This window comes from Oryctolagus cuniculus, chromosome 1 (assembly GCF_964237555.1).
Source record: "Oryctolagus cuniculus chromosome 1, mOryCun1.1, whole genome shotgun sequence".
Taxonomy (NCBI): domain Eukaryota; kingdom Metazoa; phylum Chordata; class Mammalia; order Lagomorpha; family Leporidae; genus Oryctolagus; species Oryctolagus cuniculus.
In genome coordinates, this window is record NC_091432.1 from 7,851,008 (window position 1) to 7,921,973 (window position 70,966).

General features: G+C 42.0%; 1 protein-coding gene across 2 annotated transcripts; it reads right to left on the reverse strand.

The window, feature by feature from the left end:
- Positions 1-682: 682 nt before the first annotated feature.
- Positions 683-32,714, reverse strand: LOC100344518 (organic anion transporter 7). Of its 2 annotated transcripts, XM_008274344.4 has the most exons (10): positions 32,152-32,714; positions 31,378-31,481; positions 21,144-21,298; positions 20,876-21,044; positions 20,002-20,125; positions 7,267-7,382; positions 6,228-6,442; positions 4,688-4,796; positions 3,693-3,896; positions 683-2,814 (listed from the first exon to the last, which is right to left on the reverse strand). In XM_008274344.4, exons 1-10 carry the CDS (start codon positions 32,551-32,553, stop codon positions 2,754-2,756), a joined length of 1,659 nt encoding a protein of 552 aa, XP_008272566.2. In that variant the 5' UTR covers positions 32,554-32,714; the 3' UTR covers positions 683-2,753. The 2 variants fall into 2 exon arrangements, with proteins under 2 accessions (XP_008272566.2, XP_008272567.2); XM_008274345.4 differs by lacking the exons at positions 20,876-21,044; positions 21,144-21,298.
- Positions 32,715-70,966: the final 38,252 nt, after the last annotated feature.

The window sequence follows — 70,966 nt, forward strand, 5'->3', positions numbered from 1 at the left end:
GATATTTTATAGCTACACCTGCTTTTTTTGGTTTCTGTTGGCATGGAATAACTTTTTCCAGCCTTTCACTTTCAGTCTGCATGCATCTTTGTTTGAAAGATGAATTTCATGCAAGCAACTAATAGATGGGTTTTGTTCCTTAATCCATTCAGCCAGTCTGTGTCTTTTAACTGGAGAGCTGAGGCCATTTACACTCAATGTGACTATTGATAAATAGTAACTTTGCCCTGCCATTTTCCCAAAGATATTTTCTAGTATATGCTTTGAGCGTCCTATGATCTTTTACTGGGAGGTTTTCTTCCTTTACTTTCTTTCATACTGATGGCCATGTTTCTGTGTTTCTGTGTGTAACACATCTTTAAGCATCTTTTGCAGGGCTAGATGAGTGGTGACAAAGTCTTTCAATTTCTGTTTGCTATGAAAGGTCTTTATTTCACCTTCATTCACAAATGAGAGCTTAGCAGGATATAATATTCTGGGATGGCAGTTTTCTTCTCTTAGTACTTGGGATATATCTTGCCATTCCCTCCTAGCCTGTAGGGTTTCTGATGAGAAATCTGCTGTAAGTCTAATTGGAGATCCTCTGAGAGCATTATGATGTTTCTATCTTGCACATTTTAGAATCTTTTCTTTATGCTTCATTGTGGTGAGTTTTATTACAATGTGTCATGGTGAGGATCTCTTTTGGTCATGTTTACTGGGGGTTCTGTGTGCTTCCTGTCCTCCAAACCTGGGAAGTTTTCTGCTAGTGTCTCACTAAAAGGCCTTCTAATCCTTTCTCTCTCCATGCCTTCAGGAACTCCTAGGACCCCAATGTTGGTTTTTTTAAATAGTATCCTGTAGATTCCCAACAATATTTTTTAATTTCTGATTTCCTCTTCTTTTCTTTGGTTTGACTCTATACTGACCTGTGGTTTGTCTTCTAAGTCTGATATTCTCTCTTCTATCTTACTGATTCTGTTTTTAAGGCTCTCAAATGCATTTTAAGGCTTCTCAAATGTCATTTGTTCCATTGAATTCTTCATTTCATTTTGATTTCCTTTCAATATCACAATTTCATGTTCTACTAAATTCCTCATTTCATTTTGATTCCTCCTTAAGATTTCATTTTCACGAGAGAGATTTTATATCCTGTCCAGTATGGATTTCTGTAGTTCATGAATTTGTTTCTGATAATTTCTAAATATTCTTATCATAATTTTTTGAAATCCATATCTGCATTTCTTCTATCTCATCATCTTCATAATCTTGTATTGGAGTGTCATGTTTATTTGGGAGCATTATAATGTCTTCTTTTTTCTTGTTTCCTTAATTCTGTGTTTTTTGTTTGGCATTGTGGAGATATTCTTTGGTTTCTTCTACTTTTTTTTCTCATTGTGATGGTTTTTCTCATTATACTATGACTCTAGATTAAGTGGACTGTCTGCTTTTGGTGAATCTCTAGAGGCTTGTGGTGAGTGTGGCCAGAGAGCTCTGTTTAGTTCTGTTCTTCAGGGTTAAGGGTGTCCCAAACTGACACACCCAGGTTTGGCCTGGTAAATTTCTCTCTCTTTCTCTCTCTCTCTCTCTCTCTCTCTCTCTCTCTCTTTATTCAGAAGGGAAGTAATTCCACTCAGCTGAGCTATTCTCCTTGAAGGCAATCATTGCCTGATCGCTAGCCCCAGTCAGTATAATATTCATCTGCTCTGTCCCAAGGACCACACAAAGGATCTTTGCAGTCTTCAGTGTAAACGCGGATTCCTCTGCAGTGTCTCCCACCAGGTTGCCAAGGCTACTAAGATTGTGGCGTCTCCCATCGAGAGTATGTCTCAGGCACACCATGAGTTCTCCCACACACGCTCAGTTTTTTTTTCCCACATTCCTAGTTCATAAGCTCCACACATTCACTAGGTCTTAACCTCCTGTTATTTCTCCCCACCAGAGTCAGGTTTTTCTGCTTGGCTGAGGGTGGGCCAAGTTTCGTTAACGTTAGGAGAAAAAATGGCTAAAGCAGCCAAATTGAGATGCAAGGTGAATGCCTAATAATTTCTCATTAAAGCCTCACCAAATTGTGTTATTTGTATGATAAGGACACACAAACAGCCTGTAGGTAAAATCCACAACAGGAGGAATCTTCAGAAAGTCCTAGGAAAGTGTATAATATGTATAAACCATGCACAGATTTCAAAATTTTATGCATCAAACAAAACTTATCTTTTAATTCCATTTCACCACAAGTTCTTTGAAGTTCCTCATACTGAACTACAGACTCCTGTGTTGAGACTGGTAGTTGATGATGACAAAATAACCACTTCTTACTCCAGCTTATGCCAGCCTGCCCTGTCCTTAGTCCATGAAATTCATTTTCCTAAATCTTGTTAATTATTTATTCCATGTAAATTTGGAACTATTATTTTCTTCAAGTTGTTTTGAAACTGTTGGCATCCACATTAGAATTACTGTATCAATTATTATGTTAATGAACTGGGAGAGAATCATTGCTTTAAATCTATCCTACTTTCCTATCCAAAAATATGCTAAGTATTTACACTTACACATTCTGTCATGATTCCTTTTAAAGTATGATTTTCTTCATACTTCATACTGTGTTTAATCATGCATTTTTATATACAGTAATTTAGTACCACATTTCTAAGTGGGATCCATTTTTTCTGTCATATCTATTTATTTACTTTCCAAGTTTATTAGTACGAAGGAATAACTCTATTTTCCTTTTTCTTGCATTTTGATCAGCAGTCAGCTCCCGGGATTCATTAAAACTGTGTCACTTTGATGAAGGTTTCGTCCTGCTTTGCTTTTCTTGAGGCTTTTCTCCTGGGACAGACACAATGAAAATCACAAATAAGCAAACACAAACATGAAAGGGCAGAGAGAAAACAAGTGTCTCCTCGTTCTTCAGAGCACGCTGATGGGGCATCAGCCTCGGGAGTAATCATGGACCTGCCTGTGGTCTCGAGTGCATCTTGCAAAGTAAAAGACCAGCCTCCCCGCAGGAGCTGAGAAGGCAGCATGGACAATTTCTACTCCCTACCCTATGGCGTCCTGCCCTTCTCCAAAGGGGTCTTTGGAAATAACAAAGATTTACAATTCTGCCCAACTGTTCATCATTTTAAAATCTGTTTGGTATACCTTTCTTGGTATTTTATGAACACTTTCCTCCCCAGTGAAAACCACATGGACTAAATCTCACAGGCAAACAATCTTCTTCCCTTAGATGCACTGCCATCTTGGAGAGTGACCCCAGTCTTGTAATTAGTCTCCACCTGGTGTTGTAGTGAGAAGGGTGGACCTCAGACCTACAGGTAACTGGAGTTCCAGATAGCTTCCCAGCACTCTTGCAACCCCAGGCTTCCAGGGACGGGGAAGGAGATGTGGCACTAGTTTTTCTGCAGTATTGTGGGATACCTTCAGGGATGTGCATGTCACACCAGGGAAGAGATGGCAGGTGGGATACAGTCTTGGTTTCCTTGCCACTAAACCTATAAGTGCATAGCTTCAGGGGAGATCTGAAGTCACTGAGAGGTGAGGTGACACTGTCCCTAAGCCAAAGGCATTGACCACATGGAAAGAGCCTGGGCCTACGGGCCTAGCTCTAGGCCAACCCAAGGGACAGCAGCCCTGCCTGGTGTTTTGCCTTTCTCATCACAGATCTGTGGCACAGAGGCTCTTGGGGCAGCTGGAGGGTCACTCACTCATCTTCCACATCCTGGATGGAGTCAGGCAGAGGCTGGTTCCTGGTCTCAGGGAGGAGGAGGACAACAAGGCCGGAGAGGATGGACATAGCTCCGTAGATGATCCAGGGTGAGGGTGCATAATAAATCCTCAGAATCATTACCAAGGGAGCCAGGGCAGCCCCAGTGCTACCAGCGATGGTAATGATTCCTAAAGCTGTTGCCCTTGGAACACAAACAACACAAAAATAATCATGTAAGTTGTGATTTATTATTTTGTGGACACCAGAACAGTGTTTAGACACTTGCAGCTTGACAACACACTCTTGCATTTGAAATATGCTCTCTTATTTGCTAGGAAATTATTTTCAAGTCCACAGGGCATTAAGGTATGTTCTCTCTATTTTTGAAACACTATGGCCCACAGTACCCACCCTTTAAGTGACTTATAAGAGTACATGAGGCTGGCGCCGTGGCTCAATAGGTTAATCCTCCACCTTGCAGCGCTGGCACACCGGGTTCTAGTCCCGGTCAGGGCACCGGATTCTGTCCCGGTTGCCCCTCTTCCAGGCCAGCTCTCTGCTGTGGCCCGGGAGTGCAGTGGAGGATGGCCCAAGTGCTTGGGTCCTGCACCCCATAGGAGACCAGGAGAAGTGCCTGGCTCCTGCCATCGGATCAGCGCGGTGCGCCGGCTGCAGCACGCCAGCCGTGGTGGCCATTGGAGGGTGAACCAACAGCAAAGGAAGACCTTTCTCTCTCTGTCTCTCTCTCTCACTGTCCACTCTGCCTGTCAAAAAAAAAAAAAAAAGAAAAAAGAAAAAAAGAGTACATGAAATGATATATTAAAGGCAAAAAGGCAACTTTTAACCAAGGTGTCATTATTATTAATATTAATTGATAGTTTATAAATAAGAGTTTTGGTTATTTACCAGTCTCTGTTTATATTCCCATATAAGTCCCGATTAGCTGAAAAGGTCTGTTTTTGGCCTTGAGAGATCCTCCATAAGATTTTCTACCTGATTGCTGTGGGGAGAAGTTCATTTCCATGGGTAACACAACTGCTCATAGCTGCACTAGAAAGTCCTCCTCCGAAAACTGACAAAGTCACACGCAGGGTCTCCATTTCTTAAGAAAAAGACGAGTGAAACTCAGAAAATCAAAGCCATAAGAATTTAACATCCCCCAAATTCCAAGAGACAAAGACCCTGCAGTTTGGAGTGTAAATACACATTGAGATGATTCAAGTGTAAAATATACTGAGGAAAAGCTGCACAGAGGCAGAGAATATGCCACGGTCATCAGCTAAGAAATGTGACTCCTCTACCTGAGTGATTGGTGTATTAAATAAAATGCCTTCAGCTATTGCATCACTTGTCCCTGCATACTGGAGATTTGCCAAATATAGAAGGGAGAATGTGAGTCCAACAGGACATGGCTTCCATTTACCCTTCCAGGGTTCTTGGGTTCTTCATGGAGAATAAAGAATCATCCTGTGGGCAAGTACTGAGGGATGTAAGACACATCCATTTCCTACAGGAGTTTAACATCTAGATGCAAACACAATATCGACATGAAACTGCTGTCACAGAGGAGAGCAATAAAGCCAAGAGGATTTGGAGGCTCATGGACAAATTCAAGAGTACTTGATCTAGAATAATATTAAAGAATATTAAACTTTTTTTTTCAACTTTGTAAATCTTAAACAGGAATTTCAGAGAGTCTATTGCCTACCCAGATAAAAGACAAATCTCACGAGAGATTACAACTTGGAACTCTGCTGTAAGGCAGCACATGGTATCATTGTGGACATTTGGGAGAAGTGGAGTTCCTGTAGAATCACTACTGTGGGATTTGGGTGAAGTATGTGTGACTATTATGCTATGTGCAGAATGTATTATTATATGATCACACTATGTGGATTACACTATTATGCCCTGTGATTTAGGCTAAGTATGATGACAACCTAGGTTCCCCTGTTCATTAAGTATGATCATCTCATTCAGCAAAATTGATTCTAAGAGAGTCTTAACTACTTCTTTTTTGTTAGTAGACACTTCTTGGAGTGACAATAAGGGATTTTTATTTCCTGAAGTCAAGATGACTCTTCTTTACCAAGCTTGCAGTGTATGACCCACAGGTGGATACCCAGAGACAAGGCAGTATATTGCCACTGAAGCTGGGGTCACATGAAAGAGCCCTCATGGGATACAGCCTCACGTAATGGACACCATCATGTCAGAGATGCTGAGGAGTTGGATTTGTGAAAAGTCAAGTGAAAAAGTCTTGTTCGAGAAAGTGCCAGATTAAATAGCACCAGTTTGCAGATCCTTCTCGGACGTGAGGAAGGCAAGACATGTTCACATTGACTCTTCCTGACTTCCAATTCTCCCAGTAACCCACTGGCAGAGCCAGTCACAAAGCCTCAGCTTGCTTTATGGAAACTTTACAACCCATCTGCTTTCTGTTTTTTGGTTCAGACAGGTATGAGCAATGCAACAACTGAGGAAAGGGGCAGGGGAAGACTTTTATTTTCTTCCACCTGTTCTCATTTCTTACCTTGAGGCACAAATGTGAGGGACAGAATGGAGATTCCCAGTACGAACGAGAACAATGCCTGACTTCCCCAACGGCCTATGTGATTCAGTGCCAACAGTGCCACAAAATTACCCAGGAGGTTGACTACTCCGAAGAGGCCTTGCAAAAGGTAAACACTGCTCCCAAAATGCTGTAGGTGGATGTTCAGGCCAATAACGACCATGATATTTGAAAGTCTGTGGTGAAAAAAAAGAGAAAGATCTATGTCATAAAATTTAAAGCCTTGGTCCTACAAATACCACTGTCTTGGCCCAGACAGCCAGTGCTTGTGCTGAAAGTAGGAAAGCACTAGTTATGTTGTGGAAGACATCCTTGCATGGTCATGATTTTTAAATTATAAGATATTGTAGGATGATGGACGTCACAATTCTTCTTAAGGGATTTTTTATGGAGGTAGAGGCGTAATTGTGGGCATTATATGGAAGGACTTTGGATATTTTGATCTGTGTATAGGTTTCATATTTACAAATATTCATGGGGCATTGCTTCTCATGCTTTTGGCTAAGATTGAGTGTAGGCAGTGCACTTTTTTGTTGTATGAATTTATAGTTTGTGACATGACATTTTGATAGACTGTAGTTAACAATAATATATCATCTTCAGAATTCTCACAGCACACAAAAAAGAATAGCTGGGTGAGATTATGAACATATCAATTCGAGAAGGATCAATTAATGTCCTTCACTATAATTTTATCCCAGTTAAGGTGGAAGCAAACCAATGAAAAATCCTAAAATTAAAATCTGTTCTATAATTAAAGTTATTGCGGTCAGTCTCCTATGACGATCCTGGTAGGGTGATGTGCAAAATCAAAGCTCCTCATCACATATTTAGTTCCATGTCAGTATTTATAACCCTTTGATCACTTCCAAACATGAATGATCTTCATAACTTTCCCATCTTTTCTCCCCAAATTTGTTCCCACAACACGTTGTACCCCTTGAAGTTACAGGCTCAGTTCTCTACCATTTTATGTCCTTATGCACTATGTGAAGCCTACCTCACAAGGGACAAGAGCAGGATCCGTTTCCGCAGGACGGGTGTGTGGAACGAGTCGCACAGGGAAGGCTTTCTCTGTGCGTCCAGCAGCTCCTCCTTCATGGTGGATCTCACAACCTTCAACAATGACAACAGCAAAAATAAATTGCTCAGTTGTTACAAAGTGCAGGTCAGTGTGGGAGTGCTGGGAACCCATGGGAGAATGAGATCCACCTTCTTGCTTTCTGGTAGGAAATATAGGCACTAAAGATGTATTGACAGGAGTAAACATGGTAGAAAGTTAAAGGAACCTCAGGGCAATTGTGCAGTGACAACCTAAGACTCAAGAGGGCTGCAGGGTTGGAGATTCAGATGGAAAATGGGAAACAAATGTGGAGTCACTTGGAGTAGGGTCCGAAGGTCCATTTATGACAGATGGGCACAGAGACCTAGCCCCTGAGCTTAGTTCTAAGTTGGCTGCCTGTTGTGGAAAAACTGTTTCCAAGAAAAGGAACTTAGCTTGAGAGCCCTTATTTTGATTCTTCCATCAGCCTCCTTCAGGGAAATTCTAGCATATTCTATTTCCATGAATGAGAAACCTACAATAAAGTCTAGGGAAGAAATCAGGGGGGATGCTGGAGTAGTGTCATCCATATCTAGACTTGGCTATGACCTAGGGTCACATTTTGGCTCTGAATTTGCTAGTAATGTATCTTAAGGAAGGTAAATACCTGTAAGCTTCAATTATCTGGGTTTTATTTTTAAAAAGATTTATTTATTTATTTATTTGAAAGGCCCGATTTGCAAAGAAAGAGGCAGAAACAGAGAGACAGAGAGGGAGAGAGAGAGAGAAGGGGGAAGAGAGAGATATAGATATAGATAGACAATCTTCCATCCACTCCCCAAATGGCCACAATTGCCAGGCCTGGGCCAGGCCAAAGCCAGGAGCCAGAAGCTTCTTCTAGGTCTTCCACGTGGGTGGCAGGGACCCATATACTTAGACCATCTTCTTCTGCCTTCCAAGACACATTAGGAGGGAGCTGGACCAGGAATGGAATAAGCAGGACTCAAACCAACACTCGAATAGGATGCCAATGTCATAGGCAGCTGCTTAACCTCCTGTACCACAGTGTTGGTCCTAATTATCTTTTTTTTTCCTTTTTTAAAGATTTATTTTATTTATTTGAAAGTCAGAGTTACACAGAGAGAGGAGAGGCAGAGAGAGAGAGAGATCTTCCATCTGCTGGTTCACTCCCCAAATGGCTGCAACGGCCAGAGCTGCGCCAATCTGAAGCCAGGAGCCAGGAGCTTCTTTGGGGCCTCCCACACAGGTGCAGGGCCCAAGGACTTGGGCCATCTTCTACTGTATTCCCAGGCCATAACAGAGAGTTGGATTGTAAGTGGAGCAGCTGGGTCTTGAACCGGTGCCCATATGGGATGCTGGCACCGCAGGCCAGGGTTTTAACCCACTGCGCCACAGCGCCGGCCCCATTATCTTGTTTTTAAAAAGAAGAATGAGAAGTAGAAGAATCAAGAGTTGGAAAAGAAGGCAGTGAAAAAATAACACCTTTCTTAGAAGGATTTCCTAGTCCACACAAAATGTCAGAAAGGTATTCATATCAAATTACACCTAGCACACCTTGGGTACTTATTAACTTATGAACTATTTAACTAATATAACTTCATTATCACTGGTGAAACAATACCATCACCATGACCAAAGAAACTTACACTTTTGAGAATGTCCTACTTTGCAATCCCAACCATAGCAGCAAAATATTAGGTTTACGCTTTTTAGAGAGCAATCATGGTGGTGACCCCCGCCCCCGCCCTGCCATCTAACACAAAAATCCAGACTTCAGGCCATTGTTATAGATACTGTTATAAGAATAGGCTCCAAGAAGGGCTTAAACCTGGGCCAGATGGGGATATATGGCTGCTGTCATATTAGTAGCTTGTAATCAATCATGGTGGAATAATTCACATCATGGAGATTAATAATCACAAGTGTGGGATTTTTGGCTTATTCGTCCTTCTAGAATGTGATGTGTTAAACATCTATCATACCATCCCTGTCTTGCCTCCTGCAGTCATTTGGACTTCTCTCAACTGCAGATTTAATCACACACCTGCCCTATTTACACCTGGCTTCTACCAGGTTCTACCTTAACTCCAAAAACCCATTTCAGAGGCATTCAGTGCCTCCATTCCCACACTAACCCAGGTTAGGTCTCTCCCATCAGCCTTCACACTGCACCTTGCTGAAGACACAGGTTTTGACTTCTTTTTGGGGGAGCTCTTCCTGTCACAGTGCCTGTCACAAAATAAATATGAAACAAGTCTGGAGAAAGTCTGAGAAAGCAGAAGGAAAGGGAAACTATAAAAGGAGAAATGGCTGGGAAGAGCTGATGGAGGGTGGAATGCACTTAGAAGCTCAAAGATCTAAGATTCCAGAACCAACACAGGAAAAACCACATTGATCCAGGGACCTTGGGGAACATCTTTGTGAGTGAGATCAGAGATAGGGGAAGTAGACATTTATATTTTAAAATTATAATGATATATCCTATTCAGAAAAATTTTTAATGTATCATAGTTGGGAAAACTCTGAAATTTGGTGGGTGTAATGGAAACCAGCAGAGGATTCAGTAGAGAATTTCTGCTGATATTGCAAGGTTACCTCATCACTCATAATCACACAAGCGTGCCTTCCTTGGTGTCCTACAGATTGAGCCTTCAGTAAAGTACTCTGGGACTAGGGTGAGTCCCAGGAACTGCATGGAGGATGTAATCTAGACTGGTCCCCTGTGGAGCAGGAGTCCTTTGACTACTAGGGTTGAACTACTTAGGAAGAATAGGGGGGAAGCTGAAGAAACAGGCTGGACAATCATAACAGAGGAGTGGAAGAAATTGGGCAGACCAGAGGGAGGGAAGGAGCAGGGAAGAGTTTGGAAGCTACAGAGCTTACAGGAGATGGGTGCTCCCTAAGACCATAACTGCATCAACAAGGAGACTGAATTGAACACAAAGACCTGGTAAACTGGAGGATTCAGAATGAGATTAAAGACATGCACTAAGGCTGGAACAGGTATCTTCCAGAGCCCATCCAGACAGAATTGACCTAGAAAGAGCATTTAAGAGAAGTTGCCCGAAAAATACTTGAGGTTGGCAGGGGGAGGACACTTTCCTCTGATGCTGTTATTTCCAGGAAGAAGGACTTGGAACGATTAACACTCAGATCCCTCTTTTTGGAAAATGTAGGCATTTGATTGCTGAGTGTGGGATAACGTGACGGGCATGCTGTAATGCACAGAAGGCCTTCCTCACAGTAAGCTAACATCACTCATGTCTGCTTTCTGGGCCACATCCTGTATTCAGCAGGGCAGGCTTTGCACCTGGGGGAAAACCTGTGATGGATGAGTAAGTTCAATTGTGGGGTGAAGTGTTGGCAAATCCACTGACACTAAGAATTGAATGTGGCGCCCACGGTGTTAGCTTTCACAGTAACACAAGTATAACAGCTTTGCTCTCCCTGTCTCTGAGCTCTTCAGTCATCCCTGTTATGAGGGATTTGGGTAGAGAAGATGGGTGATATTACCTGGTCTTCCTAGGATGGAGGAACGAATGTATTGCTACGATGCGAAGCAGATACTTTAAGTTAGAATAGGGCAGGACTAAAATACAAGTTTGAAATGATCTTTGCACAGTTTAAAAAAAATCAAATTTAGGCCGGCGCCGTGGCTCACTAGGCTAATCCTCCGCCTGCAGTGCTGGCACTCTGGGTTCTAGTCCCGGTTGGGGTGCCGGTTCTGTCCTAGTTGCTCCTCTTCCAGTCCAGCTCTCTGCTGTGGCCCAGGAAGGCAGTGGAGGATGGCCCAAGTGCTTGGGCCCTGCACCTGCATGGGAGACCAGGAGGAAGCGCCTGGCTCCTGGCTTCGGATCGGCGCAGTGCACTGGCCGTAGCAGCCATTTGGGGGGTGAACCAATGGAAGGAAGACCTTTCTCTCTCTCTCTCTCTCTCTCTCTCTCACTAACTCTGCCTGTCAAAAAAAAAAAATCAAATTTAGTGTCACTGGATATCATTTTTGAAAAGAATCCAGTCCCTAAAACAAATCATCATCAATGTTTTCTTTCTCCCCACCGGGCACTTAGGGGACTGTCAATTGCCATTCCTTTTGATAATGCATTGTTCTTTTAAATTTCAGTGTGTGGCACATAATTTTGTTAGATGCCATGCCCCTGCATTATTTTAGCTTTCAATCATTGGATCAAACTAGAAGGCAAGATACTAAGTTGCACTGGGAATTAAATTGAGCTCCTAAGAAGTTATTTGTTTCAAAAAATTCATGTAATTTGGGCAAAGATTGATGCACTCCAGGAGTTATGTAGAGCTCTGCTTCAATTTCCTTTTTTTTTTGACAGGCAGAGTGGACAGTGAGAGAGGGAAACAGAGAGAAAGGTCTTCCTTTTCCTTTGGTTCACCCCCCAATGGCCTCTGTGGCCGGTGTGCACCGCGCGGATCCAAAGCCAGGAGCCAAGTGCTTCTCCTGGTCTCCCATGCAGGTGCAGGGCCCAAGCACTTGGGCCATCCTCCTTCCCGGGCCACAGCAGAGAGCTGGACAGGAAGAGGAGCGACCGGGATAGAATCTGGCGCCCTTAACGAGACTAGAACCCGGTATGCTGGCGCCACGGGCAGAGGATTAGCCTATTGAGCCGTGATGCTGGCTGCTCTACTTCAATTTCTTTTTTTTTTTATGGTGAAAAAACATATATTTAGAATTAGCCAGCTGCACTCCGTTCAGATGATCCCAATTTTGTTGGCAACGTCCAGAGCATCACAGTCAGGAGCCAGCCGCACACACGCCTTCTTCTCTCCGTCGGGTCTGATCAGGGTGTTGACTTTGGCCATGTCAATGTCATAGAGTTTCTTCACAGCTTGTTTTATCTGGTGCTTGTTGGTCTTGACATCCACAATGAACACCAGTGTGTTGTTGTCTTCTATCTTCTTCATGGCCGACTCCGTGGTCAGGGGGAACTTGATGATGGCATACTGGTCAAGCTTGTTTCTCCTGGGGGTGCTCTTCCGAGGGTATTTGGGCTGCCATCGGAGGCGTAGTGTCTTGGGCCGCCGGAAGGTGGGGGACGTGCGGATCTTCTTCTTCTTGTGGTTGTGGATGCCTTTCAGCACTGCCTTCTTGGCCTTTAGGGCCTTTGCTTTGGCTTCAACTTTAGGAGGGGCAGGAGCTTCCTTCTTCACCTTTGGCGCCATCTTGGTGAAAAGCTCTACTTCAATTTCAAGAATGCTTTTCTCTCCAACCATCCCATTAGCACCACCAAATCAAAACAACAACAACAAAAAAACTAGCATTCCCTGTGCTGGTATTGTGGCACAATGGGTAAAGCATATGTGAGACATTAGCATCCCATTTGGGTGCTGGTTCAAGTCCTGGCTGCTCCTCTTCTGATCCAGCTTCTTACCAATGGTCTGGGAAAACCATCAGAAGATGGGGCAAATGTTTGGGCTCCTGCCACCCATGTGGGAGATCTGGATGAAGCTCCTGGAGGGGCCACTTGGAGAGTGAGTCAGTGGATGAAAGATCTCTGTCTCTCCCCCTCTCTCTAGAATTCTGATTTTCAAATAAATAAAAAAATTTTTTAATAAAGAAGCCCAGAGGAGTGCGGCAAGATGGCAGAATAGGAAGGGAGCACACTGATAGTCCGGGGAGAAACAGTTTAATAAAAGTGGAGATACTGCAGGTTCAGGGAAGAGTAGGGGAAGAAATAGCAGAGGAAACTCTTCCGGAACTAGTGATTCACAGCTTACAAGAAAAACATCTTTCCAACAAAGATGCATACAGACTGAAAGTGAAAGGCTGGAAAAAGATATACCATGCCAACAGAAATGAAAAAAGAGTGGGTGTAGCCATCTTAATATTGGGCAACATAAACTTTAACACAAAAAGTGTTAAGAGAGACAAAGAGGGGCACTATATAATGATTAAGGGATCCATTCAACAGGAAGATATAATGATTATCAATCTATATGCACCTAATTACACGGCACCGGTTTATTTAAAAGATTTGTTAAGGGACTTAAAGGCAGACTTAGATCCCAAAACAATAGTACTGGGGGACTTCAATACTCCAGTCTCAGAAATAGACAGATCAACAGGACAGAAGATCAACAAGGAAACAGCAGATTTAAACGACACTACAGCCCAAATGGATCTAATAGATATCTATAGAACTTTTCATCCTACATATAAAGCATTTACATTCTTCTCAGCAGTACATGGAACCTTCTCTAGGATTGACCACATACTAGGCCATAAAGCAAGTCTCAACAAACTCAAAAGAATTAGAATCATACCATGCAGGTTCTCAGACCATAAAGGAATGAAGTTGGAAATTAGCAACTCAAGAATCCCTAGAGCATACGCAAACACATGGAGATTGAACAACATGCTCCTGAATGAACACTGGGTCACAGAAGAAATCAAAAGAGAAATCAAAAACTTTCTGGAAGTAAATGAGGATAACAAAACAACATACCAAACATATGGGATACAGCAAAAGCAGTGTTAAGAGGAAAGTTTATATCAATAGGTGCCTACATCAAGAAATTGGAAAGGCACCAAATAAATGAGATCAATTCATCTCAAGCATCTAGAAAACCTGTAGCAAACCAGACCCAAATCTAGTAGGAGAAGAGAAATAATAAAAATCAGAGAAGAACTCAACAGGATTGAATAATAAAAAAAAATTATAAAAAATCAGCCAAACGAGGAGCTGGTTTTTTGAAAAATAAACAAAATTGACATCCTACTGGCCCAACTAACTAAAAAAAGAAGAGACCCAAATCAATAAAATCAGAGATGAAAAAGGAAACATAACAACAGACACCACAGAAATAAAAAGAATCATCAGAAATTATAACAAGGACCTGTATGCCAGCAAACAGGGAAACCTATCAGAAATGGACAGATTCCTGGACACATGCAACCACGTAAATTGAACCATGAGGACATAGAAAACATAAACAGACCCATAAGTGAGACAGAAATTGAAACAGTAGAACAACAACAAAGAAAAGCCTAGGACCACATGGATTCACTGCTGAATTCTACCAGACACTTAAAGAAGAACTAACTCCAATTCTTCTCAAACTATTCAGAACAATCGAAATAGACAGAATCCTCCCAAATTCTTTCTATGAAGTCAGCATCACCTTAATTCCTAAGCTGTAAAAAGATGCAGCATTGAAAGAGAATTACAGACCAATATCCCTGATGAACATAGATGCAAAAATCCTCAATAAAATTCTCGCCAATAGAATGCAACAACACATCAGAAAGATCATCCACCCAAACCAAGTGGGATTTACCCCTCATATGCAGGGATGGTTCAGTGTTCACAAATCAACCAATGTGATACACCACATTAACAGACTGCAGAAGAAATACCATATGATTATCTCAATAGATGCAGACAAAGCATTTGATAAAATACAACACCCTTTCATGATGAAAACTCTAAGAAAACTGGGTATGGAAGGAACATTCCTCAATACAATCAAAGCAATCTATGAAAAACCCACAGCCAACATCCTATTGAATGGGAAAAAGTTGGAAGCATTTCCACTGAGATCTGGTACCAGACAGAGATGCCCACTCTCACCACTGCTATTCAATATAGTTCTGGAAGTTTTAGCCAGAGCTATTAGGCAAGAAAAAGAAATTAAAGGGATACAAATTGGGAAGGAAGAACTCAAACTATCCCTCTTTGCAGATGATATGATTCTTTATTTAGGGGACCCAAAGAACTCTACTAAGAGACTATTGGAACTCATAGAAGAATTTGGCAAAGTAGCAGGATATAATATCAATGTATAAAAATCAACAGCCTTTGTATACACAGGCAATGCCATGGCTGAGGAAGAACTTCTAAGATCAGCCTCATTCACACTAGCTACAAAAACAATCAAGTACCTTGGAATAAACTTAACCAAGGACATTAAAGATCTCTACGATAAAAATTACAAAACCTTAAAGAAAGAAATAGAAGAAGATACCAAAAAATGGAAAAATCTTCCATGCTCATGGATTGGAAGAATCAATATCATCAAAATGTCCATTCTCCCAAAAGCAATTTATATATTCAATGCAATACCAATCAAAATACCAAAGACATTCTTCTCAGATCTGGAAAAAATGATGCTGAAATTCATATGGAGACACAGGAGACCTCAAATAGCTAAAGCAATTCTGTACAACAAAAACAAAGCCGGAGGCATCACAATACCAGATTTCAGGACATACTACATGGCAGTTGTAATCAAAACAGCATGGTACTGGTACAGAAACAGATGGATAGACCAATGGAACAGAATTGAAACACCAGAAATCAATCCAAACATCTATAGCCAACTTATATTTGATCAAGGATCCAAAACCAATTCCTGGAGCAAGGACACTGTATTCAATAAATGGTGCTGGGAAAACTGGATTTCCATGTGCAGAATCATGAAGCAAGACCCCTACCTTTCACCTTACACAAAAATCCACTCAACATGGATTAAAGATCTAAATCTATGACCCGACATGATCAAATTATTAGAGAACATTGGAGAAACCCTGCAAGATATAGGTATCGGCAATTACTTCTTGGAAAACACTGCAGAAGCAGAGGCAGTCAAAGCCAAAATTAACATTTGGGGTTACATTAAATTGAGAAGTTTCTGTACTAAAAAGGAAACAGTCAGGAAAGTGAAGAGGCAACTGACAGAATGGGAAAAAATATTTGCAAACTATGCAACAGATAAAGGGTTGATAACCAGAATCTACAAAGAGATCAAGAAACTCCACAACAACAAAACAAACAACCCACTTAAGTAATGGGCCAAGGACCTCAACAGACATTTTTCAAAAGAGGAAACCCAAATGGCAAACACACATGAAAAAATGTTCAGGATCACAAGCAATCAGGGAAATGCAAATCAAAACCACAATGAGGTTTCACCTCACCCCGGTTAGAATGGCTCACATTCAGAAATATACCAACAATAGATGCTGGCGAGGATGTGGGGAAAAAGGGACACTAACCCACTGTTGGTGGGAATGCAAACTGGAAAAGCCACTATGGAAGTCAGTGTGGAGATTCCTCAGAAACCTGACTATAACACTACCATACAACCCAGCCATCCCACTCCTTGGAATTTACCCAAAGGAAATGAAATTGGCAAACAAAAAAGCTGTCTGTACCTTAATGTTTGTTGCAGCTCAATTCACAATAGCTAAGACCTGGAACCAACCCAAATGCCCATCAATAGTAGACTGGATAAAGAAATTATAGGACATGTACTCTATAGAATACTATACAGCAGTCAAAAACAATGAAATCCGGTCATTTGCAACAAGATGGAGGAATCTGGGAAACCTCATGCTGAGTGAATTAAGCCAATCCCAAAGGGACAAATATCATATGTTCTCCCTGATCAGCGACAACTAATTGAGCACCAAAGGGGAAACTTGTTGAAGTGAAATGGACACTATGAGAAACAGTGACTTTATCAGCTCTTGTCCTGACTGTTGATGTACAATGTAATACTTTATTCCTTTTAGTATTTTTTTTGTTCTAGTACTATTGATTGAACTCTGTAATTAACACACAATTATTCTTAGGTGTTTAAATTTTAACAGAAAAGTGATCCCTGTTAAACATAAGAGTGGGAATAAGAGAGGGAGGCGATGTACAATTTGGGACATGTTCAATCGGGCTTGCCCCAAATGGTGGAGTTAGAAATTGCCATGGGATTCCAATACAATCCCATCAAGGTGGCATATACCAATGACATCTCACTAGTCCAAGTGATCAATTTCAGTTCACATTGATCATACTGATAGGTCTAAGAGTCAAAGGGATCACACAAACAAGACTAGTGTCTGCTAATACTAACTGATAGAATCAAAAAGGGAGAGAATGATCCCACATGGGAAGCAGGATACACAGCAGACTCATAGAATGGCAGATGTCCTAAATAGCACTCTGACCTCAGAATCAGCCCTTAAGGCATTTGTATATGGCTGAAGAGCCCATGAGAGTATTTCAGACATGAAAAGCCAAGACACTCTGGCAAAAAAAGAGACCTAAATGAAAGATATCTGCGAGTGAGATCCCAGTGGAAAGAACGGGGCCATCAAAGAAGGAGGTACCTTTCTCTGAAGGGAGGAGAGAACTTCCACTTTAACTACGACCCTGTCAGAATAAGATCGAAGTCGGTGAACTCAAAAGGCTTCCCTAGCCTCGGCAACTCATGACTAGAGCCTAGGGAGATTACTGACACCATATACAAGAGTGTCAGATTGTTAAGTCAACAACAGGAGTCACTGTGTACTTACTTCTCATGTGGGATCTGTCCTTAATGTGTTGTCCAATGTGAAGTAATGCTATAACTAGTACTCAAACAGTATTTTTACACTTTTCATTTCTGTGTGGGTGCAAACTGATGAAATCTTTACTTAATATATACCAAATCGATCTTCTGTATATAAAGATAATTGAAAATGAATCTTGATGTGAATGGAATGGGAGAGGGAGCGGGAGATGGGAGGGGTGCGAGTGGGAGGGAAATTATTGGGGGGGGGGAAGCCATTGTAATCCAAAAGCTGTACTTTGGAAATTTATATTTACTAAATAAAAGTTAAAAAAAAAAAAAAGAAACCCAACCTCATGATAACAGTTCCCAGCAACAAGGGCCCTCAGTGCTACTGTTGCTGGCTCCATCTCTGGGGAAACCTTTAGTTCTTCCGTTCTCATTGGGCTTAAACTCTTAGGAGCACTTTGTTTCTTCCTGTTTGAAATCTTCTGTTAAAGGGCCTGTTTTCTTCTGCGACTTTCAGACCTCACATTAGCTGGCCAAAGGACTTTTCCCTGATTTTTTTTATTCCTCCTTTATTACTATTTTCTATCCCTGTTATTGTTCCTCTCATTCCTTGATCCCATTACAAAAAATGAAATAATAATAATAATAATAATAAATACTACCATATGGTCCCATGGTCCCACTTCCCGTTATATTTCCAACATAACAAAGTAGGATTTCAAGGAGGCATTTGCACATCCTATTCACTGTAGCACTATTCACACTAATCAAGAGGTACAAAGAATATAATGCCCTTTGACACAAAAGAAAAAAGAAAATGTGGCATATGCATGCAATATATATTATTCAGTCATAAAAAGAAGCAAATCCTGCCATATATGACAATATGGATGGATCTTGAGGACTCCACGTTAAGTGACATAAACCAGTGACTGAAGGACACATCCTGCATAATTCTATGGACATCAGGCATCCAAAACAGGGAATAGGCTCTCAAGGAAAGGGACAACTTCAGTTCAGTAGGGATAGAGTTTCAGTGATGTAGCACAAAAACATTTTTCAGCAATCTATTATTCTAGGTGGTGTTTATGGTTAAAAACACAGGATGCTATATTTTAAAATTTACTAAGAGGGCAGATTTCATTTTAACTGATTTTGACCATAATAAAACATTTTAAACTCTACTATTTTTTTCTCTTATTAATATGAAACCTCCTTGAAACCTGGGATCCTGACATATTACTGCTATTCATTATTAAGTGGCATGCCTAGCATGTTATAATTTTTCAACATTTAATATATGATATAATAAATTATTTATGTCACTATCTAATGGTTTGCTTTTTTTCTAACTAATTTACTTTTTTTTTTTTTGACAGGCAGAGTGGACAGTGAGAGAGAGAGACAGAGAGAAAGGTCTTCCTTTGCTGTTGGTTCACCCTCCAATGGCCGCCACGGCCGGCGCGCTGTGGCTGGCGCACCGCGCTAATCCGAAGCTGGGAGCCAGGTGCTTCTCCTGGTCTCCCATGGGGTGCAGGGCCCAAGTACTTGGGCCATCCTCCACTGCACTCCCAGGCCACAGCAGAGAGCTGGACTGGAAGAGGGGCAACCGGGACAGAATCCGGCGCCGCGACCGGGACTAGAACCTGGTGTGCCGGCACCGCGAGGCGGAGGATTAGCCTAGTGAGCCACGGCACCGGCCCTCATTTACTTTATTATCCACAGTTGTATCTGCTTTATAAAGCTGGGGTATGAAAAAAGAGACAGACCTGTGGAGAATTTCTACCCAGTCATGACCTTGTGACTTGTAACGAGTAAAATGTAAATTCCACAAAACAGGGGTTTGGACTTTCCTGGTCACTGCTGTAGTATGTGTAGAGCAGAACTTGGCACAGGCAGGCACTCGGTAAACGTACCTTGAATGAAAGGTCATGTGGCAGAATGAGCAAATATGTAATCTTCCTTACGCCCCATTCTGCAGGGTCACAAACCTCTCGTTCTTTGCCCACCCTGAACAAAAGGACCAAAGAATATTCAACAGGAAGCAATGGATTTATTTTTGTTCCTGTTTGTAACAGAATGGGACCAGTATACAATCTTTATCATTATTAATATCACATGCCCTCTACCTCTGTGAGTAAAATACCCATGTCCAGTCACTTTGGCAACAGTATATTCTCTCTCTCTATCTATGCAAACATTGAAGCAGTGAGTGTCAACATCCACTGGGAATGAGGAAAATGAAGTGAAAGAGACCCGAAACCAGGCCTGTGTCCCCATCCTTCCCCATCCTTTATCACCTGGTGGACACCGACTGGGGCATATGGCAGGTTATGCTTTTCCTACATTTCACAACCACCTCCCTTCCTTGCTCACCTCTATAGTTAAGGTGTCTTCCACATTCTTCATCCCATTCCTGTGTGCAGCTTTCCTGAGCTCCTTCAGGCCCTTCTCTGCTTTGTTGGTGATGATCAGCCACCGGGCAGACTCTGCCAGCCACCTGACCAAAGAAGAGGAAAGCTGTGCAGCCGATTCCTGTTTGCTTATTTTTCACCTGATCTATGTCCTCAGACACTTTCCCTCTGCTACATAATGCCCATCACTTGTTAGGTTATATCAGGAAATACAATTTTACTATCTCTTGCTGTATTACTAGGAAAATATGAGGATGACTTCACCATGTATTATACCTTCACGGCAGATAACAGAACAGGATGTCATAAATAAGAGTAATTGCTTCTCTCTTATTCAAGGAGTTTTTCTGGTTTTAGCAAATAAAAATACACTTTTCCCAGGTAAATATTAACTCAAGTAAATAGTAAATAATTCTTTAGTAAGCTATGTATCATGCAATGTGCTTGACATATTTACACTAAACATTATTTATTTAAAATTTGCATTTAGGGAGACATCTTGTATTTTATCACTTAGCAAATGAAATCGCAGCCTCTCAGATACATAGAAAATTTCATACATGATAAATAACAATGAAACCATGGATCAGGTAATAAATGGCATATCATATGAAATAAATTTTTCATTTATCTGAAAAATTTATTTTGTGTCCTTGATATTATCTGGCAATCTTGTTTGTTATGCTTCTCAAATTTCACACAGGGCATAGATTAGTAGAGCATGTGCTCAAGTGTTGACCAAGGACCTAACAATTCACATGGCCATAAATTCCACATTTACTCCCTGTATCTTGCCTTTTCAGGTCCTCTAACATAAGAAGAAAATAAGCTTATACCTTGAGCACAGAAAGAAAACAAAAAATGGCACAGAAAACACCAGCTGGAGGACGTGCCAGTCTCGAATGGCAAAAGCCAGGCTTCCCAGTGCTATCTGTCCAATACAACCAGCACTGATTATCAGTGTAGTTCCCAGTGCTTGGAACTTGGGCAATGTCCATTCTAAAACTGAAAGAAAACACACACAAGGAGGTTTTACCTTAAAACAAAGGAGGACTTTCAAAGTTTGGAAAATATCCAAGCTCCAAATATCCAAGGTTGACTTACTGAGAATTATATTATTCGATAAGATGGCTGAGGTAGATAACCCAACAAAGAAGCGAAGTGAGCAGTAAATGAGGAAGCTGGGAGAAAAGGCTGTGCAGGTACTAGCGATCGCCAGCAGGAGGACACAGAACCTCAGCATAAACTTCCTCCCAAACCTGAGAAAGGAGAACAGTTAGAACTGCAAACCACGGCTACTTGTAAAAACTATCCAGAGGAAAGCAAACTTTGACATTTAGATGATGTTTTAACATGTCAAACCTTGCACTTAAAATCTTAGTGTCAACAGATCATCAATGGCAGGTCTCAGAAGAAACCTTCCCATTTGTCAATAGACAGCAAATATACAAACACTCTTATAGTTTGTGAAACTATAAGATGGGCTGCAATGTTGGAAAATTGAACTCATCATAGATGTCTTTGTATTAACAAAATCATTTGGCATAGTAGAGTTTGTACAGTGTCTAGAACCCCAGGATTCTGATATGGAATGAATTGTGTTCACCAACATGATTCATTGAACACTGACTCTCAATGAGATGATGTGTACAGATGGAGCCTTTAGGAAATAATTAGGTTCAGATGGGGACATGGGGGTGGGGCCTTCGCATGGGATTGGTGCCATTATAGGTAGAGATGTTGAAGAACTTGCTTGCTCTCCCTTTCTCTCTTCCATGTGATGATGTAGGAAGTTGGCTGGCTACAAGCCAAAAAGAGATGCTTCAATAGAAACCAAACTGGTCAGGACCTTGACATTGGACTTCCCAGCCTCCCTAACCATGAGAAGTTGTTTGAACTTGCTCAGTGAGGGTATTTTGTTGTGGAAGCCCTGGCTACCTATTGAGAGATCTAAATCTGTACTTGGGATTTTAGGACCAAACAGGTCATGGCTAAACCACTGTGAAAGGAATATGCCTGGAACAGTGCATCACAGCTGCTGCCGGTGGGATTTATAGGAGCCCCTGTCTGCTGAGTCTGGGGTAGCAGATCTTGCAGAAGGTGCTTCCTCTAGAACAGGATACCAGGGAGCCACAACTCAGATAGAGGAATTTATAGACAGTTTGAAGAGGAAAGAACTAGGTAAGAAAGGCATGAAGAAACAGAAAGGGAGGGGCCGACTCTGTGGCACAGTAGGTTAATCCTCTACCTGTGGCGCCGGCATCCCATATGGGCGCCAGTTCTAGTCCCGGCTGCTCCTCTTCCAATCCAGCTCTCTACTATGCTCTGGGAAAGCAGTGGAAGATGGCCTAAGTGCTTGGGCCCCTGACCCACATGGAAGACCCAGAAGAAGCACCTGGCTCTTGGCTTCAGATCGGCACAGCTCCGGCCATTGTGGCCATCTGGGGAGTGAACCAATGGAAGGAAGACCTTTCTCTCTGTCTTTCCCTCTCACTGTCTGTAACTCTACCTGCCAAATAAATTTAAAAAATCTTACAAAAAACAGAAAGGCAGAAGATTTTTAAAAAGGAAGTTGAATTCTCTTACTTCAAGTGTTCCTGGGAAAGGGAATGACACTTCCATAGACAACATGGACAAAATGACATGTACTGATTTGGCATGTCCAATTATATCTTCCAATAGACAGACGCTGAGGTTAGACAAATGGTCTGTAATCTTTGCTGCTGTCAGGGCACACCCACATTATGTTACTGTTAAGTCTTTTACATCTTGAGTGTCATACACATATCTCTAATTTCTATATTTACATTTTGGTTCAGACTAGAATAGCATCGATATAAAGAAGGACTATGATTAAGGTATAATATAGTCTCATAAAATGAGGAGAATGATAATTGGATTGTCCACATTTCATGTCCAGAAGAAGTTTGTGTTGTACAAAATGTAAAGACTATTGTTTCATTGATTATTACTGCACAATCCGGCCAGATGTTCATTACTGCTTTTCTTATAATCTGGATGTAAAGGAAGACTGTATTTCTGAGTTTTTTTTTGATTCAATTGGGTTTATTTAATGACATTTCAATATGGCCTGTGGAGAGAACCATCTTTATGCCACTTTAAGTCTGTCCATATAAGTTCTCTTTTGGTCCTATCTCTTCTCTCTGACATGACTGGAAATGAATTTGGAGATTTAAAAGTCAAAGAACGGAAGGAGTTTGTTCCCTGAGCTGCTGCCTGGAAAGGCCACTTGAAACACTCAACTCTGACATCAGTGAGAATCAACCTTTATTAAGGTAACCAATTATGATTCTGGAGTAGTTATTGACTAACATAGTAATGTTGTTACCATAACGATGTTTAATGAAGATAACTTGAGAAGATCATTGTCTATTTCTTTTATATCATGTTTCCCAAAATTATCTGAAAAGACTATTCCTTTGAAAAGAAAATGTGATATATGTCGATAAGCATCTATATCAAAAGACTCTACAAAATTACATGTGACCATACCCCAATTCTATTTAAACCATATATTGTTGAATATATAAATATATCTAAATTATTTTAAAGTTAGCTCTTACTTGGGTGGACTTATTTCATTTTTCTTTAAGGGAAAGAGTTTATTGGAGGAAACCTGACAGACTGGAGGGAAGGGGTGAAGAAGGAGAAGAGGGAGAAGGAGAGCATACAAGAGAGAGACAGAGACAGAGACAGAGGTTAGGAGACGGAGAGGAAGAGGGAGAGAGAGAGAGAGAGAGAGAGACATGGAGACATGTTCAGGAACCGGTCCTTTTAAAACTTTGCTGGGGGGCGGGTAGGGAAGTAGGAACAGCCAATCCCATTAGGATGGGGGTGGAGCTTGACGCTGGTGGTTGGGCCATGTGGCCACCAGGCTTCCAGCAATGGCAGGGGACTAGAGCCTGGGATGGTGTCAGGGTGTAGATTGCACCATAAATAAGACAGCCATTTTACTAACATTCCCCTCTTTTGTTTTTTATAAAGCAGGAGCTGTGTGGGATTACATTAGTCCCAAAAGTCCAGGAGGGGTAGAGGGACACTGTTCTGTCTTTAGAGCTACTTCCTGTTGACATGGTGCTACAAGGTACTCAGGTACTCTTTGTTGCCATGGGCCATGTCTCAAGCCACTATCTCCTAGGTGGGGAGCCGAGTATATCCCTGTAGCAGCATTTGGTTGACCACCTGGTTGCTGAAGGCTAAGAAAATTAACAATAATTCTGTATATAAACTATCGACTGTTTTCATATTGCCATTAGATCTGCTGAATGTCTTTGTAGCTGTTACTTTTCTTTTCTCCATCCATTACCACATTACATTTGTTATGCTTTAATCAGTATTTTGAAATCTGAAAAGGTGGATCCACTTATTTTTCTCATGACATTACAGTTTTTTTTGACAGGCAGAGTTAGACAGTGAGAGAGAGAGAGACAGACATAAAGGTCTTCCTTTTTCCGTTGGTTCACCCCCCAAGTGGCCACTATGGCCGGTGCATTGCGGCCAGCGCGCGTGCAGTTCCGAAGCCAGGAGCCAGGTGCTTCCTCCTGGTCTCCCAAGCAGGTGCAGGGCCCAAGCACTTGGGCCATCCTCCACTGCACTCGCGGGCCACAACAGAGAGCTGAACTGGAAGAGGAGCAACCGGGACAGAATCCAGTGCACCGACCGGGACTAGAACCTGGGGTGCTGGCACTGCAGGTGGAGGATTAGCCTGGTGAGCCATGGCGCCGGCCCAACATTACAGTTTTGAAGGCCAATAGTCTTACATGTGAGTTATGAATGATATAAAATGTATTTTTAAATTTTTATCTATATTCTGCTTCAATATGAGCACATATTTGTCAGAAAATAAAATAAAACAAAAAGAATATATTTACTTGTTGTTTTGCTGATGGGTTGGGAGTCCTTTTAATATGAGGTTATTAATATGGGTGGTTGTGACACTGAGGCTGAATCATCAGTAGAGTTTCTAGAGGGTGCCAGTGGACAGGACTCACTGTTTGATAGGTTTCCAAACTATTTGGCAGAAACTCTTCCTTGGCCTGTGTGATCACTGATGCCTCTTACTTGTTGTTGGCTAATGTTATGATAGAGATTTCCTTGAAAGACAGGAGCTCTGCTAGTCAATGCAGATTGACTGTTGTAGGGTATTCCTTGAAGCCTTTTTGTTTATTTATTTATTTTTTTTGACAGGTGGAGTGCTCAGTGAGAGAAAGAGAGACAGAGAGAAAGGTCTTCCTTTGCCGTTGGTTTACCCCCCAATGGCCGCTGCAGCTGGTGCACTGTGGCCAGCGCACAGTGCTGATCCAAAGCCAGGAGCCAGGTGCTTATCCTGGTTTCCCATGGGGGTGCAGGGCCCAAGCACTTGGGCCATCTTACACTGCACTCCCGGGCCACAGCAGAGAGCTGGACTGGAAGAGGGGCAACCGGGACAGAATCTGGTGCCCCAACCGGGACTAGAACCTGGTGTGCTGGCACCGTAGGCAGAGGATTAGCCTATTGAGCCGTGGCACTGGCCTGTTTATTTTTTAAATTACTGTTATTTATTTGAAGGAGTAGAGATGGAAAAAGACAGAGATACAGGAATCTCATCCATTGGTTCACTTCCCAAATGCCTGCAATAGCCAGTGCAGGGCCAGGGCCATAACCTGGAGCTGGAACGCAATCCAGGTGTCTGATATGAATCCAATGACTTGAGCCATCACTGCTGCCTCTCAGTGTCTGCAATAGCAGGAAGCTGGAGGCAGGAGCCAGAGCTGGGAATCCAACCCAGGCCTCCCAATGTGGGATGCAAGCATCTTAACCTCTACGTTAAACTCCCACTCTCAGTCCTTGAAGTCTTCAGGAGACTCACACAGAGATCAGCCTCTGTGCAAGCTTACGGTTTCCTGAGCATGCATCTCAAGCAGACAGACCCGGCTGTCTCTGTTTCCCCATGGATGTGATTACTTTGAATGCCTTAATTTCTCAAAGAGTTTTATGTAAATTTATTCTCTGGCCCTTAGATGGTCTATTGTATATCTCCGTTAATATTTACATGAGGTCAAAATTATTTCAAAATAAAAATACTCAAAATTTTTAAATATAAGGGAATCATTCAACCTTTATCCAGGGCACCCAACACAATCCTATGTATATTAGTAAGAGATTCAACATATTCTACCTAAGATCAGAAGTAAAGCAAAGGCATCAGGACCCATCATTTAAAATTACATTGTAGTAAAGGTCCTACCTACTTTTAGAAAAAGAGTAAAAGACAAAAAGTCAGGGCTGGCGCTGCGGCTCACTAGGCTAATCCTCCGCCTGCAGCGCCGGCACCCCGGGTTCTAGTCCCGGTCGGGGTGCTGGATTCTGTCCCGGTTGCTCCTCTTCCTGTCCAGCTCTCTGCTGTGGCCAGGGAGTGCAGTGGAGGATGGCCCAGGTCCTTGGGCCCTGCACCTGCATGGGAGACCAGGAGAAGCACCTGGCTCCTGGCTTCGGATCAGCGCGGTGCGCCGGCCGCAGCGTGCAGGCCGCAGTGGTCACTGGGGGGTGAACCAATGGAAAAGGAAGACCTTTCTCTCTGTCTCTCTCTCTCTCATTGTCCACTCTGCCTGTCCAAAAAAAAAAAAAAAAAAAAAAGACAAAAGTCAGAAAATAACAAGCAGAACTACATGAAGACAGTATGATTATGTAGGATGCTTTAAGGAATCCACAATAGCATGACTAGAGCTAATAAGTGAATTTACTGAGGTGGCAGAATGGAAGTTTAATATATTTAAATTAATTGTGTTTGTATGTAGTAGTAATGACTAGTCAGAAATTATTTTTTTATTTATTTTATTTTTTATTTTTTTATTTTTTGACAGGCAGAGTGGACAGTGAGAGAGAGAGAGAGAGACAGAGAGAAAGGTCTTCCTTTGCCGTTGGTTCACCCTCCAATGGCCGTCGTGGCCGGCGCACCGCGCTGATCTGATGGCAGGAGCCAGGTGCTTCTCCTGGTCTCCCATGGGGTGCAGGGCCCAAGCACTTGGGCCATCCTCCACTGTACTCCTGGGCCACAGCAGAGAGCTGTCCTGGAAGAGGGGCAACCGGGACAGAATCCGGCGCCCCAACCGGGACTAGAACCCGGTGTGCTGGCGCCGCAAGGCGGAGGATTAGCCTAGTGAGCCGCGGCGCCGGCTGACTAGTCAGAAATTAAAACAACATTAAACTTATAGCCTCACCAACTAGTTAAATAGGAATAAATTTCATGAAAACAATGCATGACTTTTCTTAGAAACTGGGAAATATTACACGAAAAACTAAAGATGTCCTAAATTTAGTGAGAACACCATCCTATTATTAGATCAGAGAATTCAATATTTTTAAAAATGGCAATCTTACCTGTTATGGATTAAATAGGATTTGGCTCCCCAAGTTCATACATAGCTTTAAGCCCTCAAAATCTTATGTTAACAGTTAATGAATTATGGTCGATGGGATATGGTGGAGTCTTGATCTAATTATGGCATCCAAGAGGTGGACCTGACCTTTAAGTCAGAGGGGGTTTGATCTTTCAAGGTAGTTCTCACGTGAAGGTTGGTTACTTAAGACATGTTTGGCCCAGTTTCTCTCTCTGCTTCCTGGGTCACCACAGGTTTGTTCCTCTGTGCCTGCTCCACTACTGCTGGCCTCTGTCAGACGCTCTGCAGGAAGCTCTTGTTCCTGGCTTTAGTCTGGCCCAGCCTTGGCCATTGTGGCCATCTAGGGAGCGGACCACCAGATGGAGGATTTTATTCCTTCTCTCTGTAACTCTACCTCTCAAATAAATAAGTAAAACCTTTTAAAAAATAGAACCACCGAGGCCAGCGTCGTGGCTCACTAGGCTAATCCTCCGCCTTGCAGCGCCAGCACAACGGGTTCTAGTCCCGGTTGGGGCACTGGATTCTGTCCCGGTTGCCCCTCTTCCAGGCCAGCTCTCTGCTGTGGCCCGGGAGTGCAGTGGAGGATGGCCCAAGTGCTTGGGCCCTGCACCCCATGGGAGACCAGGAGAAGCACCTGGCTCCTGCCTTCAGATCAGTGCGGTGTGCCAGCCACAGCGGCCATTGGAGGGTGAACCAACGGCAAAGGAAGACCTTTCTCTCTGTCTCTCTCTCTCTCACTGTCCACTCTGCCTGTAAAAAAAAAATAGGACCACAGAATCTTGGATTGTGAATCCCCAAAATATAAACAAAATAAACTTTTTTCCATCCTACATTGCTCCTCTCAGGTATTTTAAAATAACGAAGAGCTGAGTAATACATTATCTGAACTATTCAAAGCAATCTCAATGAATTTCTAAAAAAGGAACCACTTTCTGACTCCCAACACCACAGTCCTGTTGCCTGTTTCTGATTTTCAGGTAAGTGAAATGGTATGGTATGTAATCATTCTTGTTGTCTGCTGCACTTCACAAAATGGTTTGATGTTGGGGCTGGTGTTGTGGCACAGTGGGTTGAGCCAACTGTGACACTGGCATCCCATATCAGAGCACCAGTTCAAGTTGCTCTGGTTCTGATCTTGATCCCTGCTGATGTGCCTGAGAAAGAAATGGTGAAAGGTCCAAGTACTTGGGCCCCTGTCACACAAATGAGAGATCCAGATGGAATTCCTGGCTCTTGTCTTCAGTCTGGCCCAGCCCTGGCCATTGAGGCTATTTGGGGAGTGAACCAGAAGATGGAAGATCTCTTTCTGTCTCTGTCTCTCCCTCCCTCTATCACTAAGCCTTTCAAATAATACACTGGTTTGACACTCATTCACATTACTACCAAAAATAGTTTATTCGTTCCTTTTGCTGTATCAGAACCAACCAACAGAATATTCTGAGTATTATTTAGGCCTTTTAAAAAATATTTATTTATTCAAAAGGCAGAATACAGAGAGGCAGAGGCAGAGAGAGAGAGAGGTCTTCATCTGCTGGTTCACTCCCCAGATGGCTGCTATGGCTGGAGCTTTGCCAATCTGAAGCCAGGAGCCAGGAGCTTCTTCTGGATCTCCCATGTGCATAAAGAGGCCTAAGGATTTGGGCCATCCTCTACTGCTTTCCCAGGCCATAGCAGAGAGCTGGATCAGAAGGGGAGCAGCCAGGACTAGATCTGGTACCCATATGGGATGCCAGCACTGTGAGGTGGCAGCTTTACCTGCTACGCCACAGTGCTGACCCCTATTTAACTCAACATTTTATAATTAGTAGGATTCTAGATGATTTTTAGCTTTGGATATTATAAAAAGTCATATGCATTATTTCAAATATATCAATTTCATCATACCCCTCTCCTTACAATATAATTTAGTATCATTTAGGGTTTACCCTCAGCTTCATGATAAATTTCAAAATACTTAAATGATGTTGACCCTGCAGATTAATTTAGTTTTTCATGCCATCAAGTACCAGGCTCCTCTAATTCCCTGTTTTCATCACCTGTGATCCATCAAATGGATCTATCTGCATTTTCTTGTGACACTCTCATAGTGCTGAGTTACTGAACTCTTGGAATGAACACTCTGACTCTGAACTGGTTTTCTAAATACGTTGTGGTTATAGCTCTGGACAGCACAGCCTGCAGCTGAGGTAAGTGACATGATGCTGGGGAATAGAAAGGTGTATCTTTTTTTTTACAGGCAGAGTTAGACAGTGAGAGAGAGAGACAGAGACAGAGAGAAAGGTCTTCCTTCCGTTAGTTTACCCCGCAAATGGCCGCTACGGCCAGTGCACTACACCGGTGCTTCCCCCTGGTCTCCCATGTGGGTGCAGGCATCCAAGCACCTGGGCCATCCTCCACTGTCTTCCCGGTCCACAGCAGAGAGCTGGACTTGAAGAGGGGCAACTGGGACAGAATCCGGCGCCCCGACCAGGACTAGAACTCGGGGTGCCAGTGCCGCAAGTGGAGGATTAGCCTAGTAAGCTGCGGCCCCAGCCGAGTAAGGTGCATCTTAACCTCCTTTTATTCCTCAGGGGATGCATGGTTGGGCATGGCAATGGTTGTTTATTTTGGAAGATGTAATACAAGGCACAAAATCCCCCAAACTTATAACTCTACAACTATGGTATCAGTTGTTATATTGGTTACTGTACATTATTTTAAAACTTAACTTTAGGGGTTGGCATTTGGCATAGCAGGTGAAGTTGCTGCCTGCGACTCTGGCATCCCATATGGGTGCTGGTTCAAGTCTTGGCTGCTCCACTTCCAGTCCAGCTTCCTGCTAATGGCCTGGGAAAAGCAACGAAAGATGGCCTCAGTGCTTGTCCCCCTGCCACTTACATGGAAGCCCAGGATGGAGCTCCTGGCTCCTGGCTTCAGCCTGGCTCAGCACTGGCTGTTGCAGCCACTTGGGGAGTGAAGCAGCATGTTGAAAATCTCTCTCTCCCTCTCTCTGTAACTCCGACTTTCAAAATAAATAAATACATCTTTTTAAACAATTTAATGTTAGAAAGGCTATCTTTTAAAAAAATTAAGAATGGTGGCAAAAATTGTTAACACTCCACCAATGACACATGAGTGTCATAGCAATGCCTACCCGACAGACTTGGGCAACCAAGACATGAAGTCTGTGCCTGGTGTCCAGGAAGGACAGAATGCAGTAGCTCTGGTCAGTGCTGACAACATTATTTTCCATATCTATGTCTTCAGTTAGGTTGAATGCCAAGTATTGCAACATCACCCTCTTCTGTTTCCATAGTTAACTCTTTTTTTTTTTTTGACAGGCAGAGTGGACAGTGAGAGAGAGAGAGACAGAGAGAAAGGGCTTCCTTTGCCGATGGTTCACCCTCCAATGGCCGCCGCGGCCGGTGCACTGCGCTGATCCGATGGCAGGAGCCAGGTGCTTCTCCTGGTCTCCCATGGGGTGCAGGGCCCAAGCACCTGGGCCATCCTCCACTGCACTCCCTGGCCACAGCAGAGAGCTGGCCTGGAAGAGGGGCAACCGGGACAGAATCCGGCGCCCCGACCGGGACTAGAACCCGGTGTGCCGGCGCCACAAGGCGGAGGATTAGCCTAGTGAGCCGCGGCGCCGGCTCCATAGTTAACTCTTAATCATCGATCTAAGCTACATGTTCTGGCACCTTCTTTCTAAACCCTCTCCTGAAATACCACTGTGTCTTATGGAGATGTCCTTTTCATGTCTTACACTGTACTCAGAACACAAAGTTTTGAAAACAGCCCTTAGCGCATTGATTGCAATTTTCCAGTTGTGTTTATAGGTGCCTGGAGACTAAGTCATCCCCAAGACAGGGTAATTTGCAAAAAAATTTCATAAGAAATGAATGACTCATAAACTGATGAAAATACATACTAATGAAGACAGTTGTGAAACAGACACTCACCTGTCTGTTAAATGGCCACATAGGATGCCTCCCACTAGCATTCCAGTCATGACTATGAATCTAATCACTGAATTCAGTGATTGAGATGTGCATACCAGGTCCCACTAGAAGAGAAGGAACCAGCATAGCAGAATTTATAATCCCTCATTGTAACCTGATCAAAATCCCTTAACTAGACTGCAAGTTTAGTATGTCAGGTATCTGTCTTCTTCTTTAGCTTCCCTTTCCCATATTACCTGAATTTTGCCATTCAGTTACACTTCAAATGTAATTTTCTCTAAGAATCCTGCCCAATGCTGAAAGTTATATGAATGATCCCTTTTACTTCACACAAACTAGCTCTCAAACCTGGCCACACAGTGTAACCATTTGAGGATGTTTAAGAACTTACTGGGTTTTAGATAACATCACTATAGACCTCCGTATATGACTGTTCTAGGGCTATTGGTTTGAGCACTGAGAGTTTGATCAGTCTCCCAGGACAGTTCTCATTTGAGATCAAGGCTGAGCTTTACTGACTTAGCATACCATTTAAAACAAAATATATGCATTATTTAAATTGTGACAGAAAGCACCTGATAGCAGGGACATTTCTATTTTTGACTTCAGTAGACTCATTAAACATGTAGTTCTCTGACACTTAATAGAGAAGCAATTAGTGGCTGAACAAATGAAAAATAAGCACCTACATGGGTTATTAAAGGCTTGAAGCATATTCATGACTTTCTAAACACCCAGGTCTTGTACACATCAGAGAAAAATAGGGTCTCTTACTTTAGTCACGATGGTGGAGTGGAAGGAGCTCTGATCGTACACCCAGCCATCCACACAGGGCTCTGTGTCTGACTCACTTATATTGGGGAAGGTCCCGTTCAGATGAAGGAGCTGCCACTGGGGACGGATGAAGCGACGGCACTTCTCTGGCCTCAGGTTCGCGTCCAGTGGGATGAAGACTCTTAGAAGGGCATCTTTGTTGAGGAGTCCAGTGTCATTGTCAGAGATAGTGTGGTTGTCCAGGAGAGGGACCCAGCAGCGATGCCCAGGGATGGCTGCAGTGAAGTTCTCCAACTGAAACTGAGGATAAGTTACAATGGTTAAGATTACAAAGAAAGCTGTCTGAAGGATCTGGAATCTCCCCTGGCCACCAATTTGATCTAGGAGATCCTGAAAGGCCATTGGGACTGAATGGGTGATCCCTGAGAACTGGCACAATGTCTCTATGCAAAAAAAAAATCAAAGAGATAGTTTCCTTGTATCAGGTGACTCTAGACAGCGTTGATCACACAGCAGGGTTGTGGGAGTGATTCTGCACATTATTTGGGGCTGAGTTAGGTGGTTTTCTGAATTCAAGTCAAAAAGAGATATTTTCATTGGATCATTACAACTGCACACAAATCTGTTTAAATTTCAACTTTGTGAAAATCCATGATGTCAACAGTGCCAAAAGCTAGCATTGGACTTTGATATCCACATCCTCTGTAAACAAAACAAAATAAATCTGCAAGATATACAGTAGCTTCCAGAATATATAATTTGAGAGAATCAAAAGTGAAGTTCTTTTGAAAATTTCCTCGGAAAATACTGATTGTAAGTTCTTTAGTATCACAGTTGTGAATTTTGATTTAAGGAGTGAGAGAAAATAATCTTGAGCTAAATTCAAGATATCAAAATATAGGACAATCTCCTTTTCTGCCAAAGGCATTTGGCTCCCGGTAAATTCACCCCTGAAACTTATTTGAAAAAAAATCAATGCCTTGGAATAAATTTAACCAAGAAAGTCAAAGATCTCTATTAGGAAAATTACCAAACATTAAAGAAAGAAATGGAAGATGACACAAAAAATAGAAAACGTCCATATTACCTGATGGAACAAGGACATAAGGCTCAGCCATTCTCCCTCATTGCCCCAAAGAGATAAACTCTGGAATGTATTCCTTGCCCTTGAAACTCAATTGGGTCTCACACACTATTGCCTTCGTATCCCATCCTGCATTCTTTTCCAGGTTCCCAAGGAGTCGCCCAGTTCCTGGAATTCCCCTTCCTGCTGTCCCCTACCCCCACCCTCAGCCCTAGCCCTCCTTAAAAAGGCCCGGCCCCTGGGGGTTGGGGCCTTCTGCCACATGCTCCATCATGTACACGCAGGCAGTTGGTCACCCACTATTGCTGTGGATTCATTCCTGAGAAGAGGAACATGGTGGGGGCAGGAGGTACGGAGTCACCACACAGACCCTGGGAGTCGGGTGAAAGCAGGCCTGAGGCAAGCAGCCCGCAGACTCACTGATTTCAGTTGCTACAGCTGCTTATATAGCCAAGGCAGCCAATCCGGTCAAGGGGTGATCTATGCCCTAACCGATCACAGCCTGTTGCCAGGCGGTTTCCAAAGCCATCCAATCACAGCCTGTTGCCAGTCAGGCTCTGTTGTCATGTGGTTCCCGAAGCCATCCAATTACGACCTGATGTCAGTCAGACTCTGTTGTGCACTTTCCAAAACCATCCAATCATGGCCTGTTGTCAGTCAGGCTCTGTTGTCATGTGGTTTCTGAAGCCATCCAATCATGGCCTGTTGGCAGGCAGTTTCTGTTGCCAGTGGCCATCTTGGCATGACCTTCTCACCTTCTCATGACCTTCTCACCTTCCCATTCCACCACAACCCACCTCTACGGATTTATTTTCTCTAAATAAATTTGGTGTGGCTGTAAATTTGTACACTGCCTCCTCTCTATACTGCGACTCTTTTCCTAACATTTTGGTGCCCTGTGTGAGGAGGGGAGTGAGGAAGCAGCATCTTGCCCATACCAGCTGTTCCTGCATTCTCTGGGTAAGAGCTGTGACCCCCCACCATTCCTATGAATTCTCTTTTTTCTGAACTCCTTCTACTTTTTACTGTCTCTGCTCACCTTTTACCTTCTCTTTCCTACTCATGTGAGATGTTTCTCTAAGCTTGTGCCTTCATTTAGACAGTATTTTCCATAGTAGTTTCAGGAGTACTCCAAAACATTCAGGAAAATGGAATTAAGAGGTAAGATTATTTGTTGCAAAAAATCTTAAATTCATACTTTTGTTATAGTATGCATTTTTTACTTTTTCTTTTTTTCACTTTTATTTAGTAAATATAAATTTCCAAAGTATAGCTTATGGATTACAATGGCTTTTCCCCTCCCATAACTTCCCTCCCACCCACAACCCTCCCAACTACCACTCCCTCTCCCATTCCATTCACATCAAGATTCATTTTCAATTATCTTTATATACAGAAGATCAATTTAGTATATATTAAGTAAAGATTTCAACAGTTTGCACCCACAGACCATAAAGTGTAAAATACTGTTTCAGTACTAGATATAGCATTAATTCACATTGGACAACACATTAAGGACAGAGATCCTACATGGAGAGTGAGTGCACAGTGACTCCTGTTGTTGACTTAACAATTTGACACTCTTGTTTATAGCATCAGAAATCTCCCTAGGCTCTTGTCATGAGTTGCCAAGGCTATGGAAGCCTTTTGTGTTTGCGGACATCGATCCTATTTGACAAGGTCATAGTCAAAGTGGAAGTTCACTCACCTTCAGAGAAAGGTACCTCCTTCTTTGATGGCCCCGTTCTTTCCACTGGGATCTCACTCGCAGAGATCTTTCATTTAGGTCTCTTTTTTTTTGCCAGAGTGTCTTGGCTTTCCATGCCTAAAATACTCTCATGGTCTCTTCAGCCATATCCGAATGCCTTAAGGGCTGATTCTGAGGCCAGAGTGCTATTTAGGACATCTGCCATTCTATGAGTCTGCTGTGTATCCTGCTTCCCATGTTGGATCGTTCTCTCCCTTTTTGATTCTATCAGTTAGTATTGGCAGACACTAGTCTTGTTTGTGTGATCCCTTTGACTCTTAGACCTATCAGTATGATCAATTGTGAACTGAAATTGATCACTTGGACTAGGGCGATAGGTCCACGTCACCTTGATGGGATTGAATTGGAATCTCCTGGCACATTTCTAACTCTATCACTTGGGGCAAGTCAGCCTGAGCATGTCCCAAATTGTATATCTCCTCCCTCTCTTATTTTCACTCTTATATTTAACAGAGATCACTTTTCAGTTAAATTTAAACACCTAAGAATAATTATGTGTTAATTAAAGAGTTCAACCAATAGTATTAAGAAGAACAAAAAAATACTACAAGGGATAAGTATTAAGCTGTACATCAACAGTCAGGACAAGGGCAGATAAAGTCATTGTTTCTCTTTTTTTTTCTTTTTCTTTTTTATTTAGTAAATATAAATTTCCAAAGTACAGTATATGGATTACAATGGCTTCCCCTCCCATAATTTCCCTCCCACTCGCACCCCTCCCATCTCCTGCTCCCTCTTCCATTCCATTCACATCAATATTCATCTACAATTACCTTTATTTACAGAAGATCGATTCAGTATATATTAAGTAAAGATTTCATCAGTTTGCACCCACACAGAAACACAAAGTGTAAAAATACTGTTTCAGTACTAGTTATAGCATTACTTCACATTGGACAACACATTAAGGACAGATCCCACATGAGAAGGAAGTACACAGTGACTCCTGTTGTTGACTTAACAATTTGACACTCTTGTTTATGGCTTCAGTAATCTTCCTAGGCTCTAGTCATGAGTTGCCAAGGCTATGGAAGCCTTTTGAGTTCGCTGACTTCAATCTTATTCCAACAGGGTCGTAGTCAAAGTGGAAGTTCTCTCCTCCCTTCAGAGAAAGGTACCTCCTTCTTTGATGGCCCTGTTCTTTCCACTGGGATCTCACTCGCAGAGATCTTTCATTTAGGTCTCTTTTTTTTTTTTGCCAGAGTGTCTTGGCTTTCCATGCCTAAAATACTCTCATGGTCTCTTCAGCCATATCCGAATGCCTTAAGGGCTGATTCTGAGGCCAGAGTGCTATTTAGGACATCTGCCATTCTATGAGTCTGCTGTGTATCCTGCTTCCCATGTTGGATCGTTCTCTCCCTTTTTGATTCTATCAGTTAGTATTGGCAGACACTAGTCTTGTTTGTGTGATCCCTTTGACTCTTAGACCTATCAGTATGATCAATTGTGAACTGAAATTGATCACTTGGACTAGGGCGATAGGTCCACGTCACCTTGATGGGATTGAATTGGAATCTCCTGGCACATTTCTAACTCTATCACTTGGGGCAAGTCAGCCTGAGCATGTCCCAAATTGTATATCTCCTCCCTCTCTTATTTTCACTCTTATATTTAACAGAGATCACTTTTCAGTTAAATTTAAACACCTAAGAATAATTATGTGTTAATTAAAGAGTTCAACCAATAGTATTAAGAAGAACAAAAAAATACTACAAGGGATAAGTATTAAGCTGTACATCAACAGTCAGGACAAGGGCAGATAAAGTCATTGTTTCTCTTTTTTTTTCTTTTTCTTTTTTATTTAGTAAATATAAATTTCCAAAGTACAGTATATGGATTACAATGGCTTCCCCTCCCATAATTTCCCTCCCACTTGCACCCCTCCCATCTCCTGCTCCCTCTTCCATTCCATTCACATCAATATTCATCTACAATTACCTTTATTTACAGAAGATCGATTCAGTATATATTAAGTAAAGATTTCATCAGTTTGCACCCACACAGAAACACAAAGTGTAAAAATACTGTTTCAGTACTAGTTATAGCATTACTTCACATTGGACAACACATGAAGGACAGATCCCATATGAGAAGTAAGTACACAGTGACTCCTGTTGTTGACTTAACAATTTGACACCCTTGTTTATGGCGTCAGTAATCTCCCTAGGCTCTAGTCATGAGTTGCCAAGGCTATGGAAGCCTTTTGAGTTCGCTGACTTCAATCTTATTCCAACAGGGTCGTAGTCAAAGTGGAAGTTCTCTCCTCCCTTCAGAGAAAGGTACCTCCTTCTTTGATGGCCCTGTTCTTTCCACTGGGATCTCACTCGCAGAGATCTTTCATTTAGGTCTCTTTTTTTTTGCCAGAGTGTCTTGGCTTTCCATGCCTAAAATACTCTCATGGTCTCTTCAGCCATATCCGAATGCCTTAAGGGCTGATTCTGAGGCCAGAGTGCTATTTAGGACATCTGCCATTCTATGAGTCTGCTGTGTATCCCAGTTCCCATGTTGGATCGTTCTCTCCCTTTCATATTCTATCAGTTAGTATTGGCAGACACTAGTCTTGTTTGTGTGATCCCTTTGACTCTTAGACCTATCAGTGTGATAAATTGTGAACTGAAATTGATCACTTGGACTAGTAAGATGGCATTGGTATATGCAATCTTGATGGGATTGTATTGGAATTCCCTGGCACGTTTCTAACTCCACCATTTGGGGCAAGTCCAATTGTGCATGTCTCAAATTGTACATCTCCTCCCTCTCTTATTCCCACTCTTATATTTAACAGGGATCACTTTTCAGTTAAAATTTGAACACCTAAGAATAATTGTGTGTTAATTACAGAGTTAAACCAATAGTACTAGACAAAAAATACTAAAAGGGATAAAGTGTTACATTGTACATCAACAGTCAGGACAAGGGCTGATCAAGTCACTGTTTCTCATAGAAGTCACTGTTTCTCTTAGTGTCCATTTCACTTCAGCAGGTTTCCTTTTTGATGCTTGGTTAGTTGTAACTGATCAGGGAGAACATATGATATTTGTACCTTTGGGACTGTCTTATTTCACTCAGCATGATGTTTGCCAGATTCCTCCATTTTGTTGCAAATGACTGGATTTCATTGTTTTTGACTGCTGTATAGTATTCTATAGAGTACATGTCCCATAATTTCTTTATCCAGTCTACCATTGATGGGCATTTGGGTAGGTTCCAGGTCTTAGCTATTGTGAATTGAGCTGCAATAAACATTAGGGTGCAGACCGCTTTTTTGTTTGCCAATTTAAATTCCTCTGGGTAAATTCCAAGGAGTGGGATGGCTGGGTTGTATGGTAGGGTTATCTTCAGGTTTCTGAGGAATCTCCAGACTGACTTCCATAGTGGCTTTTCCAGTTTGCATTCCCACCAACAGTGGGTTAGTGTCCCTTTTCCCCCACATCCTCACCAGCATCTATTGTTGGTAGATTTCTGAATGTGAGCCATTCTAACCGGGGTGAGGTGAAACCTCATTGTGGTTTTGATTTGCATTTCTCTGATGGCTAGTGATCCTGAACATTTTTTCATGTGTGTTGGCCATTTGGATTTCCTCTTTTGAAAAATGTCTATTGAGGTCCTTGGCCCATCTCTTGAGTGGTTTGTTTGTTTTGTTTTTGTGGAGATTCTTGATCTCTTTGTAAATTCTGGTTATTAACCATTTATCAGTTGCATAGTTTGCAAATATTTTTCCCATTGTGTCAGTTGCCTCTTCACTTTCCTGACTGTTTCCTTTTTAGTACAGAAACTTCTCAATTTCATGCAATCCCAAATGTCAATTTTGGCTTTGACTGCCTGTGCTTCCATGGTCTTTTCCAAGAATTCTTTGCCAGTATCTATATCTTGCAGGATTTCTCCTGTATTCTAGAATAATTTGATGGTGCTGGGTCATAGATTTAGATCTTTAATCCATGTTGAGTGGATTTTTGTGTAAGGTGAAAGGTAGGGGTCTTGCTTCATGCTTCTGCACGTGGAAATCCAGTTTTCCCAGCACCATTTATTGAATACAGTATCCTTGCTCCAGGAATTGGTTTTGGATCCTTGATCAAATATAAGTTGGCTGTAGATGTTTGGATGATTTCTGGTGTTTCAATTCTGTTCCATTGTTCTATCCATCTGTTTCTTTACCAATGCCATGCTGTTTTGAATATAACTGCCCTAGTATGTCCTGAAATCTGGTATTGTGATGCCTTCTGCTTTGTTTTTATTGTACAGAATTGCTTTAGCTATTTGAGGTCTCCTGTGTCTCCATATGAATTTCCGCATCATTTTTTCCAGATCTGAGAAGAATGTCTTTGGTATTTTGATTGGTATTGCAATGAATCTATAAATTGCTTTTGGGAGAATGGACATTTTGATGATATTGATTCTTCCAATCCATGAGCATGGAAGACTTTTCTATTTTTTGATATCCTATTTTATACCTTCTTTAAGATTTTGTAATTCTCATCATAGAGATCTTTAACATCCTTGGTTAAGCCTATCCCAAGGTATTTAATTGTTTTTGTGGCTACTGTGAATGAGATTGATCTTAGCAGTTCTTTCTCAGTCATGGCATTGCCTGTGTATACAAAGGCTGTTGATTTTTATGCATTGATTTTATATCCTGCTGCTTTGCCAAACTCTTCTATGAGTTCCAATAGTCTCTTAGTAGAGTTCTTTGGATCCCCTTAATAAAGACTCATCATCTGCAAAGAGGGATAGTTTGATTTCCTCCTTCCCAATTTGTATGCCTTTCATTTCTTTTGGTTGCCTAATTTAGGTAGGTTGCATGTGTCCAGAAATCTATGCATTTGTGATAGATTTCCCAGTTTGCTGGCATACAAGTCCTTACAGTATTTTCTGATTATTCTTTTTATTTCTGTGGTTTCTGTTGTTAAATTTCCTTTTACATCTCTGATTTTATTGATTTGGGTATTTATCTTCTTTTTTCAGTTAGTTGGGCCAATGCTGTGTCAATTTTGTTTATTTTTTCAAAAAACCAGCTCCTCGTTGGCTGATTTTTTGTAATGTTTTTTTTTTTGGATTCAATTCTGTTTATTTCTTCTCTGATTTTAATTATTTCTCTTCTCCTACTAGATTTGGGTCTGGTTTGCTGCAGGTTTTCTAGATCCTTGAGATCAACTGAAAGCTCATCTATTTGGTACCTTTCCAATTTCTTGATGCAAGCACCTATTGATATAAACTTTCCTCTTAACACTGCTTTTGCTGTGTCCCATAAGTTTGATATGTTGTTTTGTTATCCTCATTTACTTCCAGAACATTTTTGATTTCTCTTTTGATTTTTTTCTATGACTCATTGGTCATTCATGAGCATGTTGTTTAATCTCCATGTGTTTGCATATGTTCTAGGGATTCCTAGGTTGCTAATTTCCAACTTCATTCCTCTATGGTCTGAGAAGCTGCATCGTATGATTCTAATTCTTTTAAATTTGCTGAGACTTGCTTTATGGCCTAGTATGTGGTCAATCCTAGAGAAGCTTCCATGTACTGCTGAGAAGAATGTAAATGCTTTATATGTAGGATGAAAAGTTTTGTAGATATCTGTTAGATCCATTTGGGCAATAGTGTCGATTAAATCTGCTGTTTCCTTGTTGATCTTCTGTCCTGTTGATCTGTCTTTTTCTGAGAGTGGAGTATTGAATTCCCCCAGTACTATTGTATTGGAATCTAAGTCTCCCTTTTAGTCCCTTAACTCTTTTAAATAAACCGGTGCCCTGTAATTAGGTGCATATAGATTGATAATCGTTATATTTTCCTGTTGAATTGATCCCTTAATCATTATATAGTGCCCCTCTTTGTCTCTCTCAACAGTTTTTGTGTTAAATTTTATGTTCTGATATTAAGCTGGCTACACCTACTCTTTTTTTTCATTTCTGTTGGCATGGAATATCTTTTTCCAGCCTTTCACTTTCAGTCTGTATGCATCTTTGTTGGAAAGATGTGTTTCTTGTAAGCAGCAAATAGATCGGTTTTGTTCCTTAATCCATTCAGCCAGTCTGTGTGTTTTAATTGGAGAGTTGAGGACATTAACATTCAATGTGACTATTGATAAGTAGTAACTTTGCCCTGCCATTTTCCCAAAGATATTTTCTTGTATATGCTTTGAACTTTGTGTGATATTTTACTTGGAGGTTTTCCTTCCTTTACATTCTATCATATTGATGACCGTGTTTCTGTGTTTCTGTGTGTAACACTTTAAGCATCTTTTGCAGGGCTGGATGAGTGGTGACAAATTCTTTCAATTTCTGTTTGCTATGAAAGGTCTTTATTTCACCTTCATTCACAAATGAAAGATTTGCAGGATACAATATTCTGGGATGGCAGTTTTTTCTCTTAGTACCTGGGCTATGTCTCGCCATTCCCTCCTAGCCTGTAGGGTTTCTGATGAGAAATCTGCTGTGAGTCTAATTGGAGATCCTCTGAGTTTAATCTGACGTTTCTATCTTGCATATTTTAGAATCTTTTCTTTATGTTTCACTGTGGTGAGTTTGATTACAACGTGTTGTTGTGAGGATCTCTTTTGGTCATGTTTATTAGGGTTCTATGAGCTTCCTGCACTAGGATGTCTCTGTCCTTCTCCAAACCTGGGAAGTTCTTTGCTAGTGTCTCACTAAAAATGCCTTCTAATCCTTTCTCTCTTTCCATGCCTTCAGGAACTCCTAGAACCTGAATGTTTGTTTTTTAAATAGTATCCTGTAGATTCCCAACACTATATTTTATATTTCTAATTTCCTCTTGTTTTCTTTGGTTTGACTGTATACTTTCCTGTGCTCTGTCTTCCAAGTCTGATATTCTCTCTTCTGCTTCACTGTCTCTGTTTTTAAGGCTCTGTAATGTGTTTGTCATTTGATCTATTGAATTCTTCATTTCCTTTTGATTTCTCTTCACTATCAGAATTTCATATTCTATTAGTTTCTGCATTTCATTTTGATTCCTCCTTAAGATTTCATTTTCATGATAAATATTTTCTATCCTGTCCAGTAAGGATTTCTGTAGTTCAAGAATTTGTTTTTGAAAACTTCTAACTGTTCTTATCATAAATTTTTTAAAATCTGTATCTTGCATTTTCTTCTACCTCATCATCTTCATAATCTTGAATTGGGGTGTCTTTTTGATTTGGGGCCGTTATAATGTCTTCCTTGTTCTTATTTCCTTGGTTTCTGCATTTGTTGCTTGGCATTGTGGAGATATTCTTTGGTTTCTTCTTCCCTTGCTATGGTGTTTTTTCTCTTTATACTATGACTGTATTAAGTGGGCAGTCTTCTTTTGATGGATCCTTAGAGGCTTGTGATGGGTGTGGCAAGAGAGCTCTGTTTGGTTCTTCAGGGTTAAAGGTGTGCCAAATTTGAAACTCTCAGGTTAGGTGTGGTAAATCTCTCTCTCTCTCTCTCTCTCTCTCTCTCTCTGATTCAGAAGGGAATTAATTCCACACAGCTGAATGGAATTGAAGGCAGTCAGTTTCTGATCTCTGGCTCCTGTGGGTATAATATTCATCTCCTCTGTCCCAAGGACCACACAAAGGATCTGTTCTGCCCTGAGTGTAAGCTCAAATTCCCCTGCAGTCTCCCATCAGGTTGCCAATGTTACCGAGTTTGTCACATTTGCAGAGAGTATTCACGTGTACTCAGTGAGTTCTCTCACCCACTGTTTTTTTTTTTTTTTTTTTTTTTTTTTTTTTTTTTTTTTTTTTTTTTTTAACAATCTCAGTTCATTAGCTCCACACATTCACTGGGTCCTAATCTCCTGTTACTTCACTCCCCCCCCCCCCCCTGCCGAGTCAGGTTTTTCTGCTTGGTTGAGGGCGGGCACAGCCCTGAGGTGGCGCAGCTTTTACGTATGTTCAAAATGGCACCTGCTCTTTGTCTTGCTCGCCTTTGAAAGGTGAGTGGAGAGAGAGACTCGTATCCATCCAGTCCCTTTTTTTTCCTATTCTCTAATTAGCTTGGTGAACTTTCCCCCACAGAGCTTCAAGTCTCGTTCCCTCTAGGCTCCTCCTTCCACTTTCCCACCAGTGTCTCTGGCTACTGAGGTTTCGCCTCACCTCCCTTTCCAGTGCTGCTGTGTATTCTGTGGCTGGAGTCCTGAGCTGTGAGCAGCCGTGCCCTCCACATAGGTCCACTGTGAACCAGTAGTTCCAGAAGAGTTTCCTCTACTGTTTCTTCCCTAACTCTTCCTTGAACCTGCAGTATCTCCACTTTTATTAAAACGTCTTTTCCCGGACTATCAGTGTGCTCCCTTCCTATTCTGCCATCTTGCCCTCCCCTCCTATAGAATGCATTTTTCATAAACTTTTTGGAGACTCCTTATATGTATAGATTTTAAAAATTTTTCACCAAAATAAGTTTATATTTTAATTCCATTTTCCACTAACTGAAATCAGAGATGACCTCCTAAAATTAATACAGAAATGTGGCCCCTTAAAGTTCCCCAGAAGTGCTATCTGGGGTGCCACACATGCTACTGGAATTTGGGGTGCCATACAATTTCACCATATGCTTATTAATAAATCCCTAATATTAATAAGCCCAAGAGGGTTCTTTCCTAATATTTAGAGAAGAATTCTAAATACCAGCACAGATAAATGAGGCAGCATGGTACATTTTAGTCTTTTATTTAGTGCAAAATGTACCTAGGAAAGTGAGGGCTTTAGTTCAGTTTAAAGAGAGGGGAAAATCTGGAAACTAGGGTAGCGTCCATACCAAGCAGAGAACAGGCTAAAAGCCACATGCAGCCAGAGCCTTGAGCTGCTATCTACTGCTTATCACCAGCAGCAAAGCAGAGGCAGAGAGCCTTTTGGGATGCTCCTTGCCTTTTTATACATTTTCCACAGGGGAGTGGCTTGCGGGCAGGTGGGCACTCAGGTATGGTCAGGTAGAGCCTGATGCCACATGGGGGTGTGGTGAGGGTATCAGGCAGGGTGTGAAGTCACATAGGGGTGTGGTGAAGGTATCAGGTAGGGCATGAGGTCACACAGGGGCGTGGCGAAGGTGTGGTCTTCCAGCTCACAAACCTAATCAATTTTAGCCTGTATGTCTGCCTACTTCATAACTTCTTGAAGTCTGCATAGAGTTAGTATAAGACACTGTGTTCAATGGCCTTGGTATAGGGAGTGGTAAGATGTGCATATAATTTGACTTATGAACACATGCAGGACTTCAAGCATCAAAGTCACAAATTAATAATATTAAAAGGGTAAAATTTGTGCACATTCTTGTGTACTAGAATAGATCACATGTAAAGCCACAAAAGTTTTTAACAAATTTAAGGGCATTGAGATTTTATGAAGTATCTTTTCTGGCCAAAACAATATGAAACTAGAAATTAAGAAATTTCTGAAATTTCACAAATACCTGAAAAGAGTCAAAAAAGGAAATTAAAATAGAAATTTTAAAATATCTTGAGATAATTGACGATTGAAACAAAAGAGAAAATATATGAGATGCAGCAAAAACAGTTCCAACAGGAGAGTTGATAGCAATAAATTCCTACACCAAAAAAGATCTCAAGTAACTACTCTACAATTTAACCAGCACTTGCTTCCAAAGGCCATGTCTCATCTTTCCTGGGTTACTACAATGAAGTATGACAGTTGTACAGCTGCCAATCTGGCTTTGGCTTGCTTGTATTAAACTTGTGTGTATTTTGTATGGCATACTCTAAAATTTACTATGTATGGGTGAAATGATCATTTTTCTATTAAGTTATTGTTTATAGCCATTGTTTATATTCCCATTAAACTAGGGTCTTTTTGCTTTTTACTTCTTAAACATCTTATTTAGTGAAGCATTAAGCCTTAATGTAAAGCAATTTTAAAATATGCTATCTCAAAAACTAAAAAAAAAAAAAAAACCAAAACAAAACAGGGAGAGAAAGGGGGAGGGAGGAAGGGAATATCATTATGTTCTTAGAATTGTATCTACAAATCAGACTGAATCTGATTAAAAGTTTTTTAAAAACTTGGAAAAATAGATTCTATATTGTAATGATATGAAAAATACTGAAAACTAGTAAAAAGATCACATTGTTTTAACATGTATTCTTGTTCAATGACATTTCCATCTTGAAATAAAATTTGTGACTCATTAAAAAATGTTACACCTCAAGGAACCAGAACAATTAGAACAAACTAAACCCAAAGTTGGTAAATGGAAGTATGTAATGAAGATCAGAGCAGAAATAAACAAAATATAGAATAGAAAAGCAGTAGGAAAGAGCAACAAAACAAAGAGTTGGTTTTCTGAAAAGGAACCTAATCAAAACTCTTTGGGCTAAAAATGAGAGAAGAAGTCAACTAAATTAAAATTAGAACAAAAAGAGGAGACGTAACAATTGATACCACAGAATATAAAGGAACAGGGACAAATACTTGGTGTAAAAGTCAGTCCACCACTTGAGACCCCTGCGTCCCATATCCGAGTGACTGGCTCACGTTAGGCTGCTGGGCTTCTGCTCCCTGTTATCTGGATTCCTGTCGCTGCACACCCTGGGAGTCAGCAAGACCTGGACTGACTTCCTGGTTCCTGGTCAGCCCAGGCTCTGGCTGGCATTCGGAGAGTGAACCACTGGATCAAAGAGCTCTGCCTCTCTCTCTTTCTCCCTCCCCTCCTCTCTCCCTTTCTCTCTTTCTCTGTTTTATTTATAAAAATGAAAATAATTTTAAAAAAAGATAAAAAATGGAACATAAGAAACTATGATAAACCATTACCCACCAAAAAATGTAAAGCCTAAAGAAATATATAAGTTCCTAGACATACGCAGCCTACCAAGATAGACTCATGAAGTAGACAATCTGAAGAAAAACCAATAATGAATTGGGAGATACAACAGTAACACAAAAACTCCCATCAAAGAAAAGCAAAGGACCTGATGACGCCACTGCTAAATTCTATCAAATAGTAAAAGAAGAGCTACTAACAATAGTTCTAACTCCTCCCCAAAATCAGGGAAGTGGGGACTATTTCAAACTCATTTATTTACTTTTAAAAGATTTTATTTATTTATTTGAGAGGTAGAGTTACAGACAGAGAGAGGGAGAGACAGAGAAAAAGGTCCTCCATCTGCTGGTTCACTCTCCAAATGGCTGCAATGGCTGGAAGTGAGCTGATCTGAAGCCAGAACTCTCCTCAGCGTCTCCTACATGGATGCAGGGGCCCAAGCATTTGGGCCGTCTTCCACTGCTTTCTCAGGCCATTAGCAGTGGAGTAGCTGGGACTTGACCAACACCCATAACGGATGCTGGTGCCACAGACAGAGGCTTCAACCTACTACAACACAGCACTGGCTCCCCAAACTCATTATATGACATCAGTATTACACCATATAGAAAAATAGAGAAAATGAAAATCAGACAAGTTCACTGCAAGAAAAGAATATTCCTGATAAACACATGTGCAAAAATCCTCAACAAGATACTGGAAACCAGATTCAACAGCACATTAAAAGGCTTCTTCACCATAGTAAATGAGATTTATCCAAGGAATGCAAGAATGTATCAATAGATACAAACCAATAACTATGTTCCATCATATTGTTGTGTGCTAGGTTGTGTCTAAATTCCTATTCTGGGCTCTAGCTTCTTACTTAGAGAAGCATTCTCAGAACATGTACAAAGTGATAAAGTTTATTTAAAAGGCAGGGAAACACACACCCACAGGTGGCACTGTTCAGCAATAGTGGGCCAGGAAGGAAAAGGGTGAGATTTCAGTACCCTGCTTGCTCTTGGTCCATGTGAAGAGAGAGAGCCCCATCCCCTTGCCAGGCATTTTATGAGCTTAGAAAGGGGAGTGGTTATATGGTACCTCCCCAGGTGCCAGGTAAGAGGAGGTACATCCTGGGGAAGGGGTCATTTGAATGACAAGTGGGTGGACAGGATTACATGGTTGGGGAAGGTGTGGCTTCCAGCTGGTGGCCCTAATCTAGCTACCTGATTTACCCCATATGAATACCAATAGAGAAAAAGGACAAAAGCCTTTTTGATCGTGTTAATGTATGCAGAAAAAATTTGACAGATTTCAACATTCTTTCACAAGAAAATCTCTCAACAAAGTAAGCATAGAAGAAATGTACCTCAATGCAGGAAAGGGCAAATAAATTCAACCACAGCTAGCATCTTGCTCTATAGTAAAAATTCGAAAGCTTTTCCTCAGGGATATGGAGAAAAAAAAAAGGATGCCTACTCTCTCACCACTTCTATTCATTGTAGGTACTAGGAGTTCTTTTTTTTTTTTTTTTTTGACAGGCAGAGTTTAAACAGTAAGAGAGAGAGAGAGAGAGAGAGAGAGAGAGAGAGAGAGAGAGAAAGGTCTTCCTTTTTCCATTGATTCACCCCCCAAGTGGCCACTACGGCCAGCATGTTGCAGCCAGCACACTGTGCCGATCCAAAGCCAGGAGCCAGGTACTTCCTCCTGGTCTTCCATGCGGGTGCAGGGCCCAAGGATCTGGGCCATCCTCCACTGCGCTCCCTGGCCACAGAAGAGAGCTGGACTGGGAGAGGAGCAACCGGGACAGAATCCAGCGCCCCAACAGGGACTAGAACCTGGGGTGCTGGTGTCGCAGGCGGAGGATTAACCTAGTGAGCTGTGGTGCTAGCCAGTACTAGGAGTTCTAGCCAGAGCAATTAGACAGGAAGAAATTGGAAAGAAAGTAATTAAATTTTCCCTACTGGGGCTGGCGCTGTGGTGCAGCAAGTTAAAGTACCGGCTTGCAGTGCCAGCATCCATTATGGGTGCTGGTTCGCATCCCGGCTGCTCCACTTCCAATCCATCACTCTGTTATGGCCTGGGAAAGCAGTAGAAGATGGCACAAGTCTTTGGGCCCCTGCACCCATGTGGGAGACCAGGAAGAAGCTCCTGGCTCCTGCCTTCAGATCAGCACAATTCTGGCCACTGTGGTCATTTGGGGAGTGAACCTTTCTCTGTAATTCAGTCTTTCAAATAAATAAAATAAATCTTTAAAATAAATAAATTGTTCCTATTTATAGGTCACATGATCTTTTATATTGAAAATCTTAAAAACACCATAAAAATTGTTAGAACTAACAACTGAATTCAGGAAAGTTGAAAGATATAAAACCAACAAAACCAACATACAACAATCAGTAGCATGTCTGTACACACATAATGCCCTAAGCAAACAAAGAAAACCATTTATTTATAATAGCTACAAGAAAACAAAATATTTAGGAACAAATATAACCAAGGAGATGAAAGACTTATACCAGAAAATATTAAAACATTGACAAATGAAATTGAATAAAATTACAATAAATGGAAAGATAGTCAACATTCATGTATTGGAAGAATTAATTTCATTGAAATATCTATACTACCCAAAGTGATCTATAGATTTAAAGTAGTATCTATTGGGGCTGGCGCCACAGCTCACTTGGTTAATCCTCCACCTGCGGCACCGGCATCCCATATGGGTACCGGGTTCTTTTTTTTTTTTTTTTTTTGACAGGCAGAGTGGACAGTGAGAGAGAGAGACAGAGAGAAAGGTCTTCCTTTGCCGTTGGTTCACCCTCCAATGGCCGCCGTGGCCGGCGCGCTGCGGCCAGCGCACCGCGCTGATCCGATGGCAGGAGCCAGGAGCCAGGTACTTATCCTGGTCTCCCATGGGGTGCAGGGCCCAAGCACTTGGGCCATCCTCCACTGCACTCCCTGGCCACAGCAGAGAGCTGGCCTGGAAGAGGGGCAACCGGGACAGAATCCGGCGCCCCGACCGGGACTAGAACCCGGTGTGCCAGCGCCGCTAGGCAGAGGATTAGCCTAGTGAGCCGCGGCGCCGGCCAGGTACCGGGTTCTAGTCCCGGTTGCTCCTCTTCCAGTCCAGCTCTCTGCTGTGGCCTGGGAGGGCAGTGGAGGATGGCCCAAGTGCTTGGGCCCCTGCACCCATGTGGGAGACCAGGAAGAAGCATCTGGCTCCTGGCTTCGGATTGGCACAGCGCCGGCTGTGGTGGCCATCTGGGGAGCGAACCCACAGAAGGAAGACCTTTCTCTCTGTCTCTCTCTCTCACTGTCTATAACTCTACCTATCAAATAAAAAATAAAGTAGTATCTATAAAAATTTCAATGACTTTTTTACAGAAATATAAAAAGGAATCCTAAAATTTGTATGGATTCATGAAAGACCAGAAAGAACCAAAGCAATATTGAATAAAAAGAACAAAGCCAGAGGAATCACGCTACCCAGTGTCAAAATATACTACAAAGCTATAGTAATCAAAACAGCACAGAACTGTCATAACAATGACACGAAGAACAATGGAATTGAATGCAGAGCTCAGAAATAAATCTATATGTTCACAGTCAATTGATTTTTGATGAAAGTGCCAAAAACACACAATAGGGGAAGGGTAGTCTACTCAGTGAGTAGTTCTGAGAAAACCAGATGTCTACATGCAAAAGAATGAAATTAGACTTTTTCACACCATACATAAATGTCATTCAAAACAGACTAAAGGTTTAAACACAAGAACTTAAATCATAAAATTACTAGCAGAAAACAGGGTTAATGTCTCATGACATCAGTATGCACCCTGATTTTTTAAAATATGACCCTAAAAGCACAGGCCACAAAAGTAAAAATAGTGAAACCAGATTACACCAAATTACAATGCTTCTGCAAGTGAAAAGAAACAATGAACAGTGTGAAGACAACCTACAAAAAGGAAGAGAATATTTGCCATTCACATCTCTTAAGACATTAATATCCAAAATATAGGAGAAACTCTGACAGCTCAAAGGTAGGAAAGCAACCCAACTGAAAATGGGCAAAGGATCTGGAAGGGCATTTCTCAGAGAAGACATGCAAATGGGCAGCAGATATGTGCAAAAATGTTCAACATCATTAATGCCATGGAAACATAAGTTAAAACCACCTCACAACCATTAGAAAGGCTAGTACCAAAAGAAGAAAAGATAGAAAGTGTTGGTAAGGTGAAAAAGGAACTTGTACACTGTGGGTAGGAATATAAATTAGTTGAGCCATTACAGAAAACAGTATGGAGGTTCCTCAAGGAATTAATTATGGAATTACCATGTCATCCAGCAATCCCACTACTAAATACATAAGCAAAGGAAATGAATCAGTACGTCAGAGGTATCTGCACTCCCTTGTCTGCTACATTATTTTTCCTGATAGTCAAGATAGAAGATCAACTACATTTCTATAAAAGAACGAACAAACAAAAGGCAGAATACTACATGAAATCTATGCATAGGTTTTTCATACTAAAATATTTTTATGATCTTTTTGAAGGTCTCATATGCATAGGTCTCAAAATAAATTCATCTTTTAATTCCATCTTTCCTCAAACTTTTTGAAGTATCCTTTTTATAGACTAAATGGAATACTTACTGTATAGTTTTTTTAAAGATTTCTTTATTTATTCATTTGAAAGTCAGAGTTACACACACACACACACACACACACACACACAGAGAGAGAGAGAGAGAGAGAGAGAGAGAGAAAGTCTTTCATCTGCTGGTTCACTCCCCAATTAGCCACAACGGCTGGACCTGCACAGATCCAGAGCAAGGAGCCAGGAACTTCTTCCAGGTCTCCCACACGGGTGCAGGGGCCCAAGCACTTGGGCTATCCTCCACTGCTTTGCCAGGCCATAGCAGAGAGCTGGATTGGAAGTGGAGCAGCCGGGACTCAAACCGGTGCCCATATGGGATCCTGGCACTGCAGGCGGTGGCCCAACCACTGTGCACAGTGCCGGCCCCACCATATAGTTTTAAAAGGTAAAAAGCCTCGTGATTTTTGACATGGATGCATCTTAAGGACATTACGTTACATGAAAAAGCCACACACAGAAAACCAAATATTGCCTTATTTCAGTTTTATGTGAAATCTAAAAAAACAGCACTTACTGTGATCCAGGGTAGAACAGTGGTTATCAAAGGCTGCCCGGTGGTGAGTCAGCAGGGAAACAGTAGGTGTTATTAAAAGGATGCAGACTCTCAGTTCTGTAGACAGGAGGAACAAGTTCTACTAGTGCAGTGTACAGCGTGGTCACTACAGTTAACAATAATGTCTTGCATATGGCAAAATTGCCAGAACATAGAATTTAAATATTCTTACCACTCAGAAGTGTTATGTAGTTAAAGTGTTGAGCATGTCAATGAACTTTATTTAACCATTCCACAATGTATTCATATATCATAACAACCCGTACCCCATCAATAGGTATAATTACTATTTGTCAATTAAAAATACAATACATAAAGGGATTGAAGCCTTCTTTTTCTTAAATTTAATAGCAGAGCAATCTCTAACCTGGCTTTCCACTTCTCAGGTTCGACACAACACATCTGATGCTCAGAAGGTGTTTCCTCTGCTGCACCAGCGTTCATCCCTGTGCACTTTCTGTCTTCGGCTTTATGTACCGAACACAGTGCTTCTTGGCTGGGTTTCCTACCAGGATCACCAGGACAAACTACTTGTACTAGGCTCAGGGAACAACACTTCTCATGTGCATTCCACAACCTCGGCATTTGGATTTCTATTTTCTTCTGAAACAGAATCTTACTATGGTTTTCACTCAATGGGAGAATGGGCAGTGTCCCAATTCAAAATCGTGCCGCTGACCTTGGTAGTTTGTGCCTATTGAATCAGCCAGATAATCTTCAGACGCTTGGATTTTGCCATTTGAGGCTGGCACATCTACTACTGGGAGGTCTCCATATCTTTATCTTCCTTCTGCCCTAGAGGTGTTAAGGTTTTCAACCATGGCCGAGAATGACAGCCAAGACCACGCTGACCAAAGAAGTTGTTTTATTAGGGTGAAGAACTGCCGGGAGCACCCTCAGAGGGAGGGGAGTTGGGGGCTCATGTGTAATGTTGGGGTTTTATAGGGAACTTGTGTCAAGGAGGAGGGAGGGAGGTAGGAGATGGGTTGGAGGGGCTGAACAAAGGGATGTGGGACACGGGCTGGAGCAACTGGAGAGGATACCAGATGCCCTGAGACAGGGTCCCAGACACAGGGAGTCTTAGGGCTGTCCGATTCACAGCTGGGGCAGTGATAGGGACCGGGAGGCACAGGATGGTTCTCTGATTTGCAGCTGGGACAAACTGTGGGAACGGGGAAGCTCTCCAGGTGCAGGCGCCTCTGTGTTTCTGATTTCCTGACGCCAGGAAAGAGTAGGGGGGGATGTCTGGGGCCCTTGTGGATTCAAGACTCTCACACAGGGTATGGGCATATTTTATCTATTTTTTTTTCTGAGAAAGAATAATTTATTTTTTTTTCCTTTAAAATTTTGGATTCACACGAAACCCATGTACATTTTATGGAGACTGATACGCTATTTCAACAGATGTACGCAGCACAAACCAGCTACTCCAGGCAATTAGCCAAGCCGCGTTTCCTTTCTGGGGCTGGATGGGTGTTGTCCGATGCTTAGAAAGGAGAGAGGAGGACAGATTAGAGCAGGGGAAGCCGTTTGCAGCCGGAGAGTTCAGAGTGGGCTCCTGCGTAATGGAACTAGAAGAAGGAGATTTTGAGGAGTCCTGGAACCGGAGCACAAGACAGCCCGGAAACCTTGGAGAGGACCGGCCAGGGGCCAAACCCCGAGGCAGACCTCAGGCGGAGGACGGGGCAGGCTTTCAGCCCGAGAGCCACAAGTCAAGCTTAACAGAACTCCTGCCTGCAGACAGGGGGCTTTGTCCCTGAAGACGGCGGCAGATCCCCGTGTGCGCCCCGGAGGAAAGGTTGGTTTGCATGGCGCGTGCCCGGGGTTGTGAGAGATTTCACAATAGCTGAGGGATTGACAGAGGTCGGTCTTACTCGCTTTCCAAGGGAGGAGCGGGACCAGACGGCGTGGGCCCATGGGCGTGTTGGCCCCAAATGGTGATGGGGCAGGCTTTGTAGACGCTCTTTCCAGAAGGGGGCAGGAGTGAACAGGGTGGTTTGGTTTTGTGGTCAGAGCAAAGCAGTTCGAGTCAGGACACGGCTTGGGGCCAAACTAGATGCAGGTGGTTGGTTAAAAAGTGATTGGGCAGCTGCTGGCTGCCCTAGGCGAGAGCACGGTGGGAGAGAGGCTTCACTCAGGAGTAAAATGGAGTGGTTTTTGAGCTTTCAATCCCATCTGTCTATTTTGGCTTTTATTGCCTGTGCTTTTGGGGTTTTATCCAAACAAACAAAAAGTCATTGCATATGCCAATGTCTTGTGGTGCTTCCCCTATGTTTTCCTCTAGTAGGTTCGTAGCTGTAGGTCTTAGGTTTATTTCTCTTAACCATTTTGAGTTTACCTTTTTATGATATAGGGCCGAAGTGTCTTGTTTCAGCCCTGTGCCTGTGGAAATCTAGTTTTCCAGATCCCCTTTGTTGAAAAGACTCCTTCCCGCAGGGTGCAATTTGTAGCTCCTTTTGTAAAAGACAAGTTGGCTGTGTTGGGTTGATTTATTTTAGGGGTTTTTGTTCTGTTCCATTGGCCTTTGTTTTTATGCCAGTACCGTGTTGCTTTGGTTATGACAGCTTTTATAATAGGTCTTGAACTCTTAGGCTTGTCCCAAATGCCTGTTGTAAGAACAGACATTGGAGTCAGATCACATGGGTTCTCTTTGGTCCCTGGCTTGCACCTGAACTCCTGGCCCCATCCGTGCTCTGTGTACCATTTGAGAGGTGGAAGCAGGGGTAGCAATGAAATTCCCATGCAATTATTTCTGTAGTAGAAAAGAACATAAAGGCACATCATGGGTTGGGATGGTGGTTATCTAAATATTTCTGTAACAGGCTAGCTGGTAAATGTTTACAGATCATAGGCCGAATCATTTCTGTAATAACCACTCAGTGCTGCTGTCCTAGTGCAAGAGCAGCGGTAAATCATTAAAGAACGGCCTATCTTCAATGCAACTCCATTTATGAAATAGTTCTGTAGGCCAGATTTGACAGGAGGCATTGATTTCTTTCCCCTGACCTAGATTTATGGAGCATGTGAGGGTTCCTGAAACCCAACATTTTTGGAACACCTGTCCCTAAGCACGGGGTCTAATCTGATTCCAAAGCCTGACTCCTCATCGTGGCTGGTTGCTGCATGGTAGTGGCATTCTCATATTTCCTTCATTAGTTTGGACTGTGTGCACATGAGCACCAATGGCCCAGTAGAAGGAAGTGGCTCTCAGGTGATAGCTTTTGGTGCAAATAAGCAAGTTAGAGTGATTGCATCCACCTGTGGAGACTGCAGGGTAGCTATTGGCACAAACAGGCGAGAGGAGAGATTCAAGGAGTTCAGACAAGCTTCATACTGGAATGGAGTTAAGAGTGCCGGGGAGATTCTGAGCCAGAGAGGGAAACTGGTGGTGGGATGTAGACACATTAACTACCCTAGGGCCCAAGGGGTGAAGCCGAGTTCTAATTGCAGTTCTGGTTACAGATCTTCTAAATCATCCCCTTGGTTCTCACTGGACATTAGTTCAGTTTGGGAGGACACTGAGAGAGCATGGTCCGTTGTTGACAGTGGTTGCAGAGCAGAAAACAGACTGAAACAAACTTTGCCAGAAGATAGTGGTCGGCTTGTTTTGATCTTTCTGTAAGTGGAATTTTATAGTATGTAAAAAGCATTGGCATTGAACCTGCTTTGTTCAACATAAGGATTTTAATATTCATTCATGTCACTGTATAGAATAGTGTTACTTCACTTTGCTGTGAAAAATCAATTATATGAATAGTTCTTGTCTTTTTATGGACTTTTAGGTCTTTACAGTTTTAAATATTTATTTTATTATTTATTTGAAAGAGTTACAGAGAGAGACAGAGAGAGGTTTTCCATCTGCTGGTTCACTCCGCAGATGGCTACAACGGCCGGAGCTGAGCTGATCTGAAGCCAGGAGCCAGGAGTCTCCTCTGGGTCTCCCACATGGGTGCAGGGGCCCAAGCAGTTGGGCCATCTTCTGCTGCTTTCCCAGGCCATAGCGGAGAGCTGGATCGGAAGAGGAGCAGCCAGGACTCGAACCGGCACTCATGTGGGATGCCAGCACTGCAGGCCAGGGCTTTAACCTGCTGTGCCATGGCACCAGCCCCAGTCTTTCCAGTTTTAAGACATCATGAGTAATTTTGATATTCCCAAAATATTAATATAATCATGTCCTCCTGTACATAAAATATTTCAGTGTCTCCTCTTAGTTTTATAATGAGTATCAAATACTTATATTATCCTATATAAGTTTCTCCTAGATCTCATTTAACTTTTCACCATAATTTCCTCTTACCAACTCCTATTAGAACCTTCCTACAATCTGTGAAAGTAGAGTAATCTGATTTTTTGGTGAAACTGTCAAAGAAGGATGGGTTAAAGGACTGATTCTGATGCTTTTATGAGTTCTATGTGCATTCTATAGCCACAGTTTTCCCCTGAGACATCAGATGGTCTTGGGCTGGTGGATGGTCTCTCATTTCCCTTGTGTATGGCATACTTGGGTAGTGAGAGTGGATGCCTGCCTGTTTCAAAAAGGGCCAATCCAGGTGTAGGACACTCCAATCCTCACACCACAAACTATGATAGTGTATAAATATCAAACATCCAGGTTACAAGCACAGTTTATGAAACACCACAGTGCAGCCTTGCTACATTCATCACAGGTTTTATAGGAATGGCTGTCCAACATGTGGGACCAGTTATGATGTGGCTACCAGATTGAAGAAGGTATTGAACACTCCAAGTCCTACAGAATTTTTCTCCACAGCTGTGTCTTCAAACAGGCTGAATCTCACCTTGAAAAAACTTCTTAATTCCCACTGGTAGCTCCATCTCATCTTTCTGAGTGAAATGTGATGGTACCTCATCTGTAAATCCTATCGTGAAACCTCCCCAACTCTGAAGGAGATGCCCTTTCTCTGTCATGTATGCAACATTCCTTGGTGACAGTGTCACCCTTGCCATACTGACTATAATTTTCTGTTTTCTTTTTTAAAGATTTATTTATTAGAAAGGCAGAGTTACAGACAGAAGAGAGGGATAGACAGAGACAGACAGAGGTCTTCCATCAGCTGGTTTACTCCCCAGTTAGCCATAATGGCTGGAGCTGGGCCTATCTGAAGCCAGGAACCAGGAGCTTCTTCTGGGTCTGTTACACAGGTGCAGGGGTCCAAGGACTTGGGCCACTTTCCACTGCTTTTCCAAGTGCTGTAGCAGGAATTTGGATCAGAAGAGGAGCAGCCAGGACAGGCACTGATGCCCATATGGGATGCTGGCGCCACAGGTGGAGGCTTAAGTTACTTTGCCACAGCGCCAACCCAAATTTTCTGTTTTCTTATCTATCAAATTCTGAACCAAGTTCCAATACCCAACACAGTATGTAATTGTAGATTTGGAACTTGATAAAGGCTGCTTATTTGAAGAATAAATTATGCATTGATGAAAACATATTGGAGTAAGGAGAGCTATAGCTAGAGACACTCTTCTGTAGGAAAAGATCTCATGTGAGGCTTCCCATCAGTATTCCAGGCCTAATAGGAATTGAATTACATTTTTAAAAGATTTATTGATTTTATTTGAAAGGCAGAGTTAGAGAGGAGAGAGAGATCAATCTTCCATTTGCTGGTTCACTCTCCATATGGCTGTGGTGGCTGGAACTGGGCCAAACCAAAGCCAGGAATCAGGAGCTTTTTCTGGGTTTCACACATGGGTGTAGGGACCCAAGCACTTGGGCCATCCTCTGCTGCTTTTCCAGGCACATTAGCAGAGAGCTGGATTGGAAATGGAGCAGCCAGAAATTGAACCAGTGCCCATATGGGATGCCAGAGCTGCAGGCTGAGGCTCAACCTTTCACACCACAGCACTGGCCCCCAAGTTACATTGATTTCATTACCTGAGATTCACGTACCAGATCCCATTGTACAGCTGATGAGAACCTCTCAGTTACGAACAGCTCCAGGTACTTTTTTTTAACAGGGCTTGCAAATTTTGCTGCAACCAAGCCCCTTTCCAGCCTCATCTCCAGCTACTTTCCTACAACTTTCTGGTATCTTATGTGTCAGAAATGTTGAACTACTTCCTGATATTCAAATGTTCTATGATCTTTCTCACCACATAACTTTCCAATCATTTAAAAACACATTCAGAATTTACTTTTCAATTTTATACTCAAGCCACCAATTTTCTTTCCTGAACTTGCTAAGCTGAATAATTCAGTTCTCAGCTTAAATGTTATTTCTATAGGAAGCCTACTCTAATCCTGTAGGTTATATTAGGATCATCTCTTTGTATTCACTTAGCATTTCAAGGTTCAGTTGTTCTTAAAATTTTTATCACATTAGGATCACTTCAGAAAATTTTGATTGTGGTTGCTTGAATTTCTCCTCCAGATCTTGTCATTTGACTGATCTGAAATTCAGCCAGGAAATGAAGATTTTTATCAATATCCCCATACTTCTAATTTGTACTGTACTACTGACCTAGTATAATGTTTTCCAGACATTGCATAAAAATGATTATACATTATATGATATACTTATTTAATATTGATACACTTAAGAATAAAAGCTTTAGGCTGGTGTTGTGGCACAGCAGGATAAGCCGCTGCCTGCAATGCTGGTATTCCATATGGGCACCGGTTTGAGTCCCAACTGCTCCGCTTCTGATCTAGCTTCCTGCTAATGTACTTGAGGAGATGGCCCAAATGTTTGGACCACTGCCACCCATGTCGGGGGCCTGGTTGGAATTCCTGGCTCCCAGCTTCTGCCTGGCCCAGCCTCGGCTGTTTCATCCATTTGGATGTGAACAAGTGGATGGAAGATTTTTCTCCATCTCTACCTCTCTGTAACTTTTTTTTTTTGACAGGCAGAGTGGACAGTGAGAGAGAGAGACAGAGAGAAAGGTCTTCCTTTTCCGTTGGTTCATCCCCAATGGCTGCTGCGGCCAGTGTGCTGTGGCCGGCACATTGTGCTGATCCGAAGCCGGGAGCCAGGTGCTTCTCCTGGTCTCCTATGTGGGTGCAGGACCCAAGGACTTGGGCCATCCTCCACTGCACTCCCGGGCCACAGCAGAGAGCTGGCCTGGAAGAGGGGCAACCGGGACAGAATCTGGTGCCCCGACTGGGACTAGAACCCGGTGTGCTGGTGCCACAGGTGGAGGATTAGCCTATTCAGCTGTGGCACCGGCCCTCTCTGTAACTCTTACAAATAAATGAATAAATAAATATTTTTACAAAAGAATAAAGTGCTGTGATAGTAAAATTGATGTCTATATTTAGTCCCCAAGCCTTGTTAGCTCTACAGTTGCTGGTATTTAATAGATAAATAATCCAAGTAATCAGTATTTGCAGAAAGGTTGATGTTAGCTGGCTACAGCACATGAAGGCTTGAAGCATGCTCCTTTTGTGTGTCTTGACAGCTGGTTCAGATAAGCAGAGTGCGTAATCAAGTCCTTAGACCAGTCAGTGCAGTGGAGGGGAAGTAGCTTTGATCATACACCCAGTCGTTCACACACAGCTCTTTGACTGGCCCACTGGTGTTAGAGAATGCCCCATTCACAAGCAGGTGCTGCCATCTGGGATGGATGAATGCTGCCATTTCCCTGGCTTCAGGTTTGAGTCCAGTGGGGTGGAGATTTTCCAGGGGGCGTCCTGCAGGAGCTCAGTGCCATTGGCAGACCAGCAGCAATGACCTGGGACACTGCGGTGAAGGTCTCTAGTAGATTATGTGGATACACTAGGGCATTGGAGAGTATAAGAAAAGCCATTTGAAGGGTCTGGAATTTTCCCAGGCCTCCAGCTTCATTCAGTAGCTTGTAGAAGGCACTGAAGTCAAGTAGGTCTTCTCCAAGAAAAGAAACAATGACTTTGTGAGAATTGATCAAATGGGGGATAATCCTTTCACATAATGTCACAAAATTCACATTGATCTTGCTAACACCTCTTTAACAAGCCTCATCTCACCCCCATAACAGGACTGTGAAAACCATTTCCCCAGATCCTTTTGGGGTCTGTAGGCAGCTTTTGGACAAATCAAGGCCAATCTTGGCTTGTGGAATTCCTAGGATAAGAAAGTCACATACTCCCATCCTAAAGGAGGATGATGATCAAGAACACTTCTGTGAAAATTACCTGTGCTACCAGAGGCCCCGATAAGTTGCTTACATATGTTGTTATCTTTTGTGCTTCTTTGTTCTGCAGCTGGTTATGCATAAATACCACTGAGACATTAGAATAAACGACTCTTGATCAGCCCTTTTGTCTTAGCTCCATTCTCTGTGCCCTTGTCCCTCTTTTCATTCCCACTCCCTCCTTCAGGTTCTGTTCAACTGGTGCAGCTGGCCCACACAAGTGGCACCTGAACAGGGACCTGAATACGAGGGACAGAAGTGAGGAACGCCGCCATAAAGGCTGCAGCAACAACAGAATAATGAGAGGAAGACGGTAAATACCCAATTCCGCTTGCCTCGGATAAGGTGTGAAAGGGGAATTATGGGACAAGAACAAGGTAAGCAAGCCATGATAAAGGCTATAAAGTCTCTATTACAGACACAGGGAATAGGGTTAAAAAAGCGAACCATAGAACAGTTCATTGATGCCATAGGAATAGTCAGTCCTTGGTTTGCAGAAGGAGTCATGGATGAACAACATTGGGATTTGCTCAAAAAAGATTTAAATGCGCATTTGCAAAAATGTGGGCTGGAATATTTGCCAGTAATTACATTTTCTCTATGGTCTCTTATTAAGGAGACTCTGGTTCAGCAAACAGATAAAACACTACTTCAGGATGCTGTAAGTTTTCTACAGGAAAAAATAGAAGAGGCTCGGAGAAGAGGGTGTTGTGGATGAAGAACACTGGGAATGGAAAGTGTAGGTCAGTGTACACTGGATACCCCCACCCTGCATTTGAATATTTCATTTGGAGTAAATGTTACCTGTTGTAAAGGTAATATTACTATGTGAAATGAGAAATTGTGGTGACAAAGTGTCCGGACTAGAGTAAAACAATGTAATTCTTCCATCACTGAATTCAATACTACCCATTCTGTTTTTGTATTATGTACTAGCTCTACCCCTATTATTGATAGGAATGCTTGGGCAGATTATGATTGGTTTGCCTTACAAAAGAATCTAAATCAAAATATGCTGCAAATGGTTAAGATTTCACAAACCTATAAAAATGTAACAACTACAGATAATAAGAGGCTAATTCCCCCTCAGATATGTTTCAATTTATCCTTAAAACACATTGAATATTATTGTGTTTGATTACTGGATGTATACTTGTATAAAAATTTGTATTGTATTATTATGATGCAATGAGCCCATGTTAATAATTATGCCTACACCTCAATGCAATCTTAGGACCAAATGTAAGGACAGAATTTTGGAATGGAGAGGCGTGTATCTAGGTTTGGCTCTCATAAACAAGTAACTTGTCTGCTGGATGACCTTCTCTTACTCCTTGGGAGCCTGGCCAGTTCCCGGGGAGGAGGATAAAGGGATGTTTCTGATAAACAGGTGGGCATGCCTCATGTCTCGGCTCTCTGGCCAAGATCCAAGACGGGGCACACTGCTTGCCTAAAATCTTGGCAGTGAGCCACCCTTGTCCTTGGGGGCTTTAAGAGGGAGTTGGAGCAAGCCTCTGCTGCTGCTGTTTCATCCCGGGGGAACACACAAACTGAACATTAAATATGCCCGTGATGATTACTGATGATGTTTGATTCTCAGTAGGGATCTTTTTCTGGTGCTGTGTGAGGACTGCCTAGTAATGCCCACAGTACTGTAAATTCTACAAAACATAAGTACAATGCAAACATAGATTGATTGGCTACTGTGGCTGAGGTGTTCTGTGACAGTCCCTTAGATGAGGGATTAGCAAAATGGATTCACTTAAAAACAGGACATTCAGGACCTGCCACTCTGCATGGTATGTCATTACAAAAATCATCAAGGGGGGCTATGCCTGATAAATGAGGGTGTTATGAATGTGGGCAACAGGGACATGTGTAAAAGAAAGTTGTCCAAAAGTTAAAAATCAAAATAAGACTCTTCCTGGGATTTGCCCCTGGTGCAAAAGGGAAAGGTATTGGGCCAATAAATATCACTCCAAAACTGATAAAAAAGATAATTCATTAAAAAAACAAAATTCAAAAAACTAGATGCAGGGCCAGCCCCAGGCCCCATCCCAACAAAACCAACAAATCTTTGGGGCCATGATGTTTGTTCCTCAACCAAACACCTTAAATCAGTCAGTACCTTGCAGTGAACCACTAGGGGGAGCACAGGACTGGACCTCAGTACCCCCTCCTACACAGTCCTCACCCCCGAAATGGGACCTCAGGCCCTCCTTACAGGGATCAGTGGGCTGCTACCTAAGGGATTTTTTGGGTTTTTGTTAGGAAGAAGAGGCATTACTATGGCTGGATTACAAGTTTTCCCTGGGGTTATAGATGAAGATTTCATGGGAAAAATTAAAACTATGGCACAAGCTAATGGTACAATTGTCACACTTTCTCCAGGACAGTGTATTGCTTAGCTGGTCCTTCTTCTTGCTTTATTTGGAGCCATATTGGCAGATTCCCGTGGGGAAGGAGGTTTTGGGTCTTCGGATGCTTATTGGATACAACCCATAACTAAGGACTGACCAGTATTTTCCTTAAAACTAAATGGAAAATTATTCATGGGTCTTTTAGATACTGGAGCTGATGTCTCCATTATTTCAGCAACAAACTGGCCCAAAAATTGGAAAAAGGAAATTACCATGACTCAATGGTGAGGTATTGGTCAGAGTCAGGGACTAGAACAAAGTTCAGAGTTGTTACAATGGGAAGATGAAGCAGGCAATACAGGCACATTTCAATCATATATTTTAGAAGGACTGCCTGTTAACCTTTGGGGGTGAGATGTTTTAACAGAAAAGGGGGATTTAACGTGTAGTCCAAATGAAGTTGTTACCACTAATATGCTTCAACAGGGTCACTTGCCAGGTAAGGGTTTAGGTAAACAACAACAAGGCATTACATCTCCTATCACTTTAACTGTTAATCCTGACTGAAGGAGTTTAGGTTTCCCTTGATGGCCGCTGATCAACCTGTGCCCCATGCGGAAAAAATAAAATGGAAATCAGATGATCCCGTGTGGGTGGATCTGTGGCCTTTACTGCGGGAAAAGATAAATGCTACACAGATATTAGTGGAACAATTAACAGCAGGACATATAGTTCCTTCTAATTCTTCTTGAAATAGTCCTAGTTTGTTATCAAAAAGAAATCTGGAAAATGGTGGTTGCTTCAGGACCTTAGAACAGTTAATGCTACTATGGAACTTATGGGGGCCTTGTAAACAGGTCTGCCACTGCCTATTGCTATTCCAAGAGACTCCTATATTATGGTCATAGATCTAAAAGATTGTTTTTATACAATACCCTTACATCCAAAAGATTGCCCCCGATTTGCCTTTAATGTTCCATCAGTAAATTTTAAAGAACCCATAAAAAGATATCAATGGAGGGTTTTACCTCAGGGAATGGCCAATAGTCCTACTTTGTGCCAACAATTCATTGATACCACTCTTCAGAGAATTTGTGGAATATATAACAATTTATATATTATACAGTATGAATGGTATTTTGATAGCTGGCCCCGAGAAATCTCTGGTTATACAATGTTTGACAGAAATGAGAGAATAGTTATCTGTCTTTGGTCTTATTATAGCCCCTGAAAAAATGCAACTTCAATATCCTTATCAATATCTAGGCTTCAAATTATACCCATGAAAAATACTTCCACAAAAAGTTACTTTACAATTGGATTCTTTACGGACTTTAAATGATTTTCAAAAACTTCTAGGGGATATTAATTGGCTTTGTCCACATCTCCACATTACAACAGGAGACCTTAAACCTTTATTCGATATCCTAAAGGGAGATAGTTCCCCTACCTCCCAACGAGTGCTTACTCCCGCAGCATGGCTGGCCTTGGAAAAGGTACAAGCCTTACCTCAGAGCTTTGTTTCTTATATTGATTATTTTTTTTTTTATTTGTGACAGGCAGAGTGGACAGCGAGACAGAGAGAGAGACAGAGAAAAAGGTTTTCCTTTACCGTTGGTTCACCCTTCAATGGCTGCTGTGGCCAGTGCACTGCGGCCGGCGCACCATGCTGATCTGAAGCCAGGAGCCAGGTGCTTCTCCTGGTCTCCCATGTGGGTGCAGGGCCCAAGCACTTGGGCCATCCTCCACTGCACTCCTGGGCCACAGCTGAGAGCTGGACTGGTAGAGGGGCAACTGGGACAGAATCTGGCGCTCCAAATGGGACTAGAACCCAGTGTGCTGGCGCTGCAAGGCGGATGATTAGCCTATTGAGCCGTGGCGCCGGCCCCTTATATTGATTATAATCAGCCTTTAATTCTTATTATTTTGGTTACAGATTATTTATCCACCACTCTTTTGTGGCAAGAGGCTCCTTTACTTTTGATATATTTATAGGCTACCCCTAAAAAGAATGTTGTACCATATTACAATGTAATAGTTGAGATTATAGCTAAAGGGAGATTAGAATTTAGAAAGATATTTGGAATAGAGCCGACATGTATATGTCAACCATATACTAACAAACAGCTAAATTGGCTCCTGTCATTTACTGAAGACTGGCCTCTTGCATTAGCTTCTTTTTCAGGACAAGTTTATAATAACTATCCTGCAGATAAAATAATGCATTTTTTATGACAACATCCCTGTGTATTCCCACAAAATGCAAGCTTTCAACCATTAAAAATGCTGCCTTGATATTTACTGACAGTTCTAACACTGGTTGAGCCTCTGTAATTCATAATGGTCACCGTACAGTTATTAACACCCCCTTTTCATCTCTATAGCTAGTTGAATTAGCTGCTGTTGCACCTGCATTGCAGTCTGCTTTGGATGTAGCAGTTAACATATACACTGATAGCAAATATGTGTTCCTATTGGTGCCACAATTAGAAACTTGTTCAATTTTTCCTGAATCCTCTGCTGCTTCTCCTTTGTTTTCTTGTATTTGCACTGTCATTTGACAGCATACCTGCCCTTTCTTTATAGGTCATATCCGAGCACATTCCAATCTTCCTGGACCTTTGGTAGAGGGCAATCATTTGGCAGATTCTGCTCTATGCATATATTCTATTGATACAGCAACAAAAGATCATGCTTTACATCATTTAAATGCTCATACATTACGTTTAAAACATTAAATTACTCAAGAACAAGCTCAACAAATTGTAAAATCCTATTCTACTTGCTCCATCTAGTTATCAGTACCTCATTATGGAATAAATCCTCTTGGTTTATTCCCCAATCAACTATGGCAAATGGTTATCACCCACTTCATGGAATTCGGTAAACAAAAATATATACATGTGCCTATTGATACTTGTTCTGGATTTATTTTTGCTTCCTTACATACAGGTGAAGCTACAAAACATGTTATTGCCCATTGCTTGCAAGCTTTTGCTTCCCTAGGAACTCCAAAGCAGATTAAAACGGATAATGGACCTGCTTATATTTCTGCCTCTTTTAAAACTTTTTGTGCAACCTTTTCTATATCTCATGTCACTGGCATTCCCTATAATCCTCAAGGCCAAGGCAATGTTGAATGTGCACATAATACCTTGTAAAACAGTGTTTAAATAAAATAAAAAAGGGGGAGTTTTAGGGTTCTTGCCCATTCTCCTAACAAATGGCTCTCACATGCTTTATTCATTTTAAATTTTCTCACATTGGATAAAGATGGTTGTTCTGCAGCTGATCAACACTGGTATCCACAAATAGCTACAAAAAGAACAATGGTGAAATGGAGGGATCCTATCACCAATCAATAGAATGGATCTGATCCGGTACTGGTATGGGACATGGGCCCCTAAGGGATGGGTATTTTTATGTAGCCAATTTGCTTTTATATCATTAGCCCCTGATGATTTTCACAACTGCTCATTGAGCCGTGTGGCCCTGATGCTGACATCTGTATTTCCGAAAATATGACAGCCACACTCATTACCCAAGAACTGTGATGATAATGTCATCCTAATTGGAGATGACACTGCTTTTAACATGGATATATCGCTAGTAGGAGTTCCTGGATTGGCTTATGGAAATAATCATGGACTGCGAACACTTGCATGTTTGGTGACCAAAACAATCAATCTTACTGCTACTGCGCTATCCAATATAGCTGAAGAATTGGATCAAGTTTGCTCAGGAGTACTCTTAAACCATGCAGCTATCAATTATTTGCTGTTAAAAGATCATATAAGCTGTGAATCTGTGCCTGGGGGATGTTGTTTGTAACATTAGTAACAAAATGCCAAATATAGAGTCTGTTATTGATAAGCTTAAGAGTGAAATGCAGCATATGTTCATTACCAACCCCCTATCATTTGGAGGGTTTCAATGGATTCATTGGTTATTAATGCTGGCTGGACCACTACTGCTTTTCCTACTTTGTATGGGATGTTTTCCGTGTGTTCTGCAACTTATGCTAGCTTCACTACAGTCTGTTTGGACAGATTCATCATTTTAAACTCCATATCAAACCTCCCTTGTAATCAAGATAATTGTTATTTGGTCATACATTTCCTCCGTCCAAGATTTTTACTTAATGCCAAGCTGGAATGGTACTCAAAGATGGGTAAGACACTCAGCATGATGGGTAAGGACAGAGATGACTGAGGGCAACCTAAGACAGAGGCTATTCTCAATCAAATAAAAAAGGGGGAGATGTAGGTAGCTTTTGGACAAATCAAGGCCAATCTTGGCTTGTGGAATTCCTAGGATAAGAAAGTCACATACTCCCATCCTAAAGGAGGATGATGATCAAGAATACTCTGTTAAAATTATCTGTGCTACCAGAGGCCCCGATAAGTTGCTTACATATGTTGTTATCTTTCGTGCTTCTTTGTTCTGCAGCTGGTTATGTATAAATACCACTGAGACATTAGAATAAACGACCCTTGATCAGCCTTTTTGTCTTAGCTCCATTCTCTGTGCCCTTGTCCCTCTTTTCATTCCCACTCCCTCCTTCAGGTTCTGTTCAACTGGTGCGGCTGGCCTGCACAGGGGTCAGGCAGGGAGATGTTTTCAGTAAAGTCACAGATATGGAGTATTTTTAGGAATGCAGTCAACAGTTGAGAATTAAATCTGCTTAAAGGGCTACTGTGCAAATGACCGTGCTTTCAGTAGCCCATGAAATCAGCATTGGACACTGATTTGTGAACCATCTTTCTCCATAAACTAAAATATGGCTGCTACATAGTCTTCAGTCATTTCTAGAAAGTAAAATATGAAAGATTTCATATTGAGACTTAATTACTTTATAATATTTTGGGGGAAAGAACTGAGAGTCTTACCTATTCACTACTATATTTTGATTGAAAATTAGTTTTTAAACTCCCGAGTTAAAGCAAACTGAGATGTGGTATAATCACTGCCTGTTGGTCTATGAAATTCTTTTTTTTGAAGATTTATTTATTTATTTATTTGAAAGTCAGAGTTACACAGAGAGAAGGAGAGGCAGAGAGAGAGAAGTCTTCCATCTGCTGGTTCACACCCTGACTGGCAACAATGGCCAGAGCTTTGCTGATCAGGAGCCAGGAGCCAGGAGCTTCTTCTGGGTCTTTCCATGTGTGTGCAGGTGCCCAAGGACTTGGGCCATCTGCTGCTGCTTTCCCAGGCCATGCAGAGAGCTGGATCAGAAGAGGGGCAGCCAGGATTTGAACCGGTGCCCATATGGGATGCTGGCACTGCAGGCAGCAGCTTTACCTGCTATGCCACAGCACCGGCCCCCCAAGTTTCTTGAAAAGAGAGGGCAAGACAGGCTTGTGGGGCAAAGAAGGAAGCAATCTAAACTCAAGAAGGCTTATTTTCCCAGGATTGTTGATTCAGTCATTTAACCTATTTTTCTGTGCTTGCCCTTGAAGCAGTCATGTGATGAGTTCCTGGAGCACTCACCATTGAGCTACAGTTACATAGCTGACTGCCCTTTGATGCCCTAAGACACACATATGGCAGATACACAGTGCACTGTGGAAGAGAAACAGAACATGTGGCCTCTAAGCCACATTAGGTCAACATTGAACCTGATGCTGCTTTCTCCTCCATGGATATTTTGGGCACCTGAATAGTGAGGACTGATTCACAGATAGAAGAAGGGGTGGGTGCAAGTGTGCAGAAAGATGATTTCTGGGAGAGAATAAATATGTAATTATGGTTTTAAAAATATTGCACAATTGTGGGACTATAGACTAATCAATACCTAAATGCCAGAGGGCACACAGGATAGAAATAGGGAAGAAGAAATTTATAAATAAAACAAATAAAACTTATGACTTCATTCTGTAGACAGGGTCTCACTTAGTTTCAGGATTATCTCCTGTGGAACAGCTTCTATTGAGGATTTCTGAGTCAAGCACACAGAGGTTGTCTTAAGCAAATAGAGAGTTCAAGGATCAAACATGGAAAAGCAATGATATAAATATTCATTTCTATTGGAGAGTGTTAGAAAGGACATTATGCAGCAAGGCTGTACCTAAGGTCAATTTCTGTCTTTTACCATTTTATTCTTTTTTAAATGATTTTTTTTCACATGAGTGTGATCTTAGTACAAAGAGAAGAGAATCAATGTAGTTCATAGGTTTGATTCTAAGAATATAATATTCTCTTCTTCCCTGAAACCCACCAGCCCTTCCCCCACATCCTCCCCTCCTCTCCCCTCCCCTCCCCTTCCCTTCCCTTCCCTTCCCTCCCTCCCTCCCTCCCTCCCTTTGTTTTTGAGATAATATTTTATTTTATTTTATTTTTGACAGGCAGAGTGGACAGTGAGAGAGAGAGACAGAGAGAAAGGTCTTCCTTTGCCGTTGGTTCACTCTCCAATGGCTGCCACGGCTGGCACGCTGTGCACCACGCTGATCTGAAGCCAGGAGCCAGGTGCTTCTCCTGGTCTCCCATGCAGGTGCAGGGCCCAAGCACTTGGGCCATCCTCCACTGCACTCCCGGGCCATAGTAGAGAGCTGACCTGGAAGAGGGAAACCAGGACAGAATCTGGTGCCCCGACTGGGACTGGAACCCAGTGTGCCGGTGCCACAGCTGGAGGATTAGCCCATTGAGCTGCGGTGCCGGACAGATAATATTTTATTTTTAAAAATTTATGATTACCATGCCATGGTTGAACATTTGAGGGGGGCACAGTGTAATATTACAGCACACATACACAGGATAAACAAATCGAGTCGGGCAAATACCCTTTTATTTCCTTTTCTTTCTGCTTGGAGCCTACTGGCTCCTCTCTTGCAGTTGTTTATATGGCATATAATACATTATTTTGAACCGCAGTCACCCCACTGTGCTATGGAATACTAGCACAGGTTACTTCCATCTGATTGTGTTTTAGATTCAATTATTCAACCTCCCTCAGTCCCCTCTCTGTCACCCCTCCAGCCTCTAGTTACCACTATCCTAAGTTCTGATCTTCCATTCTTTGAAGTTCAACGTAGGGGAAAGAACATGAGAAAGTTGTCTTGGTCTGGCCTATTTCACTTTGTGTGATGCTATCCAATTCCATTCATTTTGCTGAAAATGTCAGGAGTTCATTCTTTTTTATGGCTGAAAAATATCCCATTGTATCTATAGGCCACATTTTCTTTACTCATTCATCAATTAATGCATACTGTATTAGTCATCTTTTCATGACTTTGTCTAGAATACTTGAGAGCCAGCTGTTAAACAGATACTTCAGATTGTGGGACCAGCTTTGAAACTGGGTAGTGGGCAGAGATTGGAAGAGTTTTGAGGTGCATACTAGGAAAAGCCTACATTGCTGTGAATGTAGTTTCAAGGGTAATTCTGGCCAGGGCCCAGAAAGAGAAAGGAAGAGCTATAGAAAAAGCCTCAGTCTTCTTAGAGAATACCTACTAGTCTTCTTTTTTTTAAACTTCTATTTAGTAAATATAAATTTCCAAAGTACAGCTTTTGGATTACAATGGCTTTTTCCCCCATAACTTCTCTCCCACCTGCACCCCTCCTATCTCCTGCTCCCTCTCCCATTTCATTCACATCAAGATTCATTTTCCATTATCTATATATACAGAAGATCGATTTAGTATATATTATGTAAAGATTTAATCAGTTTGCACCCACACAGAACATAAAGTGTAAAATACTGTTTCAGTACTAGTTATAGCATTAATTCACATTGGACGGCACTTTAAGGACAGAGATCCTACATGAGGAGTAAGTACACAGTGACTCCTGTTGTTGACTTAACAATTTGACACCCTTGTTTATGGCATCAATAATCTCCCTAGGCTCGTGTCATGAGTTGCCAATGCTATGGAAGCCTTTTGAGTTTGCTGACTTCGATCTTACTCTGACAGGGTCATAATCAAAGTGGAAGTTCTCTCCTCCCTTCAGAGAAAGGTACCTCCTTCTTTGATGGCCCGTTCTTTCTACTGGGATCTCACTCGCAGAGATCTTTCATTTAGGTCCTTTTTTTTTCCCAGAATGACTTGGCTTTCCATGCCTAAAATACTCTCATGGGCTCTTCAGCAACATCTGAATGCCTTAAGGGCTGATTCTGAGGCCAGAGTGCTGTTTAGGACATCTGCCTACTAGTCTTGAATTTAATGTTGATAGGAATATGACTGGCAAAGACCCCTCTGATTAGACCTCATATATAAATGGGGAGTATGTCATTGGACCATGGAGGAGAGGTGATCCTTGTTATTAGAGTGGGAAAGAACTTGGCTAAATTGGGCTCACATTCCAGTTTTTGTGGAAGGTAGACCTTACAAGAGATGAAGTTGGATATATGACTGAATGTCTCTAACCAGTGTATTGAAGTTGTGGCTTGGCTCCTCCTAACTGTTTTAGCAAAAGTGGAGACATGAGTAATTACTTAAAGACAGTGTTTTTAAGCAAAAAGGAGATGGTATCTAAAGTTTTAGAAAAGTATCATCGGAGCTGTGCCAATCCAAAGCCCGGAGCCAAGAGCTTCTTCCTGATCTCCCACGTGGGTGCAGGGGCCCAAGGAGTTGGGCCATCTTCTACTGCTTTCCCTGACCATAGCAGAGAGCTGGACAGGAAGTGGAGCAGCTGGGTCTCGCACCAGCACTCCTATGGGATGCCGGCACTTCAGGCCAGAGTGTTAACCCACTGTGCCATAGCGCCGCCCTGGCTGAATTATTTCTTTATGTATTCTTCCAAAGTTAATACTTTTCTAATGTATACGCTGGAAATGCAGCAGATGATGGCTCAAATGACTGGGTTCTTGCCACCTATATGGGAGACCAAGATGATGTCCCTGTCTCCTGGCTTCCACCTGGCCCAGTTCTGGATTTCAGATCATTTGAGGAGTGAGCCAGTGGATGGAAGATATCTTTCTCCACTCCCCTGCTATCTGTACTCTGCCTTTGAAATAAATAAAATAAATAAGCCATAAAAAGTCATTGTGATAATACTCTTCCCCAATCATATATCCTTCAATAACCAATGTAAATACCTCAATAAGTTTGAAATCTTTAGTGTAGCTTATAAGTTCACCTCTTATAGACTTTCTTCCAATGTTCCACTCTCTCTTCTTTCATAGCCCTGTAGCCATTTCTACCACACACACACACACACACACACACACACATCCTATCCTATAGCCATCTAAACTTATTGATCAGCATTTTATCCTAAGCCATCACAAGGACTCCATGAGAAGAGTGATCAATATGAACACTACCCTGGAGTACTTATGAATCATGTTTTTTTTTTTTAACTTTTATTTAATGAATATAAATTTCCAAAGTACAGCTTATGGATTACAATGGCTCCCCCCCATAACTTCCCTCCCACCTGCAACCCTCCCCTTTCCCGCTCCCTCTCCCCTTCTATTCACATCAAGATTCATTTTCAATTCTCTTTATATACAGAAGATCAGTTTAGCATATATTAAGTAACGATTTCAACAGTTTGCACCCACACAGAAACACAAAGTAGACAATACTGT

Excerpts from the sequence above, each read along its gene's own strand:
- LOC100344518 (XM_008274344.4), bottom strand. The coding sequence starts at position 32,553 with ATGGCCTTTCAGGATCTCCTAGATCAAATTGGTGGCCAGGGGAGATTC. Across the intron at positions 20,126-20,875 it reads GTTTTCTTTCTGTGCTCAAG|GTGGCTGGCAGAGTCTGCCC; the intron begins GTATAAGCTTAT and ends TTCTTTGGTCAG. Across the intron at positions 4,797-6,227 it reads CCTCACATTTGTGCCTCAAG|AAATGGAGACCCTGCGTGTG; the intron begins GTAAGAAATGAG and ends CTTTTTCTTAAG.